Consider the following 71,851-nt stretch of genomic DNA (forward strand, 5'->3'; position numbering starts at 1 on the left):
CAGGACAACTAGGGTTAGCGCCAGGACAACTAGGGTTAGCGCCAGGACAACTAGGTTTAGCGCCAGGACAACTAGGGTTAGAGCCAGGACAACTAGGGTTAGCGCCAGGACAACTAGGGTTAGCGCCAGGACAACTAGGGTTAGCGCCATTACAACTAGGGTTAGCGCCAGGACAACTAGGGTTAGCGCCAGGACAACTAGGGTTAGCGCCAGGACAACTAGATTTAGCGCCAGGACAACTAGGGTTAGCGTCAGGACAACTAGGGTTAGCGTCAGGACAACTAGGTTTAGCGCCAGGACAACTAGGGTTAGCGTCAGGACAACTAGGGTTAGCGTCAGGACAACTAGGGTTAGCGTCACGACAACTAGGGTTAGCGTCACGACAACTAGGGTTAGCGTCAGGACAACTAGGGTTAGCGTCACGACAACTAGGGTTAGCGTCAGGACAACTAGGGTTAGCGTCAGGACAACTAGGGTTAGCGTCAGGACAACTAGGGTTAGCGTCACGACAACTAGGGTTAGCATCAGGACAACTAGGGTTAGCGTCAGGACAACTAGGGTTAGAGCCAGGACAACTAGGGTTAGCGTCAGGACAAGTAGGGTTAGCGTCAGGACATCTAGGGTTAGCGTCAGGAAAACTAGGGTTAGCGTGAGGACAACTAGGGTTAGCGTCAGGACAACTAGGGTTAGCGTCAGGACAAGTAGGGTTAGCGTCAGGACAACTAGGGTTAGCGTCAGGACAAGTAGGGTTAGCGTCAGGACAACTAGGGTTAGCGTCAGGACAACTAGGGTTAGCGTCAGAACAAGTAGGGTTAGCGTCAGGACAAGTAGGCTTAGCGTCAGGACAACTAGGGTTAGCGCCAGGACAACTAGGGTTAGAACCAGTACAACTAGGGTTAGCGCCAGGACAACTAGGGTTAGCGCCAGGACAACTAGGGTTAGCGCCAGGAAAACTAGGGTTAGCGCCAGGACAACTAGGGTTAGCGCCAGGACAACTAGGGTTAGCGCCAGGACAACTAGGGTTAGCGCCAGGACAAATAGGGTTAGCATCAGGACAACTAGGGTTAGCACCAGGATAACTAGGGTTAGCGCCAGGACAGCTAGGGTTAGCGTCAGGACAACTAGGGTTAGCGTCAGGACAACTAGGTTTAGCGTCAGGACAGCTAGGGTTAGCGTCAGGACAGCTAGGGTTAGCGTCAGGACAACTAGGGTTAGCGTCAGGACAACTAGGGTTAGCGTCAGGACAACTAGGGTAAGCGTCAGGACAACTAGGGTTAGCGTCAGGACAACTAGGGTTAGCATCAGGACAACTAGGGTTAGCGTCAGGACAACTAGGGTTAGAGCCAGGACAACTAGGGTTAGTGCCAGGACAACTAGGGTTAGCGCCAGGACAACTAGGGTTAGCGCCATTACAACTAGGGTTAGCGCCAGGACAACTAGGGTTAGCGCCAGGACAACTAGGGTTAGCGCCAGGACAACTAGGTTTAGCGCCAGGACAACTAGGGTTAGCGTCAGGACAACTAGGGTTAGCGTCAGGACAACTAGGGTTAGCGTCAGGAGAACTAGGGTTAGCGTCACGACAACTAGGGTTAGCGTCAGGACAACTAGGGTTAGCGTCAGGACAACTAGGGTTAGCGTCACAACTAGGGTTAGCATCAGGACAACTAGGGTTAGCGTCACTACAACTAGGGTTAGCGTCAGGACAACTAGGGTTAGCGTCAGGACAACTAGGGTTAGCGTCACGACAACTAGGGTTAGCGTCAGGACAACTAGGGTTAGCGTCAGGACAACTAGGGTTAGCGTCACGACAACTAGGGTTAGCGTCAGGACAACTAGGGTTAGCGTCAGGACAACTAGGGTTAGCGTCAGGACAACTAGGGTTAGCGTCACAACTAGGGTTAGCATCAGGACAACTAGGGTTAGCGTCACGACAACTAGGGTTAGCGTCAGGACAACTAGGGTTAGCGTCAGGACAACTAGGGTTAGCATCAGGACAACTAGGGTTAGCGTCACGACAACTAGGGTTAGCATCAGGACAACTAGGGTTAGCGTCAGGACAACTAGGGTTAGAGCCAGGACAACTAGGGTTAGCGTCAGGACAACTAGGGTTAGCGTCAGGACATCTAGGGTTAGCGTCAGGAAAACTAGGGTTAGCGTGAGGACAACTAGGGTTAGCGTCAGGACAACTAGGGTTAGCGTCAGGACAAGTAGGGTTAGCGTCAGGACAACTAGGGTTAGCGTCAGGACAAGTAGGGTTAGCGTCAGGACAACTAGGGTTAGCGTCAGGACAACTAGGGTTAGCGTCAGAACAAGTAGGGTTAGCGTCAGGACAAGTAGGCTTAGCGTCAGGACAACTAGGGTTAGCGTCAGGACAACTAGGGTTAGCGTCAGGACAAGTAGGGTTAGCGTCAGGACAACTAGGGTTAGCGTCAGGACAACTAGGGTTAGCGTCAGGACAAGTAGGGTTAGCGTCAGGACAACTAGGGTTAGCGTCAGGACAAGTAGGGTTAGCGTCAGGACAACTGGGGTTAGCGTCAGGACAACTAAGGTTAGCATCAGGACAACTAGGGTTAGCGTCAGGACAACTAGGGTAAGCGTCAGGACAACTAGGGTTAGCGTCAGGACTACTAGGGTTAGCTTCAGGACAACTAGGGTTAGCGTCAGGACAACTAGGGTTAGCGTCAGGAAAACTAGGGTTAGCGTCAGGACAACTCGGGTTAGCGTCAGGACAACTCGTGTTAGCGTCAGGACAACTCGGGTTAGCGTCAGGACAACTAGGGTTAGCGTCAGGACAACTAGGGTTAGCGCCAGGACAACTAGGGTTAGCGCCAGGACAACTAGGGTTAGCGCCAGGACAACTAGGGTTAGCGCCAGGACAACTAGGGTTAGCGCCAGGACAACTAGGGTTAGCACCAGTACAACTAGGGTTAGCGCCAGGACAACTAGGGTTAGCGCCAGGACAACTAGGGTTAGCGCCAGGAAAACTAGGGTTAGCGCCAGGACAACTAGGGTTAGCGCCAGGACAAATAGGGTTAGCGCCAGGACAAATAGGGTTAGCATCAGGACAACTAGGGTTAGCACCAGGACAACTAGGGTTAGCGCCAGGACAGCTAGGGTTAGCGTCAGGACAACTAGGGTTAGCGTCAGGACAACTAGGTTTAGCGTCAGGACAGCTAGGGTTAGCGTCAGGACAGCTAGGGTTAGCGTTAGGACAGCTAGGGTTAGCGTCAGGACAACTAGGGTTAGCGTCAGGACAACTAGGGTTAGCGTCAGGACAACTAGGGTTAGCGTCAGGACAACTAGGGTTAGCGTCAGGACAACTAGGGTTAGCGTCAGGACAACTAGGGTTAGCATCAGGACAACTAGGGTTAGGGTCAGGACAACTAGGGTTAGAGCCAGGACAACTAGGGTTAGCGCCAGGACAACTAGGGTTAGCGCCAGGACAACTAGGGTTAGCGCCATTACAACTAGGGTTAGCGCCAGGACAACTAGGGTTAGCGCCAGGACAACTAGGGTTAGCACCAGGACAACTAGGTTTAGCGCCAGGACAACTAGGGTTAGCGCCAGGACAACTAGGGTTAGCGCCAGGACAACTAGGGTTAGCTCCAGGACAACTAGGGTTAGCGTCAGGACAACTAGGGTTAGCGTCAGGACAACTAGGGTTAGCGTCAGGACAACTAGGGTAAGCATCAGGACAAGTAGGGTTAGCGTCAGGACAACTAGGGTTAGCGTCAGGACAACTAGGGTAAGCGTCAGGACAACTAGGGTTAGCGTCAGGACAACTAGGGTTAGCGTCAGGACAACTAGGGATAGCGTCAGGACAACTAGGGTTAGCGTCAGGACAACTAGGGTTAGCGTCAGGACAACTAGGGTTAGCGTCTGGACAACTAGGGTTAGCGTCAGGACAACTAGGGTTAGCCTCAGGACAACTAGGGTTAGCGTCGGGACAACTAGGGTTAGCATCAGGACAACTAGGGATAGCGTCAGGACAACTAGGGTTAGCGTAAGGACAACTAGGGTTAGCGTCAGGACAACTAGGGTTAGCGCCAGGACAACTAGGGTTAGCACCAGGACAACTAGGGTTAGCGCCAGTACAACTAGGGTTAGCGCCAGGACAACTAGGGTTAGCGTCAGGACAACTAGGGTTAGCGTCAGGACAACTAGGGTTAGCGTCAGGACAACTAGGTTTAGCGTCAGGACAAGTAGGGTTAGCATCAGGACAACTAGGGTTAGCGTCAGGACAACTAGGGTTAGCGTCAGGACAACTAGGGTTAGCGTCAGGACAACTAGGGTTACCGTTAGGACAACTAGGGTTAGCGTCAGGACAACTAGGGTTAGCGTCAGGACAACTAGGGTTAGCGTCAGGACAACTAGGGTTAGCGTCAGGACATCTAGGGTTAGCGTCAGGAAAACTAGGGTTAGCGTGAGGACAACTAGGGTTAGCGTCAGGACAACTAGGGTTAGCGTCAGGACAAGTAGGGTTAGCGTCAGGACAACTAGGGTTAGCGTCAGGACAAGTAGGGTTAGCGTCAGGACAACTAGGGTTAGCGTCAGGACAACTAGGGTTAGCGTCAGAACAAGTAGGGTTAGCGTCAGGACAAGTAGGCTTAGCGTCAGGACAACTAGGGTTAGCGTCAGGACAACTAGGGTTAGCGTCAGGACAAGTAGGGTTAGCGTCAGGACAACTAGGGTTAGCGTCAGGACAACTAGGGTTAGCGTCAGGACAAGTAGGGTTAGCGTCAGGACAACTAGGGTTAGCGTCAGGACAAGTAGGGTTAGCGTCAGGACAACTGGGGTTAGCGTCAGGACAACTAAGGTTAGCATCAGGACAACTAGGGTTAGCGTCAGGACAACTAGGGTAAGCGTCAGGACAACTAGGGTTAGCGTCAGGACTACTAGGGTTAGCTTCAGGACAACTAGGGTTAGCGTCAGGACAACTAGGGTTAGCGTCAGGAAAACTAGGGTTAGCGTCAGGACAACTCGGGTTAGCGTCAGGACAACTCGTGTTAGCGTCAGGACAACTCGGGTTAGCATCAGGACAACTAGGGTTAGCGTCAGGACAACTAGGGTTAGCGCCAGGACAACTAGGGTTAGCGCCAGTACAACTAGGGTTAGCGCCAGGACAACTAGGGTTAGCGCCAGGACAACTAGGGTTAGCACCAGTACAACTAGGGTTAGCGCCAGGACAACTAGGGTTAGCGCCAGGACAACTAGGGTTAGCGCCAGGACAACTAGGGTTAGCGCCAGGACAACTAGGGTTAGCGCCAGGACAACTAGGGTTAGCGCCAGGACAAATAGGGTTAGCATCAGGACAACTAGGGTTAGCACCAGGACAACTAGGGTTAGCGCCAGGACAGCTAGGGTTAGCGTCAGGATAACTAGGGTTAGCGTCAGGACAACTAGGGTTAGCGTCAGGACAGCTAGGGTTAGCGTCAGGACAGCTAGGGTTAGCGTCAGGACAACTAGGGTTAGCGTCAGGACAACTAGGGTTAGCGTCAGGACAACTAGGGTAAGCGTCAGGACAACTAGGGTTAGCGTCAGGACAACTAGGGTTAGCATCAGGACAACTAGGGTTAGCGCCAGGACAACTAGGGTTAGCGCCAGGACAACTAGGGTTAGCGCCAGGACAACTAGGGTTAGCGCCAGGACAACTAGGGTTAGCGCCAGGACAACTAGGGTTAGCGCCAGGACAACTAGGTTTAGCGCCAGGACAACTAGGGTTAGCGCCAGGACAACTAGGGTTAGCTCCAGGACAACTAGGGTTAGCGTCAGGACAACTAGGGTTAGCGTCAGGACAACTAGGGTTAGCGTCAGGACAACTAGGGTTAGCGTCAGGACAACTAGGGTAAGCGTCAGGACAACTAGGGTTAGCGTCAGGACATCTAGGGTTAGCGTCAGGACAGCTAGGGTTAGCGTCAGGACAACTAGGGTTAGCGCCAGGACAACTAGGGTTAGCGCCAGGACAACTAGGGTTAGCGTCAGGACAACTAGGGTTAGCGTCAGGACAACTAGGGTAAGCATCAGGACAAGTAGGGTTAGCGTCAGGACAACTAGGGTTAGCGTCAGGACAACTAGGGTAAGCGTCAGGACAACTAGGGTTAGCGTCAGGACAACTAGGGTTAGCGTCAGGACAACTAGGGATAGCGTCAGGACAACTAGGGTTAGCGTCAGGACAACTAGGGTTAGCGTCAGGACAACTAGGGTTAGCGTCTGGACAACTAGGGTTAGCGTCAGGACAACTAGGGTTAGCCTCAGGACAACTAGGGTTAGCGTCGGGACAACTAGGGTTAGCATCAGGACAACTAGGGTTAGCGTCAGGACAACTAGGGTTAGCGTAAGGACAACTAGGGTTAGCGTCAGGACAACTAGCGTTAGCGTCACGACAACTAGGGTTAGCGTCAGGACAACTAGGGTTATCGTCACGACAACTAGGGTTAGAGTCAGGACAATTAGGGTTAGCGTCAGGACAACTAGGGTTAGCGTCAGGACAACTAGGGTTAGCGTCAGGACAACTAGGGTTAGCGTCAGGACAACTAGGGTTAGCGTCAGGACAACTAGGGTTAGCGTCACGACAACTAGGGTTAGCGTCAGGACAACTAGGGTTAGCGTCAGGACAACTAGGGTTAGCGTCACAACTAGGGTTAGCATCAGGACAACTAGGGTTAGCGTCACGACAACTAGGGTTAGCGTCAGGACAAGTAGGGTTAGCGTCAGGACAAGTAGGGTTAGCGTCAGGACAACTAGGGTTAGCGTCAGGACAACTAGGGTTAGCGTCAGAACAAGTAGGGTTAGCGTCAGTACAAGTAGGCTTAGCGTCAGGACAACTAGGGTTAGCGTCAGGACAACTAGGGTTAGCGTCAGGACAACTAGGGTTAGCGTCAGGACAAGTAGGGTTAGCGTCAGGACAACTAGGGTTAGCGTCAGGACAACTAGGGTTAGCGTCAGGACAAGTAGGGTTAGCGTCAGGACAACTAGGGTTAGCGTCAGGACAAGTAGGGTTAGCGTCAGGACAACTGGGGTTAGCGTCAGGACAACTAAGGTTAGCGTCAGGACAACTAGGGTTAGCGTCAGGACAACTAGGGTAAGCGTCAGGACAACTAGGGTTAGCGTCAGGACTACTAGGGTTAGCTTCAGGACAACTAGGGTTAGCGTCAGGACAACTAGGGTTAGCGTCAGGAAAACTAGGGTTAGCGTCAGGACAACTCGGGTTAGCGTCAGGACAACTCGTGTTAGCGTCAGGACAACTCGGGTTAGCATCAGGACAACTAGGGTTAGCGTCAGGACAACTAGGGTTAGCGCCAGGACAACTAGAGTTAGCGCCAGTACAACTAGGGTTAGCGCCAGGACAACTAGGGTTAGCGCCAGGAAAACTAGGGTTAGCGCCAGGAAAACTAGGGTTAGCGCCAGGACAACTAGGGTTAGCACCAGTACAACTAGGGTTAGCGCCAGGACAACTAGGGTTAGCGCCAGGACAACTAGGGTTAGCGCCAGGAAAACTAGGGTTAGCGCCAGGACAACTAGGGTTAGCGCCAGGACAACTAGGGTTAGCGCCAGGACAAATAGGGTTAGCATCAGGACAACTAGGGTTAGCACCAGGACAACTAGGGTTAGCGCCAGGACAGCTAGGGTTAGCGTCAGGACAACTAGGGTTAGCGTCAGGACAACTAGGGTTAGCGTCAGGACAGCGAGGGTTAGCGTCAGGACAGCTAGGGTTAGCGTCAGGACAACTAGGGTTAGCGTCAGGACAACTAGGGTTAGCGTCAGGACAACTAGGGTAAGCGTCAGGACAACTAGGGTTAGCGTCAGGACAACTAGGGTTAGCATCAGGACAACTAGGGTTAGCGCCAGGACAACTAGGGTTAGCGCCAGGACAACTAGGGTTAGCGCCATTACAACTAGGGTTAGCGCCAGGACAACTAGGGTTAGCGCCAGGACAACTAGGGTTAGCGCCAGGACAACTAGGTTTAGCGCCAGGACAACTAGGGTTAGCGCCAGGACAACTAGGGTTAGCGCCAGGACAACTAGGGTTAGCTCCAGGACAACTAGGGTTAGCGTCAGGACAACTAGGGTTAGCGTCAGGACAACTAGGGTTAGCGTCAGGACAACTAGGGTAAGCGTCAGGACAACTAGGGTTAGCGTCAGGACATCTAGGGTTAGCGTCAGGACAGCTAGGGTTAGCGTCAGGACAACTAGGGTTAGCGCCAGGACAACTAGGGTTAGCGCCAGGACAACTAGGGTTAGCGTCAGGACAACTAGGGTTAGCGTCAGGACAACTAGGGTAAGCATCAGGACAAGTAGGGTTAGCGTCAGGACAACTAGGGTTAGCGTCAGGACAACTAGGGTAAGCGTCAGGACAACTAGGGTTAGCGTCAGGACAACTAGGGTTAGCGTCAGGACAACTAGGGATAGCGTCAGGACAACTAGGGATAGCGTCAGGACAACTAGGGTTAGCGTCAGGACAACTAGGGTTAGCGTCAGGACAACTAGGGTTAGCGTCTGGACAACTAGGGTTAGCGTCAGGACAACTAGGGTTAGCCTCAGGACAACTAGGGATATCGTCGGGACAACTAGGGTTAGCATCAGGACAACTAGGGTTAGCGTCAGGACAACTAGGGTTAGCGTAAGGACAACTAGGGTTAGCGTCAGGACAACTAGCGTTAGCGTCACGACAACTAGGGTTAGCGTCAGGACAACTAGGGTTATCGTCACGACAACTAGGGTTAGAGTCAGGACAATTAGGGTTAGCGTCAGGACAACTAGGGTTAGCGTCAGGACAACTAGGGTTAGCGTCAGGACAACTAGGGTTATCGTCAGGACAACTAGGGTTAGCGTCAGGACAACTAGGGTTAGCGTCACGACAACTAGGGTTAGCGTCAGGACAACTAGGGTTAGCGTCAGGACAACTAGGGTTAGCGTCACAACTAGGGTTAGCATCAGGACAACTAGGGTTAGCGTCACGACAACTAGGGTTAGCGTCAGGACACCTAGGGTTAGCGTCACGACAACTAGGGTTAGCGTCAGGACAACTAGGGTTAGCTTCAGGACAACTAGGGTTAGCGTCAGGACAACTAGGGTTAGCGTCAGGACAACTAGGGTTAGCGTCACGACAACTAGGGTTAGCGTCAGGACAACTAGGGTTAGCGTCAGGACACCTAGGGTTAGCGTCACGACAACTAGGGTTAGCGTCAGGACAACTAGGGTTAGCGTCAGGATAACTCGGGTTAGCATCAGGACAAGTAGGGTTAGCGTCAGGACAACTAGGGTTAGCGTCAGGACAACTAGGGTTAGCGTCAGGACAACTAGGGTTAGCGTCAGGACAAGTAGGGTTAGCGTCAGGACAACTAGGGTTAGCGTCAGGACAACTAGGGTTAGCGTCAGGACAACTAGGGTTAGCGTCAGGACAACTAGGTTTAGCGTCAGGACAAGTAGGGTTAGCATCAGGACAACTAGGGTTAGCGTCAGGACAACTAGGGTTAGCGTCAGGACAACTAGGGTTAGCGTCAGGACAACTAGGGTTAGCGTCAGGACAACTAGGGTTAGCGTCAGGACAACTAGGGTTAGCGTCAGGACAACTAGGGTTAGCGTCAGGACAACTAGGGTTACCGTTAGGACAACTAGGGTTAGCGTCAGGACAACTAGGGTTAGCGTCAGGACAACTAGCGTTAGCGTCAGGACATCTAGGGATAGCGTCAGGACAACTAGGGTTAGCGTGAGGACAACTAGGGTTAGCGTCAGGACAACTAGGGTTAGCGTCAGGACAAGTAGGGTTAGCGTCAGGACAACTAGGGTTAGCGTCAGGACAAGTAGGTTTAGCGTCAGGACAACTAGGGTTAGCGTCAGGACAACTAGGGTTAGCGTCAGAACAAGTAGGGTTAGCGTCAGGACAAGTAGGCTTAGCGTCAGGACAACTAGGGTTAGCGTCAGGACAACTAGGGTTAGAGTCAGGACGAGTAGGGTTAGCGTCAGGACAACTAGGGTTAGCGTCAGGACAACTAGGGTTAGCGTCAGGACAAGTAGGGTTAGCGTCAGGACAACTAGGGTTAACGTCAGGAAAAGTAGGGTTAGCGTCAGGACAACTAGGGTTAGCGTCAGGACAACTAGGGTTAGCATCAGGACAACTAGGGTTAGCGTCAGGACAACTAGGGTTAGCGTCAGGACAACTAGGGTTAGCGTCAGGACAACTAGGGTTAGCGTCGGGACAACTAGGGTTAGCGTCAGGACAACTCGGGTTAGCGTCAGGACAACTCGGGTTAGCGTCAGGACAACTCGGATTAGCATCAGGACAACTAGGGTTAGCGTCAGGACAACTAGGGTTAGCGCCAGGACAACCAGGGTTAGCGCCAGGACAACTAGGGTTAGCGCCAGGACAACTAGGGTTAGCGCCAGGACAACTAGGGTTAGCGCCAGGACAACTAGGGTTAGCGCCAGGACAACTAGGGTTAGCACCAGGACAACTAGGGTTAGCGCCAGGACAACTAGGGTTAGCGCTAGGACAACTAGGGTTAGCGTCAGGACAACTAGGGTTAGCGTCAGGACAACTAGGGTTAGCGTCAGGACAACTAGGTTTAGCGTCAGGACAAGTAGGGTTAGCGTCAGGACAACTAGGGTTAGCGTCAGGACAACTAGGGTTAGCGTCAGGACAACTAGGGTTAGCGTCAGGACAACTAGGGTTAGCGTCAGGACAACTAGGGTTAGCGTCAGGACAACTAGGGTTACGGTTAGGACAACTAGGGTTAGCGTCAGGACAACTAGGGTTAGCGTCAGGACAACTAGGGTTAGCGTCAGGACAACTAGGGTTAGCGTCAGGACATCTAGGGTTAGCGTCAGGAAAACTAGGGTTAGCGTCAGGACAACTAGGGTTAGCGTCAGGACAACTAGGGTTAGCGTCAGGACAAGTAGGGTTAGCGTCAGGACAAGTAGGGTTAGCGTCAGGACAAGTAGGGTTAGCGTCAGGACAACTAGGGTTAGCGTCAGGACAAGTAGGGTTAGCGTCAGGACAACTAGGGTTAGCGTCAGGACAACTAGGGTTAGCGTCAGAACAAGTAGGGTTAGCGTCAGGACAAGTAGGCTTAGCGTCAGGACAACTAGGGTTAGCGTCAGGACAAGTAGGGTTAGCGTCAGGACAACTAGGGTTAGCGTCAGGACAACTAGGGTTAGCGTCAGGACAAGTAGGGTTAGCGTCAGGACAAGTAGGGTTAGCGTCAGGACAACTAGGGTTAGCGTCAGGACAAGTAGGGTTAGCGTCAGGACAACTGGGGTTAGCGTCAGGACAACTAAGGTTAGCATCAGGACAACTAGGGTTAGCGTCAGGACAACTAGGGTAAGCGTCAGGACAACTAGGGTTAGCGTCAGGACTACTAGGGTTAGCTTCAGGACAACTAGGGTTAGCGTCAGGACAACTAGGGTTAGCGTCAGGAAAACTAGGGTTAGCGTCAGGACAACTCGGGTTAGCGTCAGGACAACTCGTGTTAGCGTCAGGACAACTCGGGTTAGCATCACGACAACTAGGGTTAGCGTCAGGACAACTAGGGTTAGCGCCAGGACAACTAGGGTTAGCGCCAGGACAACTAGGGTTAGCGCCAGGACAACTAGGGTTAGCGCCAGCACAACTAGGGTTAGCGCCAGGACAACTAGGGTTAGCGCCAGTACAACTAGGGTTAGCGCCAGGACAACTAGGGTTAGCGCCAGGACAACTAGGGTTAGTGCCAGGACAACTAGGGTTAGCGCCAGGACAACTAGGGTTAGCGCCAGGACAACTAGGGTTAGCGCCAGGACAACTAGGGTTAGCGCCAGGACAAATAGGGTTAGCATCAGGACAACTAGGGTTAGCACCAGGACAACTAGGGTTAGCGCCAGGACAGCTAGGGTTAGCGTCAGGACAACTAGGGTTAGCGTCAGGACAACTAGGGTTAGCGTCAGGACAGCTAGGGTTAGCGTCAGGACAGCTAGGGTTAGCGTCAGGACAACTAGGGTTAGCGTCAGGACAACTAGGGTTAGCGTCAGGACAACTAGGGTAAGCGTCAGGACAACTAGGGTTAGCGTCAGGACAACTAGGGTTAGCGTCAGGACAACTAGGGTTAGCGTCAGGACAACTAGGGTTAGCGTCAGGAAAACTAGGGTTAGCGTCAGGACAACTCGGGTTAGCGTCAGGACAACTCGTGTTAGCGTCAGGACAACTCGGGTTAGCATCAGGACAACTAGGGTTAGCGTCAGGACAACTAGGGTTAGCGCCAGGACAACTAGGGTTAGCGCCAGGACAACTAGGGTTAGCGCCAGGACAACTAGGGTTAGCGCCAGTACAACTAGGGTTAGCGCCAGGACAACTAGGGTTAGCGCCAGTACAACTAGGGTTAGCGCCAGGACAACTAGGGTTAGCGCCAGGACAACTAGGGTTAGCGCCAGGACAACTAGGGTTAGCGCCAGGAAAACTAGGGTTAGCGCCAGGACAACTAGGGTTAGCGCCAGGACAACTAGGGTTAGCGCCAGGACAAATAGGGTTAGCATCAGGACAACTAGGGTTAGCACCAGGACAACTAGGGTTAGCGCCAGGACAGCTAGGGTTAGCGTCAGGACAACTAGGGTTAGCGTCAGGACAACTAGGGTTAGCGTCAGGACAGCTAGGGTTAGCGTCAGGACAGCTAGGGTTAGCGTCAGGACAACTAGGGTTAGCGTCAGGACAACTAGGGTTAGCGTCAGGACAACTAGGGTAAGCGTCAGGACAACTAGGGTTAGCGTCAGGACAACTAGGGTTAGCATCAGGACAACTAGGGTTAGCGTCAGGACAACTAGGGTTAGAGCCAGGACAACTAGGGTTAGCGCCAGGACAACTAGGGTTAGCGCCATTACAACTAGGGTTAGCGCCAGGACAACTAGGGTTAGCGCCAGGACAACTAGGGTTAGCGCCAGGACAACTAGGGTTAGCGTCACGACAACTAGGGTTAGCGTCAGGACAACTAGGGTTAGCGTCAGGACAACTAGGGTTAGCGTCAGGACAACTAGGGTAAGCGTCAGGACAACTAGGGTTAGCGTCAGGACAACTAGGGTTAGCGTCAGGACAACTAGGGTTAGCGTCAGGACAACTAGGGTTAGCGTCAGGAAAACTAGGGTTAGCGTCAGGACAACTCGGGTTAGCGTCAGGACAACTCGTGTTAGCGTCAGGACAACTCGGGTTAGCATCAGGACAACTAGGGTTAGCGTCAGGACAACTAGGGTTAGCGTCAGGACAACTAGGGTTAGCGCCAGGACAACTAGGGTTAGCGCCAGGACAACTAGGGTTAGCGCCAGGACAACTAGGGTTAGCGCCAGTACAACTAGGGTTAGCGCCAGGACAACTAGGGTTAGCGCCAGTACAACTAGGGTTAGCGCCAGGACAACTAGGGTTAGCGCCAGGACAACTAGGGTTAGCGCCAGGACAACTAGGGTTAGCGCCAGGAAAACTAGGGTTAGCGCCAGGACAACTAGGGTTAGCGCCAGGACAACTAGGGTTAGCGCCAGGACAAATAGGGTTAGCATCAGGACAACTAGGGTTAGCACCAGGACAACTAGGGTTAGCGCCAGGACAGCTAGGGTTAGCGTCAGGACAACTAGGGTTAGCGTCAGGACAACTAGGGTTAGCGTCAGGACAGCTAGGGTTAGCGTCAGGACAGCTAGGGTTAGCGTCAGGACAACTAGGGTTAGCGTCAGGACAACTAGGGTTAGCGTCAGGACAACTAGGGTAAGCGTCAGGACAACTAGGGTTAGCGTCAGGACAACTAGGGTTAGCATCAGGACAACTAGGGTTAGCGTCAGGACAACTAGGGTTAGAGCCAGGACAACTAGGGTTAGCGCCAGGACAACTAGGGTTAGCGCCATTACAACTAGGGTTAGCGCCAGGACAACTAGGGTTAGCGCCAGGACAACTAGGGTTAGCGCCAGGACAACTAGGGTTAGCGTCAGGACAACTAGGGTTAGCGTCAGGACAACTAGGGTTAGCGTCAGGAGAACTAGGGTTAGCGTCACGACAACTAGGGTTAGCGTCAGGACAACTAGGGTTAGCGTCAGGACAACTAGGGTTAGCGTCACAACTAGGGTTAGCATCAGGACAACTAGGGTTAGCGTCACTACAACTAGGGTTAGCGTCAGGACAACTAGGGTTAGCGTCAGGACAACTAGGGTTAGCGTCACGACAACTAGGGTTAGCGTCAGGACAACTAGGGTTAGCGTCAGGACAACTAGGGTTAGCGTCACAACTAGGGTTAGCATCAGGACAACTAGGGTTAGCGTCACGACAACTAGGGTTAGCGTCAGGACAACTAGGGTTAGCGTCAGGACAACTAGGGTTAGCGTCACGACAACTAGGGTTAGCGTCAGGACAACTAGGGTTAGCGTCACGACAACTAGGGTTAGCGTCAGGAAAACTAGGGTTAGCGTCACGACAACTAGGGTTAGCGTCAGGACAACTAGGGTTAGCGTCAGGACAACTAGGGTTAGCGTCACGACAACTAGGGTTAGCGTCAGGACAACTAGGGTTAGCGTCAGTACAACTAGGGTTAGCGTCAGGACAACTAGGGTTAGCGTCACGACAACTAGGGTTAGCGTCAGGACAACTGGGGTTAGCGTCAGGACATATAGGGTTAGCGTCAGGACAACTAGGGTTAGCATCACGACAACTAGGGTTAGCGTCAGGACTCCTAGGGTTAGCGTCACGACAACTAGGGTTAGCGTCAGGACAACTAGGGTTAGCTTCAGGACAACTAGGGTTAGCGTCAGGACAACTAGGGTTAGCTTCAGGACAACTAGGGTTAGCGTCACGACAACTAGGGTTAGCGTCAGGACACCTAGGGTTAGCGTCACGACAACTAGGGTTAGCGTCAGGACAAATCGGGTTAGCGTCAGGACAACTAGGGTTAGCGTCAGGATAACTCGGGTTAGCGTCAGGACAACTAGGGTTAGCATCAGGACAAGTAGGGTTAGCGTCAGGACAACTAGGGTTAGCGTCAGGACAACTAGGGTTAGCGTCAGGACAACTAGGGTTAGCGTCAGGACAAGTAGGGTTAGCGTCAGGACAACTAGAGTTAGCGTCAGGACAAGTAGGTTTAGCGTCAGGACAACTAGGGTTAGCGTCAGGACAACTAGGGTTAGCGTCAGAACAAGTAGGGTTAGCGTCAGGACAAGTAGGCTTAGCGTCAGGACAACTAGGGTTAGCGTCAGGACAACTAGGGTTAGAGTCAGGACGAGTAGGGTTAGCGTCAGGACAACTAGGGTTAGCGTCAGGACAACTAGGGTTAGCGTCAGGACAAGTAGGGTTAGCGTCAGGACAACTAGGGTTAACGTCAGGAAAAGTAGGGTTAGCGTCAGGACAACTAGGGTTAGCGTCAGGACAACTAGGGTTAGCGTCAGGACAACTAGGGTTAGCGTCAGGACAACTAGGGTTAGCGTCAGGACAACTAGGGTTAGCGTCAGGACTACTAGGGTTAGCTTCAGGACAACTAGGGTTAGCGTCAGGACAACTAGGGTTAGCGTCGGGACAACTAGGGTTAGCGTCAGGACAACTCGGGTTAGCGTCAGGACAACTCGGGTTAGCGTCAGGACAACTCGGGTTAGCATCAGGACAACTAGGGTTAGCGTCAGGACAACTAGGGTTAGCGTCAGGACAACCAGGGTTAGCGCCAGGACAACTAGGGTTAGCGCCAGGACAACTAGGGTTAGCGCCAGGACAACTAGGGTTAGCGCCAGGACAACTAGGGTTAGCGCCAGGACAACTAGGGTTAGCACAAGGACAACTAGGGTTAGCGCCAGGACAACTAGGGTTAGCGCCAGGACAACTAGGGTTAGCGTCAGGACAAGTAGGGTTAGCGTCAGGACAACTAGGGTTAGAGTCAGGACAACTAGGGTTAGCGTCAGAACAAGTAGGGTTAGCGTCAGGACAAGTAGGCTTAGCGTCAGGACAGCTAGGGTTAGCGTCAGGACAACTAGGGTTAGCGTCAGGACAAGTAGGGTTAGCGTCAGGACAACTAGGTTAGCGTCAGGACAACTAGGGTTAGCGTCAGGACAAGTAGGGTTAGCGTCAGGACAAGTAGGGTTAGCGTCAGGACAAGTAGGGTTAGCGTCAGGACAACTAGAGTTAGCGTCAGGACAACTAGGGTTAGCATCAGGACAACTAGGGTTAGCGTCAGGACAACTAGGGTTAGCGTCAGGAGAACTAGGGTTAGCGTCAGGACTACTAGGGTTAGCTTCAGGACAACTAGGGTTAGCATCAGGACAACTAGGGTTAGCGTCAGGACAACTAGGGTTAGCGTCAGGACAACTCGGGTTAGCGTCAGGACAACTCGGGTTAGCTTCAGGACAACTCGGGTTAGCATCAGGACAACTCGGGTTAGCATCAGGACAACTAGGGTTAGCGCCAGGACAACTAGGGTTAGCGCCAGGACAACTAGGGTTAGCACCAGGACAACTAGGGTTAGCGCCAGGACAACTAGGGTTAGCGCCAGGACAACTAGGGTTAGCGCCAGGACAACTAGGGTTAGCGCCAGGACAGCTAGGGTTAGCGTCAGGACAAGTAGGGTTAGCGTCAGGACAACTAGGGTTAGCGTCAGTACAACTAGGGTTAGCGTCAGAACAAGTAGGGTTAGCATCAGGACAAGTAGGCTTAGCGTCAGGACAACTAGGGTTAGCATCAGGACAACTAGGGTTAGCGTCAGGACAAGTAGGGTTAGCGTCAGGACAACTAGGGATAGCGTCAGGACAACTAGGGTTAGCGTCAGGACAACTCGGGTTAGCGTCAGGACAACTCGGGTTAGCTTCAGGACAACTCGGGTTAGCATCAGGACAACTCGGGTTAGCATCAGGACAACTAGGGTTAGCGCCAGGACAACGAGGGTTAGCGCCAGGACAACTAGGGTTAGCACCAGGACAACTAGGGTTAGCGCCAGGACAACTAGGGTTAGCGCCAGGACAACTAGGGTTAGCGTCAGGACAAGTAGGGTTAGCGTCAGGACAAGTAGGGTTAGCGTCAGGACAAGTAGGGTTAGCGTCAGGACAACTAGGGTTAGCGTCAGAACAAGTAGGGTTAGCGTCAGGACAAGTAGGCTTAGCGTCAGGACAACTAGGGTTAGCGTCAGGACAAGTAGGGTTAGCGTCAGGACAACTAGGGTTAGCGTCAGGACAACTAGGGTTAGCATCAGGACAACTAGGGTTAGCGTCAGGACAACTAGGGTTAGCGTCAGGACAACTAGGGTTAGCGTCAGGACTACTAGGGTTAGCTTCAGGACAACTAGGGTTAGCGTCAGGACAACTAGGGTTAGCATCAGGACAACTAGGGTTAGCGTCAGGACAACTCGGGTTAGCGTCAGGACAACTCGGGTTAGCATCAGGACAACTAGGGTTAGCGGCAGGACAACTAGGGTTAGCGCCAGGACAACTAGGGTTAGCGCCAGGACAACTAGGGTTAGCGCCAGGACAACTAGGGTTAGCGAAAGGACAACTAGGGTTAGCGCCAGGACAACTAGGGTTAGCGCCAGGACAACTAGGGTTAGCACCAGGACAACTAGGGTTAGCGCCAGGACAACTAGGGTTAGCGCCAGGACAACTAGGGTTAGCGCCAGGACAACTAGGGTTAGCGCCAGGAAAACTAGGGTTAGCGCCAGGACAACTAGGGTTAGCGCCAGGACAAATAGGGTTAGCATCAGGACAACTAGGGTTAGCGTCAGGACAGCTAGGGTTAGCGTCAGGACAACTAGGGTTAGCGTCAGGACAACTAGGGTTAGCGTCAGGACAACGAGGGTAAGCGTCAGGACAACTAGGGTTAGCGTCAGGACAACTAGGGTTAGCGTCAGGACAACTAGGGTTAGATCCAGGACAACTAGGGTTAGCGCCAGGACAACTAGGGTTAGCGCCAGGACAACTAGGGTTAGCGCCAGGACAACTAGGGTTAGCGAAATTACAACTAGGGTTAGCGCCAGGACAACTAGGGTTAGCGCCAGGACAACTAGGGTTAGCGCCAGGACAACTAGGTTTAGCGCCAGGACAACTAGGGTTAGCGCCAGGACAACTAGGGTTAGCTCCAGGACAACTAGGGTTAGCGTCAGGACAACTAGGGTTAGCGTCAGGACAACTAGGGTTAGCGCCAGGACAACTAGGGTTAGCGCCAGGACAACTAGGGTTAGCGCCAGGAAATCTAGGGTTAGCGCCAGGACAACTAGGGTTAGCGCCAGGACAACTAGGGTTAGCGCCAGGACAAATAGGGTTAGCATCAGGACAACTAGGGTTAGCGCCAGGACAACTAGGGTTAGCGCCAGGACAGCTAGGGTTAGCGTTAGGACAACTAGGGTTAGCGTCAGGACAACTAGGGTTAGCGTCAGGACAGCTAGGGTTAGCGTCAGGACAACTAGGGTTAGCGTCAGGACACCTAGGGTTAGCGTCAGGACAACTAGGGTAAGCGTCAGGACAACTAGGGTTAGCGTCAGGACAACTAGGGTTAGCGTCAGGACAACTAGGGTTAGAGCCAGGACAACTAGGGTTAGCGCCAGGACAACTAGGGTTAGCGCCAGGACAACTAGGGTTAGCGCCATAACAACTAGGGTTAGCGCCAGGACAACTAGGGTTAGCGCCAGGACAACTAGGGTTAGCGCCAGGACAACTAGGTTTAGCGCCAGGACAACTAGGGTTAGCGCCAGGACAACTAGGGTTAGCGCCAGGACAACTAGGGTTAGCTCCAGGACAACTAGGGTTAGCGTCAGGTCAACTAGGGTTAGCGTCAGGACAACTAGGGTTAGCGTCAGGACAACGAGGGTTAGCGTCAGGATAACTAGGGTAAGCGTCAGGACAACTAGGGTTAGCTTCAGGACAACTAGGGTTAGCTTCAGGACAACTAGGGTTAGCGTCAGGACAACTAGGGTTAGCGCCAGGACAACTATGGTTAGCGCCAGGACAACTAGGGTTAGCGCCAGGACAACTAGGGTTAGCGTCAGGACAACTAGGGTTAGCCTCAGGACAACTAGGGTAAGCCTCAGGACAACTAGGGTTAGCGTCAGGACAACTAGGGTTAGCGTCAGGACAACTAGGGTAAGCGTCAGGACAACTAGGGTTAGCGTCAGTACAACTAGGGTTAGCGTCAGGACAACTAGGGATAGCGTCAGGACAACTAGGGTTAGCGTCAGGACAACTAGGGCTAGCGTCAGGACAACTAGGCTTAGTGTCGGGACAACTAGGTTTAGCGTCAGGACAACTAGGGTTAGCCTCAGGACAACTAGGGTTAGCGTCAGGACAACTAGGGTTAGCATCAGGACAACTAGGGTTAGCGTCAGGACAACTAGGGTTAGCGTCAGGACAACTAGGGTTAGCGTCACGACAACTAGGGTTAGCGTCAGGACAACTAGGGTTATCGTCACGACAACTAGGGTTAGCGTCAGGACAACTAGGGTTAGCGTCAGGACAACTAGGGTTAGCGTCACAACTAGGGTTAGCATCAGGACAACTAGGGTTAGCGTCACGACAACTAGGGTTAGCGTCAGGACAACTAGGGTTAGCGTCAGGACAACTAGGGTTAGCGTCACGACAACTAGGGTTAGCGTCACGACAACTAGGGTTAGCGTCAGGACAACTAGGGTTAGCGTCACGACAACTAGGGTTAGCGTCAGGACAACTAGGGTTAGCGTCACGACAACTAGGGTTAGCGTCAGGACAACTAGGGTTAGCGTCAGGACAACTAGGGTTAGCGTCAGGACAACTAGGGTTAGCGTCACGACAACTAGGGTTAGCGTCACGACAACTAGGGTTAGCGTCAGGACAACTAGGGTTAGCGTCAGGACAACTAGGGTTAGCGTCAGGACGACTAGGGTTAGCATCAGGACGACTAGGGTTAGCGTCAGGACAACTAGGGTTAGCGTCACGACAACTAGGGTTAGCGTCAGGACACCTAGGGTTAGCGTCAGGACACCTAGGGTTAGCGTCACGACAACTAGGGTTAGCGTCAGGACAACTAGGGTTAGCTTGAGGACAACTAGAGTTAGCGTCAGGACAACTAGGGTTAGCGTCAGGACAACTAGGGTTAGCGTCAGGACAACTAGGGTTAGCGTCAGGACAACTAGGGTTAGCGTCACGACAACTAGGGTTAGCGTCAGGACACCTAGGGTTAGCGTCACGACAACTAGGGTTAGCGTGAGGACAACTAGGGTTATTGTCAAGACAACTAGGGTTAGCGTCAGGACAACTAGGGTTAGCGTCAGGACAACTAGGGTTAGCGTCAGGACAACTAGGGTTAGCATCAGGACTACTAGGGTTAGCTTCAGGACAACTAGGGTTAGCGTCAGGACAACTCGGGTTAGCGTCAGGACAACTCGGGATAGCGTCAGGACAACTCGGGTTAGCGTCAGGACAACTCGGGTTAGCATCAGGACAACTAGGGTTAGCGTCAGGACAACTAGGGTTAGCGCCAGGACAACTAGGGTTAGCGCCAGGACAACTAGGGTTAGCGCCAGGACAACTAGGGTTAGCGCCAGGACAACTAGGGTTAGCGCCAGGACCACTAGGGTTAGCACCAGGACAACTAGGGTTAGCGCCAGGACAACTAGGGTTAGCGCCAGGACAACTAGGGTTAGCGCCAGGACAACTAGGGTTAGCGCCAGGACAACTAGGGTTAGCGCCAGGACAACTAGGGTTAGCGCCAGGAAAACTAGGGTTAGCACTAGGACAACTAGGGTTAGCGTCAGGACAACTAGGGTTAGCGCCAGGACAACTAGGGTTAGCATCAGGACAACTAGGGTTAGTGCCAGGACAACTAGGGTTAGCGCCAGGACAGCTAGGGTTAGCGTCAGGACAACTAGGGTTAGCGTCAGGACAACTAGGGTTAGCGTCAGGACATCTAGGGTTAGCGTCAGGACAACTAGGGTTAGCGTGAGGACAACTAGGGTTAGCGTCAGGACAACTAGGGTTAGCGTCAGGACAAGTAGGGTTAGCGTCAGGACAACTAGGGTTAGCGTCAGGACAAGTAGGTTTAGCGTCAGGACAACTAGGGTTAGCGTCAGGACAACTAGGGTTAGCGTCAGAACAAGTAGGGTTAGCGTCAGGACAAGTAGGCTTAGCGTCAGGACAACTAGGGTTAGCGTCAGGACAACTAGGGTTAGAGTCAGGACGAGTAGGGTTAGCGTCAGGACAACTAGGGTTAGCGTCAGGACAACTAGGGTTAGCGTCAGGACAAGTAGGGTTAGCGTCAGGACAACTAGGGTTAACGTCAGGAAAAGTAGGGTTAGCGTCAGGACAACTAGGGTTAGCGTCAGGACAACTAGGGTTAGCATCAGGACAACTAGGGTTAGCGTCAGGACAACTAGGGTTAGCGTCAGGACTACTAGGGTTAGCTTCAGGACAACTAGGGTTAGCGTCAGGACAACTAGGGTTAGCGTCGGGACAACTAGGGTTAGCGTCAGGACAACTCGGGTTAGCGTCAGGACAACTCGGGTTAGCGTCAGGACAACTCGGGTTAGCATCAGGACAACTAGGGTTAGCGTCAGGACAACTAGGGTTAGCGCCAGGACAACCAGGGTTAGCGCCAGGACAACTAGGGTTAGCGCCAGGACAACTAGGGTTAGCGCCAGGACAACTAGGGTTAGCACCAGGACAACTAGGGTTAGCACCAGGACAACTAGGGTTAGCGCCAGGACAACTAGGGTTAGCGCCAGGACAACTAGGGTTAGCGTCAGGACAAGTAGGGTTAGCGTCAGGACAACTAGGGTTAGCGTCAGGACAACTAGGGTTAGCGTCAGAACAAGTAGGGTTAGCGTCAGGACAAGTAGGCTTAGCGTCAGGACAGCTAGGGTTAGCGTCAGGACAACTAGGGTTAGCGTCAGGACAAGTAGGGTTAGCGTCAGGACAACTAGGTTAGCGTCAGGACAACTAGGGTTAGCGTCAGGACAAGTAGGGTTAGCGTCAGGACAACTAGGGTTAGCGTCAGGACAACTAGGGTTAGCGTCAGGACAAGTAGGGTTAGCGTCAGGACAACTAGGGTTAGCGTCAGGACAACTAGGGTTAGCGTCAGGACAACTAGGGTTAGCGTCAGGACAACTAGGGTTAGCGTCAGGACAACTAGGGTTAGCGTCAGGACTACTAGGGTTAGCTTCAGGACAACTAGGGTTAGCATCAGGACAACTAGGTTAGCGTCAGGACAACTAGGGTTAGCGTCAGGACAAGTAGGGTTAGCGTCAGGACAACTAGGGTTAGCGTCAGGACAACTAGGGTTAGCGTCAGGACAAGTAGGGTTAGCGTCAGGACAACTAGGGTTAGCGTCAGGACAACTAGGGTTAGCGTCAGGACAACTAGGGTTAGCGTCAGGACAACTAGGGTTAGCGTCAGGACAACTAGGGTTAGCGTCAGGACTACTAGGGTTAGCTTCAGGACAACTAGGGTTAGCGTCAGGACAACTCGGGTTAGCGTCAGGACAACTCGGGTTAGCTTCAGGACAACTCGGGTTAGCATCAGGACAACTCGGGTTAGCATCAGGACAACTAGGGTTAGCGCCAGGACAACTAGGGTTAGCGCTAGGACAACTAGGGTTAGCACCAGGACAACTAGGGTTAGCGCCAGGACAACTAGGGTTAGCGCCAGGACAACTAGGGTTAGCGTCAGGACAAGTAGGGTTAGCGTCAGGACAACTAGGGTTAGCGTCAGGACAACTAGGGTTAGCGTCAGAACAAGTAGGGTTAGCGTCAGGACAAGTAGGCTTAGCGTCAGGACAACTAGGGTTAGCGTCAGGACAACTAGGGTTAGCGTCAGGACAAGTAGGGTTAGCGTCAGGACAACTAGGGATAGCGTCAGGACAACTAGGGTTAGCGTCAGGACAACTAGGGTTAACATCAGGACAACTAGGGTTAGCGTCAGGACAACTAGGGTTAGCATCAGGACTACTAGGGTTAGCTTCAGGACAACTAGGGTTAGCGTCAGGACAACTAGGGTTAGCATCAGGACAACTAGGGTTAGCGTCAGGACAACTCGGGTTAGCGTCAGGACAACTCGGGTTAGCATCAGGACAACTAGGGTTAGCGGCAGGACAACTAGGGTTAGCGCCAGGACAACTAGGGTTAGCGCCAGGACAACTAGGGTTAGCGCCAGGACAACTAGGGTTAGCGAAAGGACAACTAGGGTTAGCGAAAGGACAACTAGGGTTAGCGCCAGGACAACTAGGGTTAGCGACAGGACAACTAGGGTTAGCACCAGGACAACTAGGGTTAGCGCCAGGACAACTAGGGTTAGCGCCAGGACAACTAGGGTTAGCGCCAGGACAACTAGGGTTAGCGCCAGGAAAACTAGGGTTAGCGCCAGGACAACTAGGGTTAGTGCCAGGACAAATAGGGTTAGCATCAGGACAACTAGGGTTAGTGCCAGGACAACTAGGGTTAGCGCCAGGACAGCTAGGGTTAGCGTCAGGACAACTAGGGTTAGCGTCAGGACAACTAGGGTTAGCGTCAGGACAGCTAGGGTTAGCGTCAGGACAGCTAGGGTTAGCGTCAGGACAACTAGGGTTAGCGTCAGGACAACTAGGGTTAGCGTCAGGACAACTAGGGTAAGCGTCAGGACAACTAGGGTTAGCGTCAGGACAACTAGGGTTAGCGTCAGGACAACTAGGGTTAGAGCCAGGACAACTAGGGTTAGCGCCAGGACAACTAGGGTTAGCGCCAGGACAACTAGGGTTAGCGCCAGGACAACTAGGATTAGCGCCATTACAACTAGGGTTAGCGCCAGGACAACTAGGGTTAGCGCCAGGACAACTAGGGTTAGCGCCAGGACAACTAGGTTTAGCGCCAGGACAACTAGGGTTAGCGCCAGGACAACTAGGGTTAGCTCCAGGACAACTAGGGTTAGCGTCAGGACAACTAGGGTTAGCGTCAGGACAACTAGGGTTAGCGTCAGGACAACTAGGGTTAGCGCCTGGACAACTAGGGTTAGCGCCAGGACAACTAGGGTTAGCGCCAGGAAATCTAGGGTTAGCGCCAGGACAACTAGGGTTAGCGCCAGGACAACTAGGGTTAGCGCCAGGACAAATAGGGTTAGCATCAGGACAACTAGGGTTAGCGCCAGGACAACTAGGGTTAGCTCCAGGACAGCTAGGGTTAGCGTTAGGACAACTAGGGTTAGCGTCAGGACAACTAGGGTTAGCGTCAGGACAGCTAGGGTTAGCGTCAGGACAACTAGGGTTAGCGCCAGGACAACTATGGTTAGCGCCAGGACAACTAGAGTTAGCGCCAGGACAACTAGGTTTAGCGCCAGGACAACTATGGTTAGCGCCAGGACAACTAGGGTTAGCTCCAGGACAACTAGGGTTAGCGTCAGGTCAACTAGGGTTAGCGTCAGGACAACTAGGGTTAGCGTCAGGACAACTAGGGTTAGCGTCAGGACAACGAGGGTTAGCGTCAGGATAACTAGGGTAAGCATCAGGACAACTAGGGTTAGCTTCAGGACAACTAGGGTTAGCTTCAGGACAACTAGGGTTAGCGTCAGGACAACTAGGGTTAGCGCCAGGACAACTAGGGTTAGCGCCAGGACAACTAGGGTTAGCGCCAGGACAACTAGGGTTAGCGTCAGGACAACTAGGGTTAGCGTCAGGACAACTAGGGTAAGCGTCAGGACAACTAGGGTTAGCGTCAGGACAACTAGGGTTAGCGTCAGGACAACTAGGGTAAGCGTCAGGACAACTAGGGTTAGCGTCAGTACAACTAGGGTTAGCGTCAGGACAACTAGGGATAGCGTCAGGACAACTAGGGTTAGCGTCAGGACAACTAGGGCTAGCGTCAGGACAACTAGGGTTAGTGTCGGGACAACTAGGTTTAGCGTCAGGACAACTAGGGTTAGCCTCAGGACAACTAGGGTTAGCGTCAGGACAACTAGGGTTAGCATCAGGACAACTAGGGTTAGCGTCAGGACAACTAGGGTTAGCGTCAGGACAACTAGGGTTAGCGTCACGACAACTAGGGTTAGCGTCAGGACAACTAGGGTTATCGTCACGACAACTAGGGTTAGAGTCAGGACAACTAGGGTTAGCGTCAGGACAACTAGGGTTAGCGTCACGACAACTAGGGTTAGCATCAGGACAACTAGGGTTAGCGTCACGACAACTAGGGTTAGCATCAGGACAACTAGGGTTAGCGTCAGGACAACTAGGGTTAGCGTCAGGACAACTAGGGTTAGCGTCACGACAACTAGGGTTAGCGTCAGGACAACTAGGGTTAGCGTCACGACAACTAGGGTTAGCGTCACGACAACTAGGGTTAGCGTCACGACAACTAGGGTTAGCGTCAGGACAACTAGGGTTAGCGTCAGGACAACTAGGGTTAGCGTCACGACAACTAAGGTTAGCGTCAGGACAACTAGGGTTAGCGTCAGGACAACTAGGGTTAGCGTCACGACAACTAGGGTTAGCGTCAGGACGACTAGGGTTAGCGTCAGGACATATAGGGTTAGCGTCAGGACAACTAGGGTTAGCGTCACGACAACTAGGGTTAGCGTCAGGACACCTAGGGTAAGCGTCACGACAACTAGGGTTAGCGTCAGGACAACTAGGGTTAGCTTGAGGACAACTAGATTTAGCGTCAGGACAACTAGGGTTAGCGTCAGGACAACTAGGGTTAGCGTCAGGACAACTAGGGTTAGCGTCAGGACAACTAGGGTTAGCGTCACGACAACTAGGGTTAGCGTCAGGACACCTAGGGTTAGCGTCACGACAACTAGGGTTAGCGTCAGGACAACTAGGGTTATTGTCAAGACAACTAGGGTTAGCGTCAGGACAACTAGGGTTAGCGTCAGGACAACTAGGGTTAGCATCAGGACAACTAGGGTTAGCGTCAGGACAACTAGGGTTAGCATCAGGACTACTAGGGTTAGCTTCAGGACATCTAGGGTTAGCGTCAGGACAACTCGGGTTAGCGTCAGGACAACTCGGGATAGCGTCAGGACAACTCGGGTTAGCGTCAGGACAACTCGGGTTAGCATCAGGACAACTAGGGTTAGCGTCAGTACAACTAGGGTTAGCGCCAGGACAACTAGGGTTAGCGCCAGGACAACTAGGGTTAGCGCCAGGACAACTAGGGTTAGCGCCAGGACAACTAGGGTTAGCGCCAGGACCACTAGGGTTAGCACCAGGACAACTAGGGTTAGCGCCAGGACAACTAGGGTTAGCGCCAGGACAACTAGGGTTAGCGCCAGGACAACTAGGGTTAGCGCCAGGACAACTAGGGTTAGCGCCAGGACAACCAGGGTTAGCGCCAGGAAAACTAGGGTTAGCACCAGGACAACTAGAGTTAGCGTCAGGACAACTAGGGTTAGCGCCAGGACAACTAGGGTTAGCATCAGGACAACTAGGGTTAGCGCCAGGACAACTAGGGTTAGCGCCAGGACAGCTAGGGTTAGCGTCAGGACAACTAGGGTTAGCGTCAGGACAACTAGGGTTAGCGTCAGGACAGCTAGGGTTAGCGTCAGGACAACTAGGGTTAGCGCCAGGACAACTAGGGTTAGCGCCAGGACAACTAGGGTTAGCGCCAGGACAGCTAGGGTTAGCGTCAGGACAACTAGGGTTAGCGTAAGGACAACTAGGGTTAGCGTCAGGACAACTAGGGTTAGAGCCAGGACAACTAGGGTTAGCGCCAGGACAACTAGGGTTAGCGCCAGGACAACTAGGGTTAGCGCCAGGACAACTAGGGTTAGCACCAGGACAACTAGGGTTAGCGTCAGGACAACTAGGGTTAGCGCCAGGACAACTAGGTTTAGCGCCAGGACAACTAGGGTTAGCGCCAGGACAACTAGGGTTAGCTCCAGGACAACTAGGGTTAGCGTCAGGACAACTAGGGTTAGCGTCAGGACAACTAGGGTTAGCGTCAGGACATCTAGGGTTAGCGTCAGGACAGCTAGGGTTAGCGTCAGGACAACTAGGGTAAGCGTCAGGACAACTAGGGTTAGCGTCAGGACAACTAGGGTTAGCGTCAGGACAACTAGGGTTAGCGTCAGGACAACTAGGGTTAGCGCCAGGACAACTAGGGTTAGCGCCAGGACAACTAGGGTTAGCGCCAGGACAACTAGGGTTAGCGCCAGGACAACTAGGGTTAGCGTCAGGACAACTAGGGTTAGCGTCAGGACAACTAGGGTAAGCGTCAGGACAACTAGGGTTAGCGTCAGGACAACTAGGGTTAGCGTCAGGACAACTAGGGTTAGCGTCAGGACTACTAGGGTAAGCGTCAGGACAACTAGGGTTAGCGTCAGGACAACTAGGGTTAGCGTCAGGACAACTAGGGATAGCGTCAGGACAACTAAGGTTAGCGTCAGGACAACTAGGGTTAGCGTCAGGACAACTAGGGTTAGCGTCGGGACAACTAGGGTTAGCCTCAGGACAACTAGGGTTAGCGTCGGGACAACTAGGGTTAGCATCAGGACAACTAGGGTTAGCGTCAGGACAACTAGGGTTAGCGTCAGGACAACTAGGGTTAGCATCAGGACAACTAGCGTTAGCGTCACGACAACTAGGGTTAGCGTCAGGACAACTAGGGTTAGCGTCACGACAACTAGGGTTAGAGTCAGGACAACTAGGGTTAGCGTCAGGACAACTAGGGTTATCGTCAGGACAACTAGGGTTAGCGTCAGGACAACTAGGGTTAGCGTCACGAGAACTAGGGTTAGCGTCAGGACAACTAGGGTTAGCGTCAGGACAACTAGGGTTAGCGTCACAACTAGGGTTAGCATCAGGACAACTAGGGTTAGCGTCACGACAACTAGGGTTAGCGTCAGGACAACTAGGGTTAGCGTCAGGACAACTAGGGTTAGCGTCAGGACAACTAGGGTTAGCGTCACGACAACTAGGGTTAGCGTCAGGACAACTAGGGTTAGCGTCACGACAACTAGGGTTAGCGTCAGGACAACTAGGGTTAGCGTCACAACAACTAGGGTTAGCGTCAGGACAACTAGGGTTAGCGTCAGGACAACTAGGGTTAGCGTCAGGACAACTAGGTTTAGTGCCAGGACAACTAGGGTTAGCGCCAGGACAACTAGGGTTAGCGCCAGGACAACTAGTTTTAGCGCCAGGAAAACTAGGGTTAGCGTCAGGACAACTAGGGTTAGCGCCAGGACAAATAGGGTTAGCATCAGGACAACTAGGGTTAGTGCCAGGACAACTAGGGTTAGCGCCAGGACAGCTAGGGTTAGCGTCAGGACAACTAGGGTTAGCGTCAGGACAACTAGGGTTAGCGTCAGGACAGCTAGGGTTAGCGTCAGGACAGCTAGGGTTAGCGTCAGGACAACTAGGGTTAGCGTCAGGACAACTAGGGTTAGCGTCAGGACAACTAGGGTAAGCGTCAGGACAACTAGGGTAAGCGTCAGGACAACTAGGGTTAGCGTCAGGACAACTAGGGTTAGCGTCAGGACAACTAGGGTTAGAGCCAGGACAACTAGGGTTAGCGCCAGGACAACTAGGGTTAGCGCCAGGACAACTAGGGTTAGCGCCAGGACAACTAGGGTTAGCGCCAGGACAACTAGGGTTAGCGCCAGGACAACTAGGGTTAGCGCCAGGACAACTAGGGTTAGCGCAAGGACAACTAGGTTTAGCGCCAGGACAACTAGGGTTAGCGCCAGGACAACTAGGGTTAGCTCCAGGACAACTAGGGTTAGCGTCAGGACAACTAGGGTTAGCGTCAGGACAACTAGGGTTAGCGTCAGGACAACTAGGGTTAGCGTCAGGACAACTAGGGTAAGCGTCAGGACAACTAGGGTTAGCTTCAGGACAACTAGGGTTAGCGTCAGGACAACTAGGGTTAGCGTCAGGACAACTAGGGTTAGCGCCAGGACAACTAGGGTTAGCGCCAGGACAACTAGGGTTAGCACCAGGACAACTAGGGTTAGCGTCAGGACAACTAGGGTAAGCATCAGGACAACTAGGGTTAGCGCCAGGACAACTAGGGTTAGCGCCAGGACAACTAGGGTTAGCACCAGGACAACTAGGGTTAGCGCCAGGACAACTAGGGTTAGCGCCAGGACAACTAGGGTTAGCGCCAGGACAACGAGGGTTAGCGCCAGGAAATCTAGGGTTAGCGCCAGGACAACTAGGGTTAGCGCCAGGACAACTAGGGTTAGCGCCAGGACAAATAGGGTTAGCATCAGGACAACTAGGGTTAGCGCCAGGACAACTAGGGTTAGCGCCAGGACAGCTAGGGTTAGCGTTAGGACAACTAGGGTTAGCGTCAGGACAACTAGGGTTAGCGTCAGGACAGCTAGGGTTAGCGTCAGGACAACTAGGGTTAGCGTCAGGACAACTAGGGTTAGCGTCAGGACAACTAGGGTAAGCGTCAGGACAACTAGGGTTAGCGTCAGGACAACTAGGGTTAGCGTCAGGACAACTAGGGTTAGAGCCAGGACAACTAGGGTTAGCGCCAGGACAACTAGGGTTAGCGCCAGGACAACTAGGGTTAGCGCCAGGACAACTAGGGTTAGCGCCAGGACAACTAGGTTTAGCGCCAGGACAACTAGGGTTAGCGCCAGGACAACTAGGGTTAGCTCCAGGACAACTAGGGTTAGCGTCAGGTCAACTAGGGTTAGCGTCAGGACAACTAGGGTTAGCGTCAGGACAACGAGGGTTAGCGTCAGGATAACTAGGGTAAGCGTCAGGACAACTAGGGTTAGCTTCAGGACAACTAGGGTTAGCTTCAGGACAACTAGGGTTAGCGTCAGGACAACTAGGGTTAGCCCCAGGACAACTAGGGTTAGCGCCAGGACAACTAGGGTTAGCGCCAGGACAACTAGGGTTAGCGTCAGGACAACTAGGGTAAGCATCAGGACAACTAGGGTTAGCGTCAGGACAACTAGGGTTAGTGTCAGGACAACTAGGGTAAGCGTCAGGACAACTAGGGTTAGCGTCAGTACAACTAGGGTTAGCGTCAGGACAACTAGGGATAGCGTCAGGACAACTAGGGTTAGCGTCAGGACAACTAGGGCTAGCGTCAGGACAACTAGGGTTAGCGTCGGGACAACTAGGTTTAGCGTCAGGACAAGTAGGGTTAGCCTCAGGACAACTAGGGTTAGCGTCAGGACAACTAGGGTTAACATCAGGACAACTAGGGTTAGTGTCAGGACAACTAGGGTTAGCGTCAGGACAATTAGGGTTAGCGTCACGACAACTAGGGTTAGCGTCAGGACAACTAGGGTTAGCGTCACAACTAGGGTTAGCATCAGGACAACTAGGGTTAGCGTCACGACAACTAGGGTTAGCGTCAGGACAACTAGGGTTAGCGTCACGACAACTAGGGTTAGCGTCAGGACAACTAGGGTTAGCGTCACGACAACTAGGGTTAGCGTCAGGACAACTAGGGTTAGCGTCAGGACAACTAGGGTTAGCGTCAGGACAACTAGGGTTAGCGTCACGACAACTAGGGTTAGCGTCAGGACAACTAGGGTTAGCGTCAGGACAACTAGGGTTAGCGTCAGGACAACTAGGGTTAGCGTCACGACAACTAGGGTTAGCGTCAGGACGACTAGGGTTAGCGTCAGGACATATAGGGTTAGCGTCAGGACAACTAGGGTTAGCGTCACGACAACTAGGGTTAGCGTCAGGACACCTAGGGTTAGCGTCACGACAACTAGGGTTAGCGTCAGGACAACTAGGGTTAGCTTCAGGACAACTAGAGTTAGCGTCAGGACAACTAGGGTTAGCGTCAGGACAACTAGGGTTAGCGTCAGGACAACTAGGGTTAGCGTCAGGACAACTAGGGTTAGCGTCACGACAACTAGGGTTAGCGTCAGGACACCTAGGGTTAGCGCCAGGACAACTAGGGTTAGCGCCAGGACAACTAGGGTTAGCGCCAGGACAACTAGGGTTAGCGCCAGGACAACTAGGGTTAGCGCCAGGACAACTAGGGTTAGCGCCAGGACAACTAGGGTTAGCGCCAGGAAAACTAGGGTTAGCACCAGGACAACTAGGGTTAGCGGCAGGACAACTAGGGTTAGCGCCAGGACAACTAGGGTTAGCGCCAGGACAACTAGGGTTAGCGCCAGGACAACTAGCGTTAGCATCAGGACAACTAGGGTTAGTGCCAGGACAACTAGGGTTAGCGCCAGGACAGCTAGGGTTAGCGTCAGGACAACTAGGGTTAGCGTCAGGACAGCTAGGGTTAGCGTCAGGACAGCTAGGGTTAGCGTCAGGACAACTAGGGTTAGCGCCAGGACAACTAGGGTTAGCGCCAGGACAGCTAGGGTTAGCGTCAGGACAACTAGGGTTAGCGTCAGGACAACTAGGGTTAGCGTCAGGACAACTAGGGTTAGAGCCAGGACAACTAGGGTTAGCGCCAGGACAACTAGGGTTAGCGTCAGGACAACTAGGGTTAGCGTCAGGACAACTAGGGTTAGCGTCACAACTAGGGTTAGCATCAGGACAACTAGGGTTAGCGTCACGACAACTAGGGTTAGCGTCAGGACAACTAGGGTTAGCGTCAGGACAACTAGGGTTAGCGTCAGGACAACTAGGGTTAGCGTCACGACAACTAGGGTTAGCGTCAGGACAACTAGGGTTAGCGTCACGACAACTAGGGTTAGCGTCAGGACAACTAGGGTTAGCGTCACGACAACTAGGGTTAGCGTCAGGACAACTAGGGTTAGCGTCAGGACAACTAGGGTTAGCGTCAGGACAACAAGGGTTAGCGTCACGACAACTAGGGTTAGCGTCAGGACAACTAGGGTTAGCGTCAGGACAACTAGGGTTAGCGTCAGGACAACTAGGGTTAGCGTCACGACAACTAGGGTTAGCGTCAGGACAACTAGGGTTAGCGTCAGGACATATAGGGTTAGCGTCAGGACAACTAGGGTTAGCGTCACGACAACTAGGGTTAGCGTCAGGACACCTAGGGTTAGCGTCACGACAACTAGGGTTAGCGTCAGGACAACTAGGGTTAGCGTCAGGACAACTAGGGTTAGCGTCACGACAACTAGGGTTAGCGTCAGGACAACTAGGGTTAGCGTCAGGACAACTAGGGTTAGCGTCAGGACAACTAGGGTTAGCGTCACGACAACTAGGGTTAGCGTCAGGACACCTAGGGTTAGCGTCACGACAACTAGGGTTAGCGTCAGGACAACTAGGGTTATCGTCAGGACAACTAGGGTTAGCGTCAGGACAACTAGGGTTAGCGTCAGGACAACTAGGTTTAGCGTCAGGACAACTAGGGTTAGCGTCAGGACAACTAGGGTTAGCGTCGGGACAACTAGGGTTAGCGTCAGGACAACTAGGGTTAGCATCGGGACAACTAGGGTTAGCGTCGGGACAACTAGGGTTAGCGTCAGGACAACTAGGGTTAGCATCGGGACAACTAGGGTTAGCGTCAGGACAACTAGGGTTAGCGCCAGGACAAATAGGGTTAGCATCAGGACAACTAGGGTTAGTGCCAGGACAACTAGGGTTAGCGCCAGGACAGCTAGGGTTAGCGTCAGGACAACTAGGGTTAGCGTCAGGACAACTAGGGTTAGCGTCAGGACAGCTAGGGTTAGCGTCAGGACAGCTAGGGTTAGCGTCAGGACAACTAGGGTTAGCGTCAGGACAACTAGGGTTAGCGTCAGGACAACTAGGGTAAGCGTCAGGACAACTAGGGTAAGCGTCAGGACAACTAGGGTTAGCGTCAGGACAACTAGGGTTAGCGTCAGGACAACTAGGGTTAGAGCCAGGACAACTAGGGTTAGCGCCAGGACAACTAGGGTTAGCGCCAGGACAACTAGGGTTAGCGCCAGGACAACTAGGGTTAGCGCCAGGACAACTAGGGTTAGCGCCAGGACAACTAGGGTTAGCGCCAGGACAACTAGGGTTAGCGCAAGGACAACTAGGTTTAGCGCCAGGACAACTAGGGTTAGCGCCAGGACAACTAGGGTTAGCTCCAGGACAACTAGGGTTAGCGTCAGGACAACTAGGGTTAGCGTCAGGACAACTAGGGTTAGCGTCAGGACAACTAGGGTTAGCGTCAGGACAACTAGGGTAAGCGTCAGGACAACTAGGGTTAGCTTCAGGACAACTAGGGTTAGCGTCAGGACAACTAGGGTTAGCGTCAGGACAACTAGGGTTAGCGCCAGGACAACTAGGGTTAGCGCCAGGACAACTAGGGTTAGCACCAGGACAACTAGGGTTAGCGTCAGGACAACTAGGGTAAGCATCAGGACAACTAGGGTTAGCGCCAGGACAACTAGGGTTAGCGCCAGGACAACTAGGGTTAGCACCAGGACAACTAGGGTTAGCGCCAGGACAACTAGGGTTAGCGCCAGGACAACTAGGGTTAGCGCCAGGACAACGAGGGTTAGCGCCAGGAAATCTAGGGTTAGCGCCAGGACAACTAGGGTTAGCGCCAGGACAACTAGGGTTAGCGCCAGGACAAATAGGGTTAGCATCAGGACAACTAGGGTTAGCGCCAGGACAACTAGGGTTAGCGCCAGGACAGCTAGGGTTAGCGTTAGGACAACTAGGGTTAGCGTCAGGACAACTAGGGTTAGCGTCAGGACAGCTAGGGTTAGCGTCAGGACAACTAGGGTTAGCGTCAGGACAACTAGGGTTAGCGTCAGGACAACTAGGGTAAGCGTCAGGACAACTAGGGTTAGCGTCAGGACAACTAGGGTTAGCGTCAGGACAACTAGGGTTAGAGCCAGGACAACTAGGGTTAGCGCCAGGACAACTAGGGTTAGCGCCAGGACAACTAGGGTTAGCGCCAGGACAACTAGGGTTAGCGCCAGGACAACTAGGTTTAGCGCCAGGACAACTAGGGTTAGCGCCAGGACAACTAGGGTTAGCTCCAGGACAACTAGGGTTAGCGTCAGGTCAACTAGGGTTAGCGTCAGGACAACTAGGGTTAGCGTCAGGACAACGAGGGTTAGCGTCAGGATAACTAGGGTAAGCGTCAGGACAACTAGGGTTAGCTTCAGGACAACTAGGGTTAGCTTCAGGACAACTAGGGTTAGCGTCAGGACAACTAGGGTTAGCCCCAGGACAACTAGGGTTAGCGCCAGGACAACTAGGGTTAGCGCCAGGACAACTAGCGTTAGCGTCAGGACAACTAGGGTAAGCATCAGGACAACTAGGGTTAGCGTCAGGACAACTAGGGTTAGTGTCAGGACAACTAGGGTAAGCGTCAGGACAACTAGGGTTAGCGTCAGTACAACTAGGGTTAGCGTCAGGACAACTAGGGATAGCGTCAGGACAACTAGGGTTAGCGTCAGGACAACTAGGGCTAGCGTCAGGACAACTAGGGTTAGCGTCGGGACAACTAGGTTTAGCGTCAGGACAAGTAGGGTTAGCCTCAGGACAACTAGGGTTAGCGTCAGGACAACTAGGGTTAACATCAGGACAACTAGGGTTAGTGTCAGGACAACTAGGGTTAGCGTCAGGACAATTAGGGTTAGCGTCACGACAACTAGGGTTAGCGTCAGGACAACTAGGGTTAGCGTCACAACTAGGGTTAGCATCAGGACAACTAGGGTTAGCGTCACGACAACTAGGGTTAGCGTCAGGACAACTAGGGTTAGCGTCACGACAACTAGGGTTAGCGTCAGGACAACTAGGGTTAGCGTCACGACAACTAGGGTTAGCGTCAGGACAACTAGGGTTAGCGTCAGGACAACTAGGGTTAGCGTCAGGACAACTAGGGTTAGCGTCACGACAACTAGGGTTAGCGTCAGGACAACTAGGGTTAGCGTCAGGACAACTAGGGTTAGCGTCAGGACAACTAGGGTTAGCGTCACGACAACTAGGGTTAGCGTCAGGACGACTAGGGTTAGCGTCAGGACATATAGGGTTAGCGTCAGGACAACTAGGGTTAGCGTCACGACAACTAGGGTTAGCGTCAGGACACCTAGGGTTAGCGTCACGACAACTAGGGTTAGCGTCAGGACAACTAGGGTTAGCTTCAGGACAACTAGAGTTAGCGTCAGGACAACTAGGGTTAGCGTCAGGACAACTAGGGTTAGCGTCAGGACAACTAGGGTTAGCGTCAGGACAACTAGGGTTAGCGTCACGACAACTAGGGTTAGCGTCAGGACACCTAGGGTTAGCGCCAGGACAACTAGGGTTAGCGCCAGGACAACTAGGGTTAGCGCCAGGACAACTAGGGTTAGCGCCAGGACAACTAGGGTTAGCGCCAGGACAACTAGGGTTAGCGCCAGGACAACTAGGGTTAGCGCCAGGAAAACTAGGGTTAGCACCAGGACAACTAGGGTTAGCGGCAGGACAACTAGGGTTAGCGCCAGGACAACTAGGGTTAGCGCCAGGACAACTAGGGTTAGCGCCAGGACAACTAGCGTTAGCATCAGGACAACTAGGGTTAGTGCCAGGACAACTAGGGTTAGCGCCAGGACAGCTAGGGTTAGCGTCAGGACAACTAGGGTTAGCGTCAGGACAGCTAGGGTTAGCGTCAGGACAGCTAGGGTTAGCGTCAGGACAACTAGGGTTAGCGCCAGGACAACTAGGGTTAGCGCCAGGACAGCTAGGGTTAGCGTCAGGACAACTAGGGTTAGCGTCAGGACAACTAGGGTTAGCGTCAGGACAACTAGGGTTAGAGCCAGGACAACTAGGGTTAGCGCCAGGACAACTAGGGTTAGCGTCAGGACAACTAGGGTTAGCGTCAGGACAACTAGGGTTAGCGTCACAACTAGGGTTAGCATCAGGACAACTAGGGTTAGCGTCACGACAACTAGGGTTAGCGTCAGGACAACTAGGGTTAGCGTCAGGACAACTAGGGTTAGCGTCAGGACAACTAGGGTTAGCGTCACGACAACTAGGGTTAGCGTCAGGACAACTAGGGTTAGCGTCAGGACAACTAGGGTTAGCGTCACGACAACTAGGGTTAGCGTCAGGACAACTAGGGTTAGCGTCACGACAACTAGGGTTAGCGTCAGGACAACTAGGGTTAGCGTCACGACAACTAGGGTTAGCGTCAGGACAACTAGGGTTAGCGTCACGACAACTAGGGTTAGCGTCAGGACAACTAGGGTTAGCGTCAGGACAACTAGGGTTAGCGTCAGGACAACAAGGGTTAGCGTCACGACAACTAGGGTTAGCGTCAGGACAACTAGGGTTAGCGTCAGGACAACTAGGGTTAGCGTCAGGACAACTAGGGTTAGCGTCACGACAACTAGGGTTAGCGTCAGGACAACTAGGGTTAGCGTCAGGACATATAGGGTTAGCGTCAGGACAACTAGGGTTAGCGTCACGACAACTAGGGTTAGCGTCAGGACACCTAGGGTTAGCGTCACGACAACTAGGGTTAGCGTCAGGACAACTAGGGTTAGCGTCAGGACAACTAGGGTTAGCGTCAGGACAACTAGGGTTAGCGTCAGGACAACTAGGGTTAGCGTCAGGACAACTAGGGTTAGCGTCAGGACAACTAGGGTTAGCGTCACGACAACTAGGGTTAGCGTCAGGACACCTAGGGTTAGCGTCACGACAACTAGGGTTAGCGTCAGGACAACTAGGGTTATCGTCAGGACAACTAGGGTTAGCGTCAGGACAACTAGGGTTAGCGTCAGGACAACTAGGTTTAGCGTCAGGACAACTAGGGTTAGCGTCAGGACAACTAGGGTTAGCGTCGGGACAACTAGGGTTAGCGTCAGGACAACTAGGGTTAGCATCGGGACAACTAGGGTTAGCGTCGGGACAACTAGGGTTAGCGTCGGGACAACTAGGGTTAGCGTCAGGACAACTAGGGTTAGCGTCAGGACAACTAGGGTTAGCGCCAGGACAACTAGGGTTAGCGCCAGGACAACTAGGGTTAGCGCCAGGACAACTAGGTTTAGCGCCAGGACAACTAGGGTTAGCGCCAGGACAACTAGGGTTAGCTCCAGGACAACTAGGGTTAGCGTCAGGACAACTAGGGTTAGCGTCAGGACAACTAGGGTAAGCGTCAGGACAACTAGGGTTAGCGTCAGGACAACTAGGGTAAGCGTCAGGACAACTAGGGTTAGCGTCAAGACAACTAGGGTAAGCGTCAGGACAACTAGAGTTAGCGTCAGGACTACTAGGGTTAGCGTCAGGACAACTAGGGTTAGCTCCAGGACAACTAGGGTTAGCGTCAGGACAACTAGGGTTAGCGTCACGACAACTAGGGTTAGCGTCAGGACAACTAGGGTTAGCGTCAGGACAACTAGGGTTAGCGTCAGGACAACTAGGGTTAGCGTCACGACAACTAGGGTTAGCGTCAGGACAACTAGGGTTAGCGTCAGGACATATAGGGTTAGCGTCAGGACAACTAGGGTTAGCGTCACGACAACTAGGGTTAGCGTCAGGACACCTAGGGTTAGCGTCACGACAACTAGGGTTAGCGTCAGGACAACTAGGGTTAGCGTCACTACAACTAGGGTTAGCGTCAGGACAAGTAGGGTTAGCGTCAGGACAACTAGGGTTAGCGTCAGGACAACTAGGGTTAGCGTCGGGACAACTAGGGTTAGCGTCAGGACAACTAGGGTTAGCGTCAGGACAACTAGGGTTAGCGTCAGGACAACTAGGGTTAGCGTCAGGACAACTAGGGTTAGCGTCAGGATAACTAGGGTTAGCATCGGGACAACTAGGGTTAGCGTCGGGACAACTAGGGTTAGCGTCAGGACAACTAGGGTTAGCGTCAGGACAACTAGGGTTAGCGTCACGACAACTAGGGTTAGCGTCAGGACAACTAGGGTTAGCGTCAGGACAACTAGGGTTAGCGTCAGGACAACTAGGGTTAGCGTCACGACAACTAGGGTTAGCGTCAGGACAACTAGGGTTAGCGTCAGGACAACTAGGGTTAGCGTCAGGACAACTAGGGTTAGCATCACGACAACTAGGGTTAGCGTCAGGACAACTAGGGTTAGCGTCAGGACAACTAGGGTTAGCGTCAGGACAACTAGGGTTAGCGTCACGACAACTAGGGTAAGCGTCAGGACAACTAGGGTTAGCGTCAGGACAACTAGGGTTAGCGTCAGGACAACTAGGGTTAGCGTCAGGACAACTAGGGTTAGAGCCAGGACAACTAGGGTTAGCGCCAGGACAACTAGGGTTAGCGCCAGGACAACTAGGGTTAGCGCCAGGACAACTAGGGTTAGCGCCATTACAACTAGGGTTAGCGCCAGGACAACTAGGGTTAGCGCCAGGACAACTAGGTTTAGCGCCAGGACAACTAGGGTTAGCGCCAGGACAACTAGGGTTAGCTCCAGGACAACTAGGGTTAGCGTCAGGACAACTAGGGTTAGCGTCAGGACAACTAGGGTAAGCGTCAGGACAACTAGGGTTAGCGTCAGGACAACTAGGGTAAGCGTCAGGACAACTCTGGTTAGCGTCAAGACAACTAGGGTAAGCGTCAGGACAACTAGAGTTAGCGTCAGGACTACTAGGGTTAGCGTCAGGACAACTAGGGTTAGCTCCAGGACAACTAGGGTTAGCATCAGGACATATAGGGTTAGCGTCAGGACAACTAGGGTTAGCGTCACGACAACTAGGGTTAGCGTCAGGACACCTAGGGTTAGCTTCACGACAACTAGGGTTAGCGTCAGGACAACTAGGGTTATCGTCAGGACAACTAGGGTTAGCGTCAGGACAACTAGGGTTAGCGTCAGGACAACTAGGTTTAGCGTCAGGACAACTAGGGTTAGCGTCAGGACAACTAGGGTTAGCGTCGGGACAACTAGGGTTAGCGTCGGGACAACTAGGGTTAGCGTCGGGACAACTAGGGTTAGCGTCAGGACAACTAGGGTTAGCGTCGGGACAACTAGGGTTAGCGTCGGGACAACTACGGTTAGCGTCGGGACAACTAGGGTTAGCGTCAGGACAACTAGGGTTAGCGTCAGGATAACTAGGGTTAGCATCGGGACAACTAGGGTTAGCGTCGGGACAACTAGGGTTAGCGTCAGGACAACTAGGGTTAGCGTCAGGACAAGTAGGGTTAGCGTCACGACAACTAGGGTTAGAGTCAGGACAACTAGGGTTAGCGTCACGACAACTAGGGTTAGCATCAGGACAACTAGGGTTAGCGTCAGGACAACTAGGGTTAGCGTCAGGACAACTAGGGTTAGCGTCGGGACAACTAGGGTTAGCGTCAGGACAACTAGGGTTAGCGTCGGGACAACTAGGGTTAGCGTCAGGACAACTAGGGTTAGCGTCGGGACAACTAGGGTTAGCGTCGGGACAACTAGGGTTAGCGTCGGGACAACTAGGGTTAGCGTCAGGACAACTAGGGTTAGCGTCAGGATAACTAGGGTTAGCATCGGGACAACTAGGGTTAGCGTCGGGACAACTAGGGTTAGCGTCGGGACAACTAGGGTTAGCGTCAGGACAAGTAGGGTTAGCGTCACGACAACTAGGGTTAGCGTCAGGACAACTAGGGTTAGCGTCACGACAACTAGGGTTAGCATCAGGACAACTAGGGTTAGCGTCAGGACAACTAGGGTTAGCGTCACGACAACTAGGGTTAGCGTCAGGACCACTAGGGTTAGCGTCAGGACAACTAGGGTTAGCGTCAGGACAACTAGGGTTAGCGTCACGACAACTAGGGTTAGCGTCAGGACAACTAGGGTTAGCGTCAGGACAACTAGGGTTAGTGTCAGGACAACTAGGGTTAGCGTCAGGACAACTAGGGTTAGCGTCACGACAACTAGGGTTAGCGTCAGGACAACTAGGGTTAGCGTCAGGACAACTAGGGTTAGCGTCAGGACAACTAGGGTTAGCGTCAGGACAACTAGGGTTAGCGTCACGACAACTAGGGTAAGCGTCAGGACAACTAGGGTTAGCGTCAGGACAACTAGGGTTAGCGTCAGGACAACTAGGGTTAGCGTCAGGACAACTAGGGTTAAAGCCAGGACAACTAGGGTTAGCGCCAGGACAACTAGGGTTAGCGCCAGGACAACTAGGGTTAGCGCCAGGACAACTAGGGTTAGCGCCATTACAACTAGGGTTATCGCCAGGACAACTAGGGTTAGCGCCAGGACAACTAGGGTTAGCGCCAGGACAACTAGGTTTAGTGCCAGAACAACTAGGGTTAGCGCCAGGACAACTAGGGTTAGCTCCAGGACAACTAGGGTTAGCGTCAGGACAACTAGGGTTAGCGTCAGGACAACTAGGGTTAGCGTCAGGACAACTAGGGTAAGCGTCAGGACAGCTAGGGTTAGCGTCAGGACAACTAGGGTAAGCGTCAGGACAACTAGGGTTAGCGTCAGGACAACTAGGGTAAGCGTCAGGACAACTAGAGTTAGCGTCAGGACTACTAGGGTTAGCGTCAGGACAACTAGGGTTAGCGTCAGGACAACTAGGGTTAGCGTCAGGACAACTAGGGTTAGCGTCACGACAACTAGGGTTAGCGTCAGGACAACTAGGGTTAGCGTCAGAACAACTAGGGTTAGCGTCAGGACAACTAGGGTTAGCGTCAGGACAACTAGGGTTAGCGTCACGACAACTAGGGTTAGCGTCAGGACAACTAGGGTTAGCGTCAGGACAACTAGGGTTAGCGTCAGGACAACTAGGGTTAGCGTCAGGACAACTAGGGTTAGCGTCAGGACAACTAGGGTTAGCGTCACGACAACTAGGGTAAGCGTCAGGACAACTAGGGTTAGCGTCAGGACAACTAGGGTTAGCGTCAGGACAACTAGGGTTAGCGTCAGGACAACTAGGGTTAGAGCCAGGACAACTAGGGTTAACGCCAGGACAACTAGGGTTAGCGCCAGGACAACTAGGGTTAGCGCCAGGACAACTAGGGTTAGCGCCATTACAACTAGGGTTATCGCCAGGACAACTAGGGTTAGCGCCAGGACAACTAGGGTTAGCGCCAGGACAACTAGGTTTAGTGCCAGAACAACTAGGGTTAGCGCCAGGACAACTAGGGTTAGCTCCAGGACAACTAGGGTTAGCGTCAGGACAACTAGGGTTAGCGTCAGGACAACTAGGGTAAGCGTCAGGACAGCTAGGGTTAGCGTCAGGACAACTAGGGTAAGCGTCAGGACAACTAGGGTTAGCGTCAGGACAACTAGGGTAAGCGTCAGGACAACTAGAGTTAGCGTCAGGACTACTAGGGTTAGCGTCAGGACAACTAGGGTTAGCTCCAGGACAACTAGGGTTAGCGTCAGGACAACTAGGGTTAGCGTCAGGACAACTAGGGTTAGCGTCAGGACAACTAGGGTAAGCGTCAGGACAACTAGGGTTAGCGTCAGGACAACTAGGGTTAGCGTCAAGACAACTAGGGTTAGCGTCAGGACAACTAGGGTTAGCACCAGGACAACTAGGGTTAGCGCCAGGACAACTAGGGTTAGCGTCAGGACAACTAGGGTTAGCGTCAGGACAACTAGGGTAAGCGTCAGGACAACTAGGGTTAGCGTCAGGACTACTAGGGTTAGCGTCAGGACAACTAGGGTTAGCGTCAGGACAACTAGTGTAAGCGTCAGGACAACTAGGGTTAGCGTCAGGACAACTAGGGTTAGCGTCAGGACAACTAGGGATAGCTTCAGAACAACTAGGGTTAGCGTCAGGACAACTAGGGTTAGCGTCAGGACAACTAGGGTTAGCGTCGGGACAACTAGGGTTAGCGTCCGGACAACTAGGGTTAGCCTCAGGACAACTAGGGTTAGCGTCGGAACAACTAGGGTTAGCATCAGGACAACTAAGGTTAGCGTCAGGACAACTAGGGTTAGCGTCAGGACAACTAGGGTTAGCGTCAGGACAACTAGGGTTAGCACCAGGACAACTAGGGTTAGCGCCAGGACAACTAGGGTTAGCGTCAGGACAACTAGGGTTAGCGTCAGGACAACTAGGGTAAGCGTCAGGACAACTAGGGTTAGCGTCAGGACTACTAGGGTTAGCGTCAGGACAACTAGGGTTAGCGTCAGGACAACTAGTGTAAGCGTCAGGACAACTAGGGTTAGCGTCAGGACAACTAGGGTTAGCGTCAGGACAACTAGGGATAGCTTCAGAACAACTAGGGTTAGCGTCAGGACAACTAGGGTTAGCGTCAGGACAACTAGGGTTAGCGTCGGGACAACTAGGGTTAGCGTCCGGACAACTAGGGTTAGCCTCAGGACAACTAGGGTTAGCGTCGGGACAACTAGGGTTAGCATCAGGACAACTAAGGTTAGCGTCAGGACAACTAGGGTTAGCGTCAGGACAACTAGGGATAGCGTCAGGACAACTAGCGTTAGCGTCACGACAACTAGGGTTAGCGTCAGGACAACTAGGGTTAGCGTCACGACAACTAGGGTTAGAGTCAGGACAACTAGGGTTAGCGTCAGGACAACTAGGGTTAGCGTCAGGACAACTAGGGTTATCGTCAGGACAACTAGGGTTAGCGTCAGGACAACTAGGGTTAGCGTCACGACAACTAGGGTTAGCGTCAGGACAACTAGGGTTAGCGTCAGGACAACTAGGGTTAGCGTCACAACTAGGGTTAGCATCAGGACAACTAGGGTTAGCGTCACGACAACTAGGGTTAGCGTCAGGACAACTAGGGTTAGGGTCAGGACAACTAGGGTTAGCGTCACGACAACTAGGGTTAGCGTCACGACAACTAGGGTTAGCGTCACGACAACTAGGGTTAGCGTCAGGACAACTAGGGTTAGCGTCACGACAACTAGGGTTAGCGTCAGGACAACTAGGGTTAGCGTCACGACAACTAGGGTTAGCGTCAGGAGAACTAGGGTTAGCGTCAGGACATATAGGGTTAGCGTCAGGACAACTAGGGTTAGCGTCACGACAACTAGGGTTAGCGTCAGGACAACTAGGGTTAGCGTCACGACAACTAGGGTTAGCGTAAGGACAACTAGGGATAGCGTCAGGACAACTAGGGTTAGCGTCAGGACAACTAGGGTTAGCGTCACGACAACTAGGGTTAGCGTCAGGAGAACTAGGGTTAGCGTCAGGACATATAGGGTTAGCGTCAGGACAACTAGGGTTAGCGTCACGACAACTAGGGTTAGCGTCAGGACAACTAGGGTTAGCATCACGACAACTAGGGTTAGCGTCAGGAGAACTAGGGTTAGCGTCAGGACATATAGGGTTAGCGTCAGGACAACTAGGGTTAGCGTCACGACAACTAGGGTTAGCGTCAGGACAACTAGGGTTAGCGTCACGACAACTAGGGTTAGCGTAAGGACAACTAGGGTTAGCGTCAGGACAACTAGGGTTAGCGTCAGGACAACTAGGGTTAGCGTCAGGACAACTAGGGTTAGCGTCACGACAACTAGGGTTAGCGTCAGGAGAACTAGGGTTAGCGTCAGGACATATAGGGTTAGCGTCAGGACAACTAGGGTTAGCGTCACGACAACTAGGGTTAGCGTCAGGACAACTAGGGTTAGCGTCACGACAACTAGGGTTAGCGTAAGGACAACTAGGGTTAGCGTCAGGACAACTAGGGTTAGCGCCAGGACAACTAGGGTTAGCGCCAGGACAACTAGGTTTAGTGCCAGAACAACTAGGGTTAGCGCCAGGACAACTAGGGTTAGCTCCAGGACAACTAGGGTTAGCGTCAGGACAACTAGGGTTAGCGTCAGGACAACTAGGGTAAGCGTCAGGACAGCTAGGGTTAGCGTCAGGACAACTAGGGTTAGCGTCAGGACAACTAGGGTAAGCGTCAGGAAAACTAGAGTTAGCGTCAGGACTACTAGGGTTAGCGTCAGGACAACTAGGGTTAGCTCCAGGACAACTAGGGTTAGCGTCAGGACAACTAGGGTTAGCTCCAGGACAACTAGGGTTAGCGTCAGGACAACTAGGGTAAGCGTCAGGACAACTAGGGTTAGCGTCAGGACAACTAGGGTTAGCGTCAAGACAACTAGGGTTAGCGTCAGGACAACTAGGGTTAGCACCAGGACAACTAGGGTTAGCGCCAGGACAACTAGGGTTAGCGTCAGGACAACTAGGGTTAGCGTCAGGACAACTAGGGTAAGCGTCAGGACAACTAGGGTTAGCGTCAGGACTACTAGGGTTAGCGTCAGGACAACTAGGGTTAGCGTCAGGACAACTAGGGTTAGCGTCAGGACAACTAGGGATAGCTTCAGAACAACTAGGGTTAGCGTCAGGACAACTAGGGTTAGCGTCAGGACAACTAGGGTTAGCGTCGGGACAACTAGGGTTAGCGTCCGGACAACTAGGGTTAGCCTCAGGACAACTAGGGTTAGCGTCGGGACAACTAGGGTTAGCATCAGGACAACTAAGGTTAGCGTCAGGACAACTAGGGTTAGCGTCAGGACAACTAGGGATAGCGTCAGGACAACTAGCGTTAGCGTCACGACAACTAGGGTTAGCGTCAGGACAACTAGGGTTAGCGTCACGACAACTAGGGTTAGAGTCAGGACAACTAGGGTTAGCGTCAGAACAACTAGGGTTAGCGTCAGAACAACTAGGGTTATCGTCAGGACAACTAGGGTTAGCGTCAGGACAACTAGGGTTAGCGTCACGACAACTAGGGTTAGCGTCAGGACAACTAGGGTTAGCGTCAGGACAACTAGGGTTAGCGTCACAACTAGGGTTAGCATCAGGACAACTAGGGTTAGCGTCACGACAACTAGGGTTAGCGTCAGGACAACTAGGGTTAGCGTCAGGACAACTAGGGTTAGCGTCAGGACAACTAGGGTTAGCGTCACGACAACTAGGGTTAGCGTCAGGACAACTAGGGTTAGCGTCACGACAACTAGGGTTAGCGTCAGGACAACTAGGGTTAGCGTCAGGACAACTAGGGTTAGCGTCACGACAACTAGGGTTAGCGTCAGGAGAACTAGGGTTAGCGTCAGGACATATAGGGTTAGCGTCAGGACAACTAGGGTTAGCGTCACGACAACTAGGGTTAGCGTCAGGACAACTAGGGTTAGCGTCACGACAACTAGGGTTAGCGTAAGGACAACTAGGGTTAGCGTCAGGACAACTAGGGTTAGCGTCAGGACAACTAGGGTTAGCGTCACGACAACTAGGGTTAGCGTCAGGAGAACTAGGGTTAGCGTCAGGACATATAGGGTTAGCGTCAGGACAACTAGGGTTAGCGTCACGACAACTAGGGTTAGCGTCAGGACAACTAGGGTTAGCTTCACGACAACTAGGGTTAGCGTCAGGAGAACTAGGGTTAGCGTCAGGACATATAGGGTTAGCGTCAGGACAACTAGGGTTAGCGTCACGACAACTAGGGTTAGCGTCAGGACAACTAGGGTTAGCGTCACGACAACTAGGGTTAGCGTAAGGACAACTAGGGTTAGCGTCAGGACAACTAGGGTTAGCGTCAGGACAACTAGGGTTAGCGTCAGGACAACTAGGGTTAGCGTCACGACAACTAGGGTTAGCGTCAGGAGAACTAGGGTTAGCGTCACGACAACTAGGGTTAGCGTCAGGACAACTAGGGTTAGCGTCACGACAACTAGGGTTAGAGTCAGGACAACTAGGGTTAGCGTCAGGACAACTAGGGTTAGCGTCAGGACAACTAGGGTTATCGTCAGGACAACTAGGGTTAGCGTCAGGACAACTAGGGTTAGCGTCACGACAACTAGGGTTAGCGTCAGGACAACTAGGGTTAGCGTCAGGACAACTAGGGTTAGCGTCACAACTAGGGTTAGCATCAGGACAACTAGGGTTAGCGTCACGACAACTAGGGTTAGCGTCAGGACAACTAGGGTTAGCGTCACGACAACTAGGGTTAGCGTCAGGACAACTAGGGTTAGCGTCACGACAACTAGGGTTAGCGTCAGGACAACTAGGGTTAGCGTCACGACAACTAGGGTTAGCGTCAGGACAACTAGGGTTAGCGTCACGACAACTAGGGTTAGCGTCAGGAGAACTAGGGTTAGCGTCAGGACATATAGGGTTAGCGTCAGGACAACTAGGGTTAGCGTCACGACAACTAGGGTTAGCGTCAGGACAACTAGGGTTAGCGTCACGACAACTAGGGTTAGCGTAAGGACAACTAGGGTTAGCGTCAGGACAACTAGGGTTAGCGTCAGGACAACTAGGGTTAGCGTCACGACAACTAGGGTTAGCGTCAGGAGAACTAGGGTTAGCGTCAGGACATATAGGGTTAGCGTCAGGACAACTAGGGTTAGCGTCACGACAACTAGGGTTAGCGTCAGGACAACTAGGGTTAGCGTCACGACAACTAGGGTTAGCGTAAGGACAACTAGGGTTAGCGTCAGGACAACTAGGGTTAGCGTCAGGACAACTAGGGTTAGCGTCAGGACAACTAGGGTTAGCGTCACGACAACTAGGGTTAGCGTCGGGACAACTAGGGTTAGCGTCGGGACAACTAGGGTTAGCGTCAGGACAACTAGGGTTAGCGTCACGACAACTAGGGTTAGCGTCACGACAACTAGGGTTAGCGTCACGACAACTAGGGTTAGCGTCACGACAACTAGGGTTAGCGTCAGGACAACTAGGGTTAGCGTCAGGACAACTAGGGTTAGCGTCAGGACAACTAGGGTTAGCGTCACGACAACTAGGGTTACCGTCAGGACAACTAGGGTTAGCGTCAAGACAACTAGGGTTAGCGTCACGACAACTAGGGTTAGCGTCACGACAACTAGGGTTAGCGTCACGACAACTAGGGTTAGCGTCAGGACAACTAGGGTTAGCGTCAGGACAACTAGGGTTAGCGTCAGGACAACTAGGGTTAGCGTCACGACAACTAGGGTTAGCGTCAGGACAACTAGGGTTAGCGTCAGGACAACTAGGGTTAGCGTCACGACAACTAGGGTAAGCGTCAGGACAACTAGGGTTAGCGTCAGGACAACTAGGGTTAGCGTCAGGACAACTAGGGTTAGCGTCAGGACAACTAGGGTTAGAGCCAGGACAACTAGGGTTAGCGCCAGGACAACTAGGGTTAGCGCCAGGACGACTAGGGTTAGCGCCAGGACAACTAGGGTTAGCGCCAGGACAACTAGGGTTAGCGCCATTACAACTAGGGTTAGCGCCAGGACAACTAGGGTTAGCGCCAGGACAACTAGGGTTAGCACCAGGACAACTAGGTTTAGTGCCAGGACAACTAGGGTTAGCGCCAGGACAACTAGGGTTAGCTCCAGGACAACTAGGGTTAGCGTCAGGACAACTAGGGTTAGCGTCAGGACAACTAGGGTAAGCGTCAGGACAGCTAGGGTTAGCGTCAGGACAACTAGGGTAAGCGTCAGGACAACTAGGTTTAGCGTCAGGACAACTAGGGTAAGCGTCAGGACAACTAGAGTTAGCGTCAGGACTACTAGGGTTAGCGTCAGGACAACTAGGGTTAGCTCCAGGACAACTAGGGTTAGCGTCAGGACAACTAGGGTTAGCGTCAGGACAACTAGGGTTAGCGTCAGGACAACTAGGGTTAGCGTCAGGACAACTAGGGTAAGCGTCAGGACAACTAGGGTTAGCGTCAGGACAACTAGGGTTAGCGTCAGGACAACTAGGGTTAGCGTCAGGACAACTAGCGTTAGCACCAGGACAACTAGGGTTAGCGCCAGGACAACTAGGGTTAGCGTCAGGACAACTAGGGTTAGCGTCAGGACAACTAGGGTAAGCGTCAGGACAACTAGGGTTAGCGTCAGGACTACTAGGGTTAGCGTCAGGACAACTAGGGTTAGCGTCAGGACAACTAGGGTAAGCGTCAGGACAACTAGGGTTAGCGTCAGGACAACTAGGGTTAGCGTCAGGACAACTAGGGATAGCTTCAGGACAACTAGGGTTAGCGTCAGGACAACTAGGGTTAGCGTCAGGACAACTAGGGTTAGCGTCGGGACAACTAGGGTTAGCGTCAGGACAACTAGGGTTAGCCTCAGGACAACTAGGGTTAGCGTCGGGACAACTAGGGTTAGCATCAGGACAACTAGGGTTAGCGTCAGGACAACTAGGGTTAGCGTCAGGACAACTAGGGATAGCGTCAGGACAACTAGCGTTAGCGTCACGACAACTAGGGTTAGCGTCAGGACAACTAGGGTTAGCGTCACGACAACTAGGGTTAGAGTCAGGACAACTAGGGTTAGCGTCAGGACAACTAGGGTTAGCGTCAGGACAACTAGGGTTATCGTCAGGACAACTAGGGTTAGCGTCAGGACAACTAGGGTTAGCGTCACGACAACTAGGGTTAGCGTCAGGACAACTAGGGTTAGCGTCAGGACAACTAGGGTTAGCGTCACAACTAGGGTTAGCATCAGGACAACTAGGGTTAGCGTCACGACAACTAGGGTTAGCGTCAGGACAACTAGGGTTAGCGTCAGGACAACTAGGGTTAGCGTCACGACAACTAGGGTTAGCGTCAGGACAACTAGGGTTAGCGTCACGACAACTAGGGTTAGCGTCAGGACAACTAGGGTTAGCGTCACGACAACTAGGGTTAGCGTCAGGACAACTAGGGTTAGCGTCAGGACAACAAGGGTTAGCGTCACGACAACTAGGGTTAGCGTCAGGACAACTAGGGTTAGCGTCAGGACAACTAGGGTTAGCGTCACGACAACTAGGGTTAGCGTCAGGAGAACTAGGGTTAGCGTCAGGACATATAGGGTTAGCGTCAGGACAACTAGGGTTAGCGTCACGACAACTAGGGTTAGCGTCAGGACACTTAGGGTTAGCGTCACGACAACTAGGGTTAGCGTCAGGACAACTAGGGTTAGCGTCAGGACAACTAGGGTTAGCGTCAGGACAACTAGGGTTAGCGTCAGGACAACTAGGGTTAGCGTCAGGACAACTAGGGTTAGCGTCGGGACAACTAGGGTTAGCGTCAGGACAACTAGGGTTAGCCTCAGGACAACTAGGGTTAGCGTCGGGACAACTAGGGTTAGCGTCAGGACAACTAGGGTTAGCGTCAGGACAACTAGGGTTAGCGTCAGGACAACTAGGGTTAGCGTCAGGACAACTAGCGTTAGCGTCACGACAACTAGGGTTAGCGTCAGGACAACTAGGGTTAGCGTCACGACAACTAGGGTTAGAGTCAGGACAACTAGGGTTAGCGTCAGGACAACTAGGGTTAGCGTCAGGACAACTAGGGTTATCGTCAAGACAACTAGGGTTAGCGTCAGGACATCTAGGGTTAGCGTCACGACAACTAGGGTTAGCGTCAGGACAACTAGGGTTAGCGTCACAACTAGGGTTAGCATCAGGACAACTAGGGTTAGCGTCAGGACAACTAGGGTTAGCGTCAGGACAACTAGGGTTAGCGTCACGACAACTAGGGTTAGCGTCACGACAACTAGGGTTAGCGTCACGACAACTAGGGTTAGCGTCAGGACAACTAGGGTTAGCGTCACGACAACTAGGGTTAGCGTCAGGACAACTAGGGTTAGCGTCAGGACAACTAGGGTTAGCGTCAGGACAACTAGGGTTAGCGTCAGGACAACTAGCGTTAGCGTCAGGACAACTAGGGTTAGCGTCAGGACAACTAGGGTTAGCGTCACGACAACTAGGGTTAGAGTCAGGACAACTAGGGTTAGCGTCAGGACAACTAGGGTTAGCGTCACGACAACTAGGGTTAGCGTCACGACAACTAGGGTTAGCGTCACGACAACTAGGGTTAGCGTGAGGACAACTAGGGTTAGCGTCAGGACAACTAGGGTTAGCGTCACGACAACTAGGGTTAGCGTCAGGACAACTAGGGTTAGCGTCAGGACAACTAGGGTTAGCGTCAGGACAACTAGCGTTAGAGTCACGACAACTAGGGTTAGCGTCAGGACAACTAGGGTTAGCGTCACGACAACTAGGGTTAGAGTCAGGACAACTAGGGTTAGCGTCAGGACAACTAGGGTTAGCGTCAGGACAACTAGGGTTATCGTCAAGACAACTAGGGTTAGCGTCAGGACATCTAGGGTTAGCGTCACGACAACTAGGGTTAGCGTCAGGACAACTAGGGTTAGCGTCACAACTAGGGTTAGCATCAGGACAACTAGGGTTAGCGTCAGGACAACTAGGGTTAGCGTCGGGACAACTAGGGTTAGCGTCAGGACAACTAGGGTTAGCGTCACGACAACTAGGGTTAGCGTCACGACAACTAGGGTTAGCGTCACGACGACTAGGGTTAGCGTCACGACAACTAGGGTTAGCGTCAGGACAACTAGGGTTAGCGTCAGGACAACTAGGGTTAGCGTCACGACAACTAGGGTTAGCGTCACGACAACTAGGGTTAGCGTCAGGACAACTAGGGTTAGCGTCAGGACAACTAGGGTTAGCGTCACGACAACTAGGGTTAGCGTCAGGACAACTAGGGTTAGCGTCAGGACATATAGGGTTAGCGTCAGGACATATAGGGTTAGCGTCAGGACAACTAGGGTTAGCGTCACGACAACTAGGGTTAGCGTCAGGACACCTAGGGTTAGCGTCACGACAACTAGGGTTAGCGTCAGGACAACTAGGGTTAGCGTCAGGACAACTAGGGTTAGCGTCAGGACAACTAGGGTTAGCGTCAGGACAACAAGGGTTAGCGTCACGACAACTAGGGTTAGCGTCAGGACAACTAGGGTTAGCGTCAGGACAACTAGGGTTAGCGTCAGGACAACTAGGGTTAGCGTCAGGACAACTAAGGTTAGCGTCCCGACAACTAGGGTTAGCGTCAGGACAACTAGGGTTAGCGTCAGGACAACTAGGGTTAGCGTCAGGACAACTAGGGTTACCGTCAGGACAACTAGGGTTAGCATCAGGACAACTAGGGTTAGCGTCAGGACAACTAGGGTTACCGTCAGGACAACTAGGGTTAGCGTCAGGACAACTAGGGTTACCGTCAGGACAACTAGGGTTAGCGTCACGACAACTAGGGTTAGCGTCAGGACAACTAGGGTTAGCGTCAGGACAACTATGGTTAGCGTCAGGACAACTAGGGTTACCGTCAGGACAACTAGGGTTAGCGTCAGGACAACTAGGGTTAGCGTCAGGACAACTAGGGTTAGCTTCAGGACAACTAGGGTTAGCGTCAGGACAACTAGGGTTTGCGTCAGGACAACTAGGGTTAGCGTCAGGACAACTAGGGTTTGCGTCAGGACAACTAGGGTTAGCGTCAGGACAACTAGGGATAGCGTCACGACAACTAGGGTTAGCTCAGGACAACTACAGTTAGCGTCACGACAACTAGGGTTAGCGTCAGGACAACTAGGGTTAGCGTCAGGACAACTAGGGTTAGCGTCAGGACAACTAGGGTTAGCGTCAGGACAACTAGGGTTAGCGTCAGGACAACTAGGGTTAGCGTCAGGACAACTAGGGTTAGCGTCACGACAACTAGGGTTAGCGTCAGGACAACTAGGGTTACCGTCAGGACAACTAGGGTTGGCATCACGACAACTAGGGTTAGCATCAGGACAACTAGGGTTAGCGTCAGGACAACTAGGGTTAGCGTCACGACAACTAGGGTTAGCGTCAGGACACCTAGGGTTAGCGTCACGACAACTAGGGTTAGCGTCAGGACAACTAGGGTTAGCGTCAGGACAACTAGGGTTAGCGTCAGGACAACTAGGGTTAGCGTCAGGACAACAAGGGTTAGCGTCACGACAACTAGGGTTAGCGTCAGGACAACTAGGGTTAGCGTCAGGACAACTAGGGTTAGCGTCAGGACAACTAGGGTTAGCGTCAGGACAACTAAGGTTAGCGTCCCGACAACTAGGGTTAGCGTCAGGACAACTAGGGTTAGCGTCAGGACAACTAGGGTTAGCGTCAGGACAACTAGGGTTACCGTCAGGACAACTAGGGTTAGCATCAGGACAACTAGGGTTAGCGTCAGGACAACTAGGGTTACCGTCAGGACAACTAGGGTTAGCGTCAGGACAACTAGGGTTACCGTCAGGACAACTAGGGTTAGCGTCACGACAACTAGGGTTAGCGTCAGGACAACTAGGGTTAGCGTCAGGACAACTATGGTTAGCGTCAGGACAACTAGGGTTACCGTCAGGACAACTAGGGTTAGCGTCAGGACAACTAGGGTTAGCGTCAGGACAACTAGGGTTAGCTTCAGGACAACTAGGGTTAGCGTCAGGACAACTAGGGTTTGCGTCAGGACAACTAGGGTTAGCGTCAGGACAACTAGGGTTTGCGTCAGGACAACTAGGGTTAGCGTCAGGACAACTAGGGATAGCGTCACGACAACTAGGGTTAGCTCAGGACAACTACAGTTAGCGTCACGACAACTAGGGTTAGCGTCAGGACAACTAGGGTTAGCGTCAGGACAACTAGGGTTAGCGTCAGGACAACTAGGGTTAGCGTCAGGACAACTAGGGTTAGCGTCAGGACAACTAGGGTTAGCGTCAGGACAACTAGGGTTAGCGTCACGACAACTAGGGTTAGCGTCAGGACAACTAGGGTTACCGTCAGGACAACTAGGGTTGGCATCACGACAACTAGGGTTAGCATCAGGACAACTAGGGTTAGCGTCAGGACAACTAGGGTTAGCGTCAGGACAACTAGGGTTAGCGTCAGGACAACTAGGGTTAGCGTCACGACAACTAGGGTTAGCGTCACGACAACTAGGGTTAGCGTCAGGACAACTAGGGTTAGCGTCAGGACAACTAGGGTTAGCGTCACGACAACTAGGGTTAGCGTCACGACAACTAGGGTTAGCGTCACGACAACTAGGGTTTGCGTCAGGACAACTAGGGTTTGCGTCAGGACAACTAGGGTTAGCGTCACGACAACTAGGGTTAGCGTCAGGACAACTAGGGTTAGCGTCAGGACAACTAGGGTTACCGTCAGGACATCTAGGGTCAGCGTCAGGACAACTAGGTTTAGCGTCAGGACAACTAGGGTTAGCATCAGGACAACTAGGGTTAGCGTCAGGACAACTAGGGTTAGCGTCACGACAACTAGGGTTAGCATCAGGACAACTAGGGTTGGCATCACGACCACTAGGGTTAGCATCAGGACAACTAGGGTTAGCGTCAGGACAACTAGGGTTAGCGTCAGGACAACTAGGGTTAGCGTCAGGACAACTAGGGATAGCGTCACGACAACTAGGGTTAGCCGTCAGGACAACTAGAGTTAGCGTCACGACAACTAGGGTTAGCGTCAGGACAACTAGGGTTAGCGTCAGGACAACTAGGGTTAGCGTCACGACAACTAGAGTTAGCGTCAGGACAACTAGGGTTAGCGTCACGACAACTAGGGTTAGCGTCAGGACAACTAGGGTTAGCGTCAGGACAACTAGGGTTAGCGTCAGGACAACTAGGGTTACCGTCAGGACAACTAGGGTTAGCGTCAGGACAACTAGGGTTAGCGTCAGGACAACTAGGGTTAGCATCAGGACAACTAGGGTTAGCGTCAGGACAACTAGGGTTAGCATCAGGACAACTAGGGTTAGCATCAGGACAACTAGGGTTAGCGTCACGACAACTAGGGTTAGCGTCAGGACAACTAGGGTTGGCATCACGACAACTAGGGTTAGCATCAGGACAACTAGGGTTAGCGTCAGGACAACTAGGGTTAGCATCAGGACAACTAGGGTTAGCGTCACGACAACTAGGGTTAGCGTCAGGACAACTAGGGTTAGCGTCAGGACAACTAGGGTTAGCGTCACGACAACTAGGGTTAGCGTCAGGACAACTAGGGTTAGCGTCACGACAACTAGGGTTAGCGTCACGACAACTAGGGTTAGCGTCAGGACAACTAGGGTTAGCGTCAGGACAACTAGGGTTAGCGTCAGGACAACTAGGGTTAGCGTCACGACAACTAGGGTTAGCGTCACGACAACTAGGGTTAGCGTCAGGACAAGTAGGGTTAGCGTCAGGACAAGTAGGGTTAGCGTCAGGACAACTCGGGTTAGCATCAGGACAACTCGGGTTAGCGTCAGGACAACTAGGGTTAGCGTCAGGACAACTAGGGTTAGCGTCAGGACAACTAGGGTTAGCGTCAGGACAACTAGGGATAGCGTCACGACAACTAGGGTTAGCGTCAGGACAACTAGAGTTAGCGTCAGGACAACTAGAGTTAGCGTCACGACAACTAGGGTTAGCGTCAGGACAACTAGGGTTAGCGTCAGGACAACTAGGGGTTAGCGTCAGGACAACTAGGGTTAGCGTCACGACAACTAGGGTTAGCGTCAGGACAACTAGGGTTAGCGTCAGGACAACTAGGGTTAGCGTCAGGACAACTAGGTTTAGCGTCAGGACAACTAGGGTTAGCGTCAGGACAACTAGGGTTAGCGTCAGGACAACTAGGGTTAGCGTCAGGACAACTAGGGTTAGCATCAGGACAACTAGGGTTAGCGTCACGACAACTAGGGTTAGCATCAGGACAACTAGGGTTGGCATCACGACAACTAGGGTTAGCGTCAGGACAACTAGGGTTAGCGTCAGGACAACTAGGGTTAGCGTCACGACAACTAGGGTTAGCGTCACGACAACTAGGGTTAGCGTCAGGACAACTAGGGTTAGCGTCAGGACAACTAGGGTTAGCGTCAGGACAACTAGGGTTAGCGTCACGACAACTAGGGTTAGCGTCAGGACAACTAGGGTTAGCGTTACGACAACTAGGGTTAGCGTCACGACAACTAGGGTTAGCGTCAGGACAACTAGGGTTAGCGTCAGGACAACTAGGGTTAGCGTCAGGACAAGTAGGGTTTGCGTCAGGACAAGTAGGGTTAGCGTCAGGACAACTAGGGTTAGCGTCAGGACAACTAGGGTTAGCGTCAGGAAAGTAGGGTTAGCGTCAGGACAAGTAGGGTTAGCGTCAGGACAAGTAGGATTAGTGTCAGGACAACTAGGGTTAGCATCAGAACAACTAGGGTTAGCGTCAGGACAACTAGGGTTAGCGTCTGGACAACTAGGGTTAGCGTCAGGACAACTAGGGTTAGCGTCAGACAACTAGGTTTAGCGTCAGGACAACTAGGGTTAGCGTCAGGACAAGTAGGGTTAGCGTCAGGACAACTAGGGTTAGCGTCAGGACAACTAGGGTTAGCCTCAGGACAAGTAGGGTTAGCGTCAGGACAACTAGGGTTAGCGTCAGGACAACTAGGGTTAGCGTCAGGACAACTAGGGTTAGCGTCAGGACAGCTAGGGTTAGCGTCACGACAACTAGGGTTAGCGTCACGACAACTAGGGTTAGCGTCAGGACAACTAGGTTTAGCATCAGGACAACTAGGGTTAGCGTCAGGACAACTAGGGTTAGCGTCAGGACAAGTAGGGTTAGCGTCAGGACAAGTAGGGTTAGCGTCAGGACAAGTAGGGTTAGCGTCAGGACAAATCGGGTTAGCGTCAGGACAACTAGGGTTAGCGTCAGGACAACTCGGTTAGCGTCAGGACAACTCGGGTTAGCGTCAGACAACTCGGGTTAACGTCAGGACAACTCGGGTTAGCGTCAGGACAACTAGTGTTAGCGCCAGGACAACTAGGGTTAGCGCCATTACAACTAGGGTTAGCGCCAGGACAACTAGGGTTAGCGCCAGGACAACTAGGTTTAGCGCCAGGACAACTAGGGTTAGCGCCAGGACAACTAGGGTTAGCGTCAGGACAACTAGGGTTAGCGTCAGGACAAGTAGGGTTTGCGTCAGGACAACTAGGGTTAGCGTCAGGACAACTAGGGTTAGCGTCAGGACAACTAGGGTTAGCGTCAGGAAAAGTAGGGTTAGCGTCAGGACAAGTAGGGTTAGCGTCAGGACAAGTAGGATTAGTGTCAGGACAACTAGGGTTAGCATCAGAACAACTAGGGTTAGCGTCAGGACAACTAGGGTTAGTGTCAGGACAACTAGGGTTAGCATCAGAACAACTAGGGTTAGCGTCAGGACAACTAGGGTTAGCGTCTGGACAACTAGGGTTAGCGTCAGGACAACTAGGTTTAGCGTCAGGACAACTAGGGTTAGCGTCAGGACAACTAGGGTTAGCGTCAGGACAACTAGGGTTAGCGTCAGGACAACTAGGGTTAGCGTCAGGACAGGAGGGTTAGCGTCAGGTTAGCGTCACGACAACTAGGGTTAGCGTCACGACAACTAGGGTTAGCGTCAGGACAACTAGGTTTAGCATCAGGACAACTAGGGTTAGCGTCAGGACAACTAGGGTTAGCGTCAGGACAAGTAGGGTTAGCGTCAGGACAAGTAGGGTTAGCGTCAGGACAAGTAGGGTTAGCGTCAGGACAAATCGGGTTAGCGTCAGGACAACTAGGGTTAGCGTCAGGACAACTCGGTTAGCGTCAGGACAACTCGGGTTAGCGTCAGGACAACTCGGGTTAACGTCAGGACAACTCGGGTTAGCGTCAGGACAACTAGTGTTAGCGCCAGGACAACTAGGGTTAGCGCCATTACAACTAGGGTTAGCGCCAGGACAACTAGGGTTAGCGCCAGGACAACTAGGTTTAGCGCCAGGACAACTAGGGTTAGCGCCAGGACAACTAGGGTTAGCGTCAGGACAACTAGGGTTAGCGTCAGGACAAGTAGGGTTTGCGTCAGGACAAGTAGGGTTAGCGTCAGGACAACTAGGGTTAGCGTCAGGACAACTAGGGTTAGCGTCAGGAAAAGTAGGGTTAGCGTCAGGACAAGTAGGGTTAGCGTCAGGACAAGTAGGATTAGTGTCAGGACAACTAGGGTTAGCATCAGAACAACTAGGGTTAGCGTCAGGACAACTAGGGTTAGCGTCTGGACAACTAGGGTTAGCGTCAGGACAACTAGGTTTAGCGTCAGGACAACTAGGGTTAGCGTCAGGACAACTAGGGTTAGCGTCAGGACAAGTAGGGTTAGCGTCAGGACAACTAGGGTTAGCGTCAGGACAACTAGGGTTAGCCTCAGGACAAGTAGGGTTAGCGTCAGGACAACTAGGGTTAGCGTCAGGACAACTAGGGTTAGCGTCAGGACAACTAGGGTTAGCGTCAGGACAGCTAGGGTTAGCGTCACGACAACTAGGGTTAGCGTCACGACAACTAGGGTTAGCGTCAGGACAACTAGGTTTAGCGTCAGGACAACTAGGGTTAGCGTCAGGACAACTAGAGTTAGCGTCAGGACAAGTAGGGTTAGCGTCAGGACAAGTAGGGTTAGCGTCAGGACAAGTAGGGTTAGCGTCAGGACAAGTAGGGTTAGCGTCAGGACAAGTAGGGTTAGCGTCAGGACAAGTAGGGTTAGCGTCAGGACATATAGGGTTAGCGTCAGGACAACTAGGGTTAGCGTCACGACAACTAGGGTTAGCGTCAGGACACCTAGGGTTAGCGTCACGACAACTAGGGTTAGCGTCAGGACAACTAGGGTTAGCGTCAGGACAACTAGGGTTAGCGTCAGGACAACTAGGGTTAGCGTCAGGACAACTAGGGTTAGCGTCAGGACACCTAGGGTTAGCGTCACGACAACTAGGGTTAGCGTCAGGACAACTAGGGTTATCGTCAGGACAACTAGGGTTAGCGTCAGGACAACTAGGGTTAGCGTCAGGACAACTAGGGTTAGCGTCAGGAAAACTAGGTTTAGCGTCAGGACAACTAGGGTTAGCGTCAGGACAACTAAGGTTAGCGTCAGGACAACTAGGGTTAGCGTCAGGACAACTAGGGTTAGCGTCAAGACAACTAGGGATAGCGTCAGGACAACTAGGGTTAGCGTCAGGACAACTAGGGTTAGCGTCAGGACAACTAGGGTTAGCGTCAGGACAACTAGGGTTAGCGTCGGGACAACTAGGGTTAGCATCAGGACAACTAGGGTTAGCATCAGGACAACTAGGGTTAGCGTCGGGATAACTAGGGTTAGCGTCGGGACAACTAGGGTTAGCGTCGGGACAACTAGGGTTAGCGTCAGGACAACTAGGGTTAGCGTCACGACAACTAGGGTTAGCGTCACGACAACTAGGGTTAGCGTCACGACAACTAGGGTTAGCGTCAGGACAACTAGGGTTAGCGTCAGGACAACTAGGTTTAGCGTCAGGACAACTAGGGTAAGCATCAGGACAACTAGGGTTAGCGTCAGGACAACTAGGGTTAGAGTCAGGACAACTAGGGTTAGCGTCAGGACAACTAGGGTTAGCGTCAGGACAACTAGGGTTAGCGTCACGACAACTAGGGTTAGCGTCCCGACAACTAGGGTTAGCGTCACGACAACTAGGGTTAGCATCAGGACAACTAGGGTTAGCGTCAGGACAACTAGGGTTAGCGTCAGGACAACTAGGGTTAGCGTCAGGACAACTAGGGTTAGCGTCACGACAACTAGGGTTAGCGTCAGGACAACTAGGGTTAGCGTCAGGACAACTAGGGTTAGCGTCACGACAACTAGGGTTAGCGTCACGACAACTAGGGTTAGCGTCACGACAACTAGGGTTAGCGTCAGGACAACTAGGGTTAGCGTCAGGACAACTAGGGTTAGCATCAGGACAACTAGGGTTAGCGTCAGGACAACTAGGGTTAGCGTCACGACAAATAGGGTTAGCATCAGGACAACTAGGGTTAGCATCAGGACAACTAGGGTTAGCGTCAGGACAACTAGGGTTAGCATCACGACAACTAGGGTTAGCGTCCCGACAACTAGGGTTAGCGTCAGGACAACTAGGGTTAGCGTCACGAAAACTAGGGTTAGCGTCAGGACAACTAGGGTTAGCGTCAGGACAACTAGGGTTAGCGTCACGACAACTAGGGTTAGCGTCAGGACAACTAGGGTTAGCGTCAGGACAACTAGGGTTAGCGTCAGGACAACTAGGGTTAGCGTCAGGACAACTAAGGTTAGCGTCCCGACAACTAGGGTTAGCGTCAGGACAACTAGGGTTAGCGTCAGGACAACTAGGGTTAGCGTCAGGACAACTAGGGTTACCGTCAGGACAACTAGGGTTACCGTCAGGACAACTAGGGTTAGCGTCAGGACAACTAGGGTTAGCGTCAGGACAAGTAGGGTTAGCGTCAGGACAAGTAGGGTTAGCGTCAGGACATATAGGGATAGCGTCAGGACAACTAGGGTTAGCGTCACGACAACTAGGGTTAGCGTCAGGACACCTAGGGTTAGCGTCACGACAACTAGGGTTAGCGTCAGGACAACTAGGGTTAGCGTCAGGACAACTAGGGTTAGCGTCAGGACAACTAGGGTTAGCGTCAGGACAACTAGGGTTAGCGTCAGGACACCTAGGGTTAGCGTCACGACAACTAGGGTTAGCGTCAGGACAACTAGGGTTATCGTCAGGACAACTAGGGTTAGCGTCAGGACAACTAGGGTTAGCGTCAGGACAACTAGGGTTAGCGTCAGGAAAACTAGGTTTAGCGTCAGGACAACTAGGGTTAGCGTCAGGACAACTAAGGTTAGCGTCAGGACAACTAGGGTTAGCGTCAGGACAACTAGGGTTAGCGTCAAGACAACTAGGGATAGCGTCAGGACAACTAGGGTTAGCGTCAGGACAACTAGGGTTAGCGTCAGGACAACTAGGGTTAGCGTCAGGACAACTAGGGTTAGCGTCGGGACAACTAGGGTTAGCGTCAGGACAACTAGGGTTAGCATCAGGACAACTAGGGTTAGCGTCGGGATAACTAGGGTTAGCATCGGGACAACTAGGGTTAGCGTCGGGACAACTAGGGTTAGCGTCAGGACAACTAGGGTTAGCGTCAGGACAACTAGGGTTAGCGTCACGACAACTAGGGTTAGCGTCAGGACAACTAGGGTTAGCGTCACGACAACTAGGGTTAGCGTCAGGACAACTAGGGTTAGCGTCACGACAACTAGGGTTAGCGTCAGGACAACTAGGGTTAGCGTCAGGACAACTAGGGTTAGCGTCAGGACAACTAGGGTTAGCGTCACGACAAATAGGGTTAGCATCAGGACAACTAGGGTTAGCATCAGGACAACTAGGGTTAGCGTCAGGACAACTAGGGTTAGCGTCACGACAACTAGGGTTAGCGTCCCGACAACTAGGGTTAGCGTCAGGACAACTAGGGTTAGCGTCACGACAACTAGGGTTAGCGTCAGGACAACTAGGGTTAGCGTCACGACAACTAGGGTTAGCGTCAGGACAACTAGGGTTAGCGTCAGGACAACTAGGGTTAGCGTCACGACAACTAGGGTTAGCGTCAGGACAACTAGGGTTAGCGTCAGGACAACTAGGGTTAGCGTCAGGACAACTAGGGTTAGCGTCAGGACAACTAAGGTTAGCGTCCCGACAACTAGGGTTAGCGTCAGGACAACTAGGGTTAGCGTCAGGACAACTAGGGTTAGCGTCAGGACAACTAGGGTTACCGTCAGGACAACTAGGGTTACCGTCAGGACAACTAGGGTTAGCATCAGGACAACTAGGGTTAGCGTCAGGACAACTAGGGTTACCGTCAGGACAACTAGGGTTAGCGTCAGGACAACTAGGGTTACCGTCAGGACAACTAGGGTTAGCGTCACGACAACTAGGGTTAGCGTCAGGACAACTAGGGTTAGCGTCAGGACAACTTTGGTTAGCGTCAGGACAACTTTGGTTAGCGTCAGGACAACTAGGGTTACCGTCAGGACAACTAGGGTTAGCGTCAGGACAACTAGGGTTAGCGTCAGGACAACTAGGGTTAGCTTCAGGACAACTAGGGTTAGCGTCAGGACAACTAGGGTTTGCGTCAGGACAACTAGGGTTAGCGTCAGGACAACTAGGGTTTGAGTCAGGACAACTAGGGTTAGCGTCAGGACAACTAGGGATAGCGTCACGACAACTAGGGTTAGCTCAGGACAACTACAGTTAGCGTCACGACAACTAGGGTTAGCGTCAGGACAACTAGGGTTAGCGTCAGGACAACTAGGGTTAGCGTCAGGACAACTAGGGTTAGCGTCACGACAACTAGGGTTAGCGTCAGGACAACTAGGGTTAGCGTCACGACAACTAGGGTTAGCGTCAGGACAACTAGGGTTAGCGTCAGGACAACTAGGGTTAGCGTCAGGACAACTAGGGTTAGCGTCAGGACAACTAGGGTTAGCGTCAGGACAACTAGGTTTAGCGTCAGGACAACTAGGGTTAGCGTCAGGACAACTAGGGTTAGCGTCAGGACAACTAGGGTTAGCGTCAGGACAACTAGGGTTAGCGTCACGACAACTAGGGTTAGCATCAGGACAACTAGGGTTAGCGTCAGGACAACTAGGGTTAGCGTCAGGACAACTAGGGTTACCGTCAGGACAACTAGGGTTACCGTCAGGACAACTAGGGTTACCGTCAGGACAACTAGGGTTAGCATCAGGACAACTAGGGTTAGCGTCAGGACAACTAGGGTTACCGTCAGGACAACTAGGGTTAGCGTCAGGACAACTAGGGTTACCGTCAGGACAACTAGGGTTAGCGTCACGACAACTAGGGTTAGCGTCAGGACAACTAGGGTTAGCGTCAGGACAACTTTGGTTAGCGTCAGGACAACTTTGGTTAGCGTCAGGACAACTAGGGTTACCGTCAGGACAACTAGGGTTAGCGTCAGGACAACTAGGGTTAGCGTCAGGACAACTAGGGTTAGCTTCAGGACAACTAGGGTTAGCGTCAGGACAACTAGGGTTTGCGTCAGGACAACTAGGGTTAGCGTCAGGACAACTAGGGTTTGAGTCAGGACAACTAGGGTTTGAGTCAGGACAACTAGGGTTAGCGTCAGGACAACTAGGGATAGCGTCACGACAACTAGGGTTAGCTCAGGACAACTACAGTTAGCGTCACGACAACTAGGGTTAGCGTCAGGACAACTAGGGTTAGCGTCAGGACAACTAGGGTTAGCGTCAGGACAACTAGGGTTAGCGTCACGACAACTAGGGTTAGCGTCAGGACAACTAGGGTTAGCGTCACGACAACTAGGGTTAGCGTCAGGACAACTAGGGTTAGCGTCAGGACAACTAGGGTTAGCGTCAGGACAACTAGGGTTAGCGTCAGGACAACTAGGGTTAGCGTCAGGACAACTAGGGTTAGCGTCAGGACAACTAGGGTTAGCGTCAGGACAACTAGGTTTAGCGTCAGGACAACTAGGGTTAGCATCAGGACAACTAGGGTTAGCGTCAGGACAACTAGGGTTAGCGTCAGGACAACTAGGGTTAGCGTCACGACAACTAGGGTTAGCATCAGGACAACTAGGGTTGGCATCACGACAACTAGGGTTAGCATCAGGACAACTAGGGTTAGCGTCAGGACAACTAGGGATAGCGTCACGACAACTAGGGTTAGCGTCAGGACAACTAGAGTTAGCGTCACGACAACTAGGGTTAGCGTCAGGACAACTAGGGTTAGCGTCAGGACAACTAGGGTTAGCGTCACGACAACTAGGGTTAGCGTCAGGACAACTAGGGTTAGCGTCAGGACAACTAGGGTTAGCGTCAGGACAACTAGGGTTAGCGTCAGGACAACTAGGGTTAGCGTCAGGACAACTAGGTTTAGCGTCAGGACAACTAGGGTTAGCATCAGGACAACTAGGGTTAGCGTCAGGACAACTAGGGTTAGAGTCAGGACAACTAGGGTTAGCGTCAGGACAACTAGGGTTAGCGTCACGACAACTAGGGTTAGCATCAGGACAACTAGGGTTGGCATCACGACAACTAGGGTTAGCATCAGGACAACTAGGGTTAGCGTCAGGACAACTAGGGTTAGCGTCAGGACAACTAGGGTTAGCGTCAGGACAACTAGGGTTAGCGTCACGACAACTAGGGTTAGCGTCAGGACAACTAGGGTTAGCGTCAGGACAACTAGGGTTAGCGTCACGACAACTAGGGTTAGCGTCACGACAACTAGGGTTAGCGTCACGACAACTAGGGTTAGCGTCACGACAACTAGGGTTTGCGTCAGGACAACTAGGGTTAGCGTCACGACAACTAGGGTTAGCGTCAGGACAACTAGGGTTAGCGTCAGGACAACTAGGGTTACCGTCAGGACATCTAGGGTCAGCGTCAGGACAACTAGGTTTAGCGTCAGGACAACTAGGGTTAGCATCAGGACAACTAGGGTTAGCGTCAGGACAACTAGGGTTAGCGTCACGGCAACTAGGGTTAGCATCAGGACAACTAGGGTTGGCATCACGACCACTAGGGTTAGCATCAGGACAACTAGGGTTAGCGTCAGGACAACTAGGGTTAGCGTCAGGACAACTAGGGTTAGCGTCAGGACAACTAGGGTTAGCGTCAGGACAACTAGGGTTAGCGTCAGGACAACTAGGGATAGCGTCACGACAACTAGGGTTAGCGTCAGGACAACTAGAGTTAGCGTCACGACAACTAGGGTTAGCGTCAGGACAACTAGGGTTAGCGTCAGGACAACTAGGGTTAGCGTCACGACAACTAGAGTTAGCGTCAGGACAACTAGGGTTAGCGTCACGACAACTAGGGTTAGCGTCAGGACAACTAGGGTTAGCGTCAGGACAACTAGGGTTAGCGTCAGGACAACTAGGGTTACCGTCAGGACAACTAGGGTTAGCGTCAGGACAACTAGGGTTAGCGTCAGGACAACTAGATTTAGCGTCAGGACAACTAGGGTTAGCATCAGGACAACTAGGGTTAGCGTCAGGATAACTAGGGTTAGCATCAGGACAACTAGGGTTAGCGTCACGACAACTAGGGTTAGCGTCAGGACAACTAGGGTTGGCATCACGACAACTAGGGTTAGCATCAGGACAACTAGGATTAGCGTCAGGACAACTAGGGTTAGCATCAGGACAACTAGGGTTAGCGTCACGACAACTAGGGTTAGCGTCAGGACAACTAGGGTTAGCGTCACGACAACTAGGGTTAGCGTCAGGACAACTAGGGTTAGCGTCACGACAACTAGGGTTAGCGTCACGACAACTAGGGTTAGCGTCAGGACAACTAGGGTTAGCGTCAGGACAACTAGGGTTAGCGTCAGGACAACTAGGGTTAGCGTCACGACAACTAGGGTTAGCGTCAGGACAACTAGGGTTAGCGTCAGGACAACTAGGGTTAGCGTCAGGACAACTAGGGTTAGCGTCAGGACAACTAGGGTTAGCGTCACGACAACTAGGGTTAGCGTCAGGACAACTAGGGTTAGCGTCACGACAACTAGGGTTAGCGTCAGTACAACTAGGGTTAGCGTCAGGACAACTAGGGTTACCGTCAGGACAACTAGGGTTAGCGTCAGGACAACTAGGTTTAGCGTCAGGACAACTAGGGTTAGCATCAGGACAACTAGGGTTAGCGTCAGGACAACTAGGGTTAGCGTCAGGACAACTAGGGTTAGGATCAGGACAACTAGGGTTAGCGTCACGACAACTAGGGTTAGCATCAGGACAACTAGGTTTGGCATCACGACAACTAGGGTTTGCATCAGGACAACTAGGGTTAGCGTCAGGACAACTAGGGTTAGCGTCAGGACAAGTAGGGTTAGCGTCAGGACAACTCGGGTTAGCGTCAGGACAACTCGGGTTAGCGTCAGGACAAATCGGGTTAGCGTCAGGACAAGTAGGGTTAGCGTCAGGACAACTCGGGTTAGCGTCAGGACAACTAGGGATAGCGTCACGACAACTAGGGTTAGCGTCACGACAACTAGGGTTAGCGTCAGGACAACTAGGGTTAGCGTCAGGACAACTAGGGTTACCGTCAGGACAACTAGGGTTAGCGTCAGGACAACTAGGGTTAGCGTCAGGACAACTAGGGTTAGCATCAGGACAACTAGGGTTAGCGTCAGGACAACTAGGGTTAGCGTCAGGACAACTAGGGTTAGCGTCAGGACAACTAGGGTTAGCGTCAGGACAACTAGGGTTAGCGTCACGACAACTAGGGTTGGCATCACGACAACTAGGGTTGGCATCACGACAACTAGGGTTAGCATCAGGACAACTAGGGTTAGCGTCAGGACAACTAGGGTTAGCGTCAGGACAACTAGGGATAGCGTCACGACAACTAGGGTTAGCGTCAGGACAACTAGAGTTAGCGTCAGGACAACTAGAGTTAGCGTCACGACAACTAGGGTTAGCGTCAGGACAACTAGGGTTAGCGTCAGGACAACTAGGGTTAGCGTCAGGACAACTAGGGTTAGCGTCACGACAACTAGGGTTAGCGTCAGGACAACTAGGGTTAGCGTCAGGACAACTAGGTTTAGCGTCAGGACAACTAGGGTTAGCGTCAGGACAACTAGGGTTAGCGTCAGGACAACTAGGGTTAGCGTCAGGACAACTAGGGTTAGCATCAGGACAACTAGGGTTAGCGTCACGACAACTAGGGTTAGCATCAGGACAACTAGGGTTGGCATCACGACAACTAGGGTTAGCATCAGTACAACTAGGGTTAGCGTCAGGACAACTAGGGTTAGCGTCAGGACAACTAGGGTTAGCGTCACGACAACTAGGGTTAGCGTCAGGACAACTAGGGTTAGCGTCAGGACAACTAGGGTTAGCGTCAGGACAACTAGGGTTAGCGTCACGACAACTAGGGTTAGCGTCAGGACAACTAGGGTTAGCGTTACGACAACTAGGGTTAGCGTCACGACAACTAGGGTTAGCGTCAGGACAACTAGGGTTAGCGTCAGGACAACTAGGGTTAGCGTCAGGACAAGTAGGGTTTGCGTCAGGACAAGTAGGGTTAGCGTCTGGACAACTAGGGTTAGCGTCAGGACAACTAGGTTTAGCGTCAGGACAACTAGGGTTAGCGTCAGGACAACTAGGGTTAGCGTCAGGACAAGTAGGGTTAGCGTCAGGACAACTAGGGTTAGCGTCAGGACAACTAGGGTTAGCCTCAGGACAAGTAGGGTTAGCGTCAGGACAACTAGGGTTAGCGTCAGGACAACTAGGGTTAGCGTCAGGACAGCTAGGGTTAGCGTCACGACAACTAGGGTTAGCGTCACGACAACTAGGGTTAGTGTCAGGACAACTAGGTTTAGCATCAGGACAACTAGGGTTAGCGTCAGGACAACTAGGGTTAGCGTCAGGACAAGTAGGGTTAGCGTCAGGACAAGTAGGGTTAGCGTCAGGACAAGTAGGGTTAGCGTCAGGACAAATCGGGTTAGCGTCAGGACAACTAGGGTTAGCGTCAGGACAACTCGGTTAGCGTCAGGACAACTCGGGTTAGCGTCAGGACAACTCGGGTTAACGTCAGGACAACTCGGGTTAACGTCAGGACAACTCGGGTTAGCGTCAGGACAACTAGTGTTAGCGCCAGGACAACTAGGGTTAGCGCCATTACAACTAGGGTTAGCGCCAGGACAACTAGGGTTAGCGCCAGGACAACTAGGTTTAGCGCCAGGACAACTAGGGTTAGCGCCAGGACAACTAGGGTTAGCGTCAGGACAACTAGGGTTAGCGTCAGGACAAGTAGGGTTTGCGTCAGGACAAGTAGGGTTAGCGTCAGGACAACTAGGGTTAGCGTCAGGACAACTAGGGTTAGCGTCAGGAAAAGTAGGATTAGCGTCAGGACAAGTAGGGTTAGCGTCAGGACAAGTAGGATTAGTGTCAGGACAACTAGGGTTAGCATCAGAACAACTAGGGTTAGCGTCAGGACAACTAGGGTTAGCGTCTGGACAACTAGGGTTAGCGTCAGGACAACTAGGGTTAGCGTCAGGACAACTAGGGTTAGCGTCAGGACAACTAGGGTTAGCGTCAGGACAAGTAGGGTTAGCGTCAGGACAACTAGGGTTAGCGTCAGGACAACTAGGGTTAGCCTCAGGACAAGTAGGGTTAGCGTCAGGACAACTAGGGTTAGCGTCAGGACAACTAGGGTTAGCGTCAGGACAACTAGGGTTAGCGTCAGGACAGCTAGGGTTAGCGTCACGACAACTAGGGTTAGCGTCACGACAACTAGGGTTAGCGTCAGGACAACTAGGTTTAGCGTCAGGACAACTAGGGTTAGCGTCAGGACAACTAGGGTTAGCGTCAGGACAAGTAGGGTTAGCGTCAGGACAAGTAGGGTTAGCGTCAGGACAAGTAGGGTTAGCGTCAGGACAAATCGGGTTAGCGTCAGGACAACTAGGGTTAGCGTCAGGACAACTCGGTTAGCGTCAGGACAACTCGGGTTAGCGTCAGGACAACTCGGGTTAACGTCAGGACAACTCGGGTTAGCGTCAGGACAACTAGTGTTAGCGCCAGGACAACTAGGGTTAGCGCCATTACAACTAGGGTTAGCGCCAGGACAACTAGGGTTAGCGCCAGGACAACTAGGTTTAGCGCCAGGACAACTAGGGTTAGCTCCAGGACAACTGGGGTTAGCGTCAGGACAACTAGGGTTAGCGTCAGGACAACTAGGGTAAGCGTCAGGACAACTAGGGTTAGCGTCAGGACAACTAGGGTTAGCGTCAGGACAACTAGGGTTAGCGTCAGGACAACTAGGGTTAGCGCCAGGACAACTAGGGTTAGCGCCAGGACAACTAGGGTTAGCGCCAGGACAACTAGGGTAAGCGTCAGGACAACTAGGGTTAGCGTCAGGACAACTAGGGTTAGCGTCAGGACAACTAGGGTTAGCGTCAGGACAACTCGGTTAGCGTCAGGACAACTCGGGTTAGCGTCAGGACAACTCGGGTTAGCGTCAGGACAACTCGGGTTAACGTCAGGACAACTCGGGTTAGCGTCAGGACAACTAGGGTTAGCGCCAGGACAACTAGGGTTAGCGCCATTACAACTAGGGTTAGCGCCAGGACAACTAGGTTTAGCGCCAGGACAACTAGGTTTAGCGCCAGGACAACTAGGGTTAGCGCCAGGACAACTAGGGTTAGCTCCAGGACAACTAGGGTTAGCGTCAGGACAACTAGGGTTAGCGTCAGGACAACTAGGGTTAGCGTCAGGACAACTAGGGTTAGCGTCAGGACAACTAGGGTAAGCGTCAGGACAACTAGGGTTAGCGTCAGGACAACTAGGGTTAGCGTCAGGACAACTAGGGTTAGCGTCAGAACAACTAGGGTAAGCGTCAGGACAACTAGGGTTAGCGTCAGGACAACTAGGGTTAGCGTCAGGACAACTAGGGTTAGCGTCAGGACAACTAGGGTTAGCGTCAGGACAACTAGCGTTAGCGTCACGACAACTAGGGTTAGCGTCAGGACAACTAGGGTTAGCGTCACGACAACTAGGGTTAGAGTCAGGACAACTAGGGTTAGCGTCAGGACAACTAGGGTTAGCGTCAGGACAACTAGGGTTATCGTCAGGACAACTAGGGTTAGCGTCAGGACATCTAGGGTTAGCGTCAGGACAACTAGGGTTAGCGTCACAACTAGGGTTATCATCAGGACAACTAGGGTTAGCGTCACGACAACTAGGGTTAGCGTCAGGACAAGTAGGGTTAGCGTCAGGACAAATCGGGTTAGCGTCAGGACAACTAGGGTTAGCGTCAGGACAACTAGGGTTAGCGTCAGGACAACTCGGTTAGCGTCAGGACAACTCGGGTTAGCGTCAGGACAACTCGGGTTAACGTCAGGACAACTCGGGTTAGCGTCAGGACAACTAGGGTTAGCGCCATTACAACTAGGGTTAGCGCCAGGACAACTAGGGTTAGCGCCAGGACAACTAGGTTTAGCGCCAGGACAACTAGGGTTAGCGCCAGGACAACTAGGGTTAGCTCCAGGACAACTAGGGTTAGCGTCAGGACAACTAGGGTTAGCGTCAGGACAACTAGGGTTAGCGTCAGGACAACTAGGGTTAGCGTCAGGACTACTAGGGTAAGCGTCAGGACAACTAGGGTTAGCGCCAGGACAACTAGGGTTAGCGCCAGGACAACTAGGGTTAGCGCCAGGACAACTAGGGTTAGCATCAGGACAACTAGGGTTAGCATCAGGACAACTAGGGTTATCGTCAGGACAACTAGGGTTAGCGTCAGGACAACTAGGGTTAGCGTCAGGACAACTAGGGTTAGCGTCACAACTAGGGTTAGCATCAGGACAACTACGGTTAGCGTCACGACAACTAGGGTTAGCGTCAGGACAAGTAGGGTTAGCGTCAGGACAAATCGGGTTAGCGTCAGGACAACTAGGGTTAGCGTCAGGACAACTAGGATTAGCGTCAGGACAACTCGGTTAGCGTCAGGACAACTCGGGTTAGCGTCAGGACAACTCGGGTTAACGTCAGGACAACTCGGGTTAGCATCAGGACAACTAGGGTTAGCGCCAGGACAACTAGGGTTAGCGCCATTACAACTAGGGTTAGCGCCAGGACAACTAGGGTTAGCGCCAGGACAACTAGGGTTAGCGCCAGGACAACTAGGGTTAGCGCCAGGACAACTAGGGTTAGCGCCAGGACAACTAGGGTTAGCGTCAGGACAACTAGGGTTAGCGTCAGGACAACTAGGGTTAGCGTCAGGACAACTAGGGTTAGCGTCAGGACAACTAGGGTAAGCGTCACGACAACTAGGGTTAGCGTCAGGACAACTAGGGTTAGCGTCAGGACAACTAGGGTTAGCGCCAGGACAACTAGGGTTAGCATCAGGACAACTAGGGTTAGCGTCAGGACAACTAGGGTAAGCGTCAGGACAACTAGGGTTAGCCTCAGGACAACTAGGGTTAGCGTCGGGACAACTAGGGTTAGCATCAGGACAACTAGGGTTAGCGTCAGGACAACTAGGGTTAGCGTCAGGACAACTAGGGTTAGCGTCAGGACAACTAGCATTAGCGTCACGACAACTAGGGTTAGCGTCAGGACAACTAGGGTTAGTGTCACGACAACTAGGGATAGAGTCAGGACAACTAGGGTTAGCATCAGGACAACTAGGGTTAGCATCAGGACAACTAGGGTTATCGTCAGGACAACTAGGGTTAGCGTCAGGACAACTAGGGTTAGCGTCAGGACAACTAGTGTTAGCGTCACAACTAGGGTTAGCATCAGGACAACTAGGGTTAGCGTCACGACAACTAGGGTTAGCGTCAGGACAACTAGGGTTAGCGTCAGGACAACTAGGGTTAGCGTCACGACAACTAGGGTTAGCGTCAGGACAACTAGGGTTAGCGTCACGACAACTAGGGTTAGCGTCAGGACAACTAGGGTTAGCGTCAGGACAACTAGGGTTAGCGTCACGACAACTAGGGTTAGCGTCACGACAACTAGGGTTAGCGTCAGGACAACTAGGGTTAGCGTCAGGACATATAGGGTTAGCGTCAGGACAACTAGGTTTAGCGTCACGACAACTAGGGTTAGCGTCAGGACACCTAGGGTTAGCGTCACGACAACTAGGGTTAGCGTCAGGACAACTAGGGTTAGCGTCAGGACAACTAGGGTTAGCGTCAGGACAACTAGGGTTAGCGTCACGACAACTAGGGTTAGCTTCAGGACAACTAGGGTTAGCGTCAGGACAACTAGGGTTAGCGTCAGGACAACTAGGGTTAGCGTCACGACAACTAGGGTTAGCGTCAGGACACCTAGGGTTAGCGACACGACAACTAGGGTTAGCGTCAGGACAACTAGGGTTATCGTCAGGACAACTAGGGTTAGAGTCAGGACAACTAGGGTTAGCATCAGGACAACTAGGGTTAGCGTCACAACTAGGGTTAGCATCAGGACAACTAGGGTTAGCGTCACGACAACTAGGGTTAGCGTCAGGACAAGTAGGGTTAGCGTCAGGACAAATCGTGTTAGCGTCAGGACAACTAGGGTTAGCATCAGGACAACTCGGTTAGCGTCAGGACAACTCGGGTTAGCGTCAGGACAACTCGGGTTAACGTCAGGACAACTCGGGTTAGCGTCAGGACAACTAGGGTTAGCACCAGGACAACTAGGGTTAGCGCCATTACAACTAGGGTTAGCGCCAGGACAACTAGGGTTAGCGCCAGGACAACTAGGTTTAGCGCCAGGACAACTAGGGTTAGCGCCAGGACAACTAGGGTTAGCTCCAGGACAACTAGGGTTAGCGTCAGGACAACTAGGGTTAGCGTCAGGACAACTAGGGTAAGCGTCAGGACAACTAGGGTTAGCGTCAGGACAACTAGGGTTAGCGTCAGGACAACTAGGGTTAGCGCCAGGACAACTAGGGTTAGCGCCATTACAACTAGGGTTAGCGCCAGGACAACTAGGGTTAGCGCCAGGACAACTAGGTTTAGCGCCAGGACAACTAGGGTTAGCGTCAGGACAACTAGGGTTAGCGTCAGGACAACTAGGGTTAGCGTCAGGACAACTAGGGTTAGCGTCAGGACAACTAGGGTTAGCACCAGGACAACTAGGGTTAGCGCCATTACAACTAGGGTTAGCGCCAGGACAACTAGGTTTAGCGCCAGGACAACTAGGGTTAGCGCCAGGACAACTAGGGTTAGCTCCAGGACAACTAGGGTTAGCGTCAGGACAACTAGGGTTAGCGTCAGGACAACTAGGGTTAGCGTCAGGACAACTAGGGTAAGCGTCAGGACAACTAGGGTTAGCGTCAGGACAACTAGGGTTAGCGTCAGGACAACTAGGGTTAGCGCCAGGACAACTAGGGTTAGCGCCAGGACAACTAGGGTTAGCATCAGGACAACTAGGGTTAGCGTCAGGACAACTAGGGTTAGCGTCAGGACAACTAGGTTTAGCGTCACGACAACTAGGGTTAGCGTCAGGACAACTAGGGTTAGCGTCACGACAACTAGGGTTAGCGTCAGGACAAGTAGGGTTAGCGTCAGGACAAATCGGGTTAGCGTCAGGACAACTAGGGTTAGCGTCAGGACAACTAGGATTAGCGTCAGGACAACTCGGTTAGCGTCAGGACAACTCGGTTAGCGTCAGGACAACTCGGGTTAGCGTCAGGACAACTCGGGTTAACGTCAGGACAACTCGGGTTAGCATCAGGACAACTAGGGTTAGCGCCAGGACAACTAGGATTAGCGCCAGGACAACTAGGGTTAGCGCCAGGACAACTAGGGTTAGCGCCAGGACAACTAGGGTTTGCGTCAGGACAACTAGGGTTAGCGTCAGGACAACTAGGGTTAGCGTCAGGACAACTAGGGTAAGCGTCAGGACAACTAGGGTTAGCGTCAGGACAACTAGGGTTAGCGTCAGGACAACTAGGGTTAGCGCCAGGACAACTAGGGTTAGCGCCAGGACAACTAGGGTTAGCATCAGGACAACTAGGGTTAGCGTCAGGACAACTAGGGTTAGCGTCAGGACAACTAGGGTTAGCGTCAGGACAACTAGGGTTAGCGTCAGGACAACTAGGGTTAGCGTCAGGACAACTAGGGTTAGCGTCAGGACAACTAGGGTAAGCGTCAGGACAACTAGGGTTAGCGT

This window comes from Phyllobates terribilis, unplaced genomic scaffold (assembly GCF_046119375.1).
Source record: "Phyllobates terribilis strain yellow unplaced genomic scaffold, ASM4611937v1 Scaffold_10__3_contigs__length_209671492, whole genome shotgun sequence".
Lineage (NCBI taxonomy): Eukaryota > Metazoa > Chordata > Amphibia > Anura > Dendrobatidae > Phyllobates > Phyllobates terribilis.